This window comes from Anolis sagrei, chromosome 1, assembly GCF_037176765.1.
Source record: "Anolis sagrei isolate rAnoSag1 chromosome 1, rAnoSag1.mat, whole genome shotgun sequence".
NCBI classification, from domain to species: Eukaryota; Metazoa; Chordata; class Lepidosauria; order Squamata; family Dactyloidae; genus Anolis; species Anolis sagrei.
The window spans coordinates 313,483,953-313,556,041 of record NC_090021.1 but is presented as its reverse complement, the minus strand read 5'-3'; the positions used below and the strand labels follow the sequence as shown (position 1 = coordinate 313,556,041).

General features: G+C 38.6%; 1 protein-coding gene across 2 annotated transcripts; it reads left to right on the top strand.

The window, feature by feature from the left end:
- Positions 1-14,996: 14,996 nt before the first annotated feature.
- GALC (galactosylceramidase) lies at positions 14,997-60,184 on the top strand. Of its 2 annotated transcripts, none has more exons than XM_060757131.2 (17): positions 14,997-15,384; positions 18,148-18,216; positions 21,318-21,381; positions 23,684-23,797; positions 25,665-25,804; positions 26,187-26,225; positions 39,023-39,153; positions 42,619-42,774; positions 43,715-43,839; positions 45,849-45,976; positions 47,475-47,564; positions 48,347-48,436; positions 50,123-50,267; positions 50,892-51,072; positions 53,085-53,245; positions 54,693-54,769; positions 58,463-60,184. In XM_060757131.2, the coding sequence occupies exons 1-17, from the start codon at positions 15,226-15,228 to the stop codon at positions 58,604-58,606; spliced, it is 2,013 nt and encodes a 670-aa protein (XP_060613114.2). In that variant the 5' UTR covers positions 14,997-15,225; the 3' UTR covers positions 58,607-60,184. The 2 variants fall into 2 exon arrangements, with proteins under 2 accessions (XP_060613114.2, XP_067319053.1); XM_067462952.1 differs by lacking the exon at positions 39,023-39,153 and adding an exon at positions 29,027-29,154.
- Positions 60,185-72,089: the final 11,905 nt, after the last annotated feature.

Below are 72,089 nucleotides of genomic sequence, written 5' to 3'. Positions count from 1 at the left end.
AGTTATTGTTTTACCAGGGCTCATCCTTTACTCTACTCTGCAACCACTTTCTGGCTAGAAACAAGTAGATTAAATGTTCCGGTCTCCCTATGGAAGCGAGAAGGAATAATCCTACTAATTTCCTGTTGTTGTTGGACCAACTCCTTTAGTTAAGATTTTATCTTAATTTCCAACAGAAAAATATGTTTTCCGTGTGGATGTTTAAATGATAAAATGGTGAACAACGGTGAATAATAATTAATTCATAACACTCAATGACATTAGAGGAGTGGTCCCTATATCATGTTTTGGGCTGGAAATCTTAGGGACTGGTAGGTATTTCACTGTATGCCAGCTGCAGCGTGTGTGGCACACAAACATAACAAAAACGTCTGAGTCTATGTGAAACAAGCAATAAATCATATATTTTAAAAAATATAAATGAAAGGTTTTCATGAGATATGTCATGTACAATTTATGCAAGTGTCTGAAGAGCTTTTAAGGGGTTAAATCTCTGGTTTGTTTGCTAGTAAATTTGAATTACTGTGTTGTGAAATGATGCATGTCTAAAAAACTGTATCAGCAACATGAAATGTTTGGAAAGCTCTGCCCTACCCAGTTACCAGGAAATAAACCTCACTGAAATCAATAGGATGTTATGTATAGCACTGATAGTAATTAGATTTTTTTTGATAAAGTTTTTTTAATGGGATATCATTGGCCCGTTGTATCCATGGATCCTATATCCGCAGATTCAACCCTATACATCTTGGTAATATTTAATAACAATAATAATTCCAAAAATCAAACTAAGGATTTGGCCATTTTATATAAGTGGAATCATTTGGTCATGCTATTTTATACGATGGTACTTGAGCAACCACATATTTTGATATCAATTCGGGGTTCAGTAACCAAGCCGCAGCAGACACCATTGATTCAACATAATTATACATAGTCAAGTAAGGTAAATTCTCCTTTGAGCTGAATTTGAAGTGGCAAATCAGTTATAAGTGGTGTGTGAGAGTGCATTTTGGCGGGGAGGTTGATTTTTAAAAACAAATATTCTAAGATGGCTCATTATAACTGTGCATGCAAATTGCTTTTCAGGACACTTGTGTATTTTTGCAGTGTTCCAATAAAATCATAACAGTGATCAATAGTCAGTGTATTGGTTTGGCAAGTGCACAATTTGTTCTTTTCCCCTTGGGTGTCAAATGACCATATTATGTCCCTTGATTGATTTCTATTCCATGAAAAGAAAGAGGCCATTTCTCTGCATGGGCCCACCAAGAAGATGACAGTTGTTGCATGGGAAGAAGTGACTGTTTTTTAAAGGTCACTTATACAGAAAGCAGAACTTCCCCTGGAGCACTGAGGAGTATTTCTAACTTGGAAATTCCTAGCCAAATTGATTGCTTGAATCAAAGTTCAGATGCAGAGCACTGTTCTGTATTTCAACTGCATTTTGATATTTAAAAGTCCATGTCCATTTCAGCAGTCAGTGAACAGTACTCAACAGGGCAGTTGCTTTTCTGAGCATCTAGTCTGAGGAAGTTCAGCTGCCTGAGAACCACAAGGCTGTAATATTCTGGATTGCTGGTGGCTGATATCCACTATGCCATTGGTAGTAAGTCTACTCTGAGTTTTAGAGTGCATCTACACTGTAGATCTAATGCAGTTGGACTCCACTATGCCATGGAACCATGGAAGTTGTAATTTTACAAGATCTTTAACCTTTTCTGCCAAATTGTAATTGTGCCTCACCAAACTACAACTCCCACAATTTCATAGCATTGAGCCATGGCAGTTATAGTGGAGTCAAACTGCATTAATTCTACCATGTAGATGTACCCCAAGTCTAAACTTGAAAGGAGCCAACCAAGGTACTGAACTTGACCAAAAAAATAAATTTGTTGTTGTACGCTTTCAAGTTTTTCCCCAGTTCATGATGACCCTAATGTGGGGTTTTAAAATATTTAGTTGAAGAAGATTTGCCAATGCTATTATCTAAGGCTGAGGGAGTGTGACTTGCCCAACGTCACCTAGTGGGTTTCTATGGATGAGCAAGATATTCAGCTCTGGTTTCCTGAAGTCCCAGTTCAATACTGAAATCACTATGGTATACTGGCAGTTGGGATGGCTTCTTTAAAATGAAGACGAAATCTCTGAATTTCAAAAGACAGGTGTGCTGGGAGGTATTTGTTGATTAAAATCTCTCTCTTACATAAAATATTACTATATTGTGCAATTAAATTTAGTGTACAAACTTAGTTGTCATTCAAGTTCCAGTGCCATTGTATAATATTAAATGGGGGGTTCCTGGAAAGAAAGAAAAAGCAGGATAAAGCATGCCACAACATACTAGGAAATAGTTTAAAAAGAACTAGAAAACAGGAGATGGATCTTTGATGCACTGCTGCTAAGACTTCTGAGGCAGGAAGAAAAGGTGGGAAAACAGGAAAATGTTAAGGCACTGCTGCAGTTAAAAGGAAGATGGGAAACAGGAGAGTGCTCGCTGAGGCACTGCTGCTAAGATTCTGCTATAGGAAAGTAAAAGTTTCTACAGTTCCCTTTAGGGGTCTAGGATTCAGTGGGTCCCAACTTTTGGTGCTCCAGGTGTTTGGGACTTCAGCTCCCAGAAACCTCAGTCAGGAATTCTCAGAGCTGTAATTCAAAACACTTGGGGGACCAAAAGTTGGGAATCACTCACCTAGATGCAGACATGGGCAATGCTGGGTGCAATCCATCTAGAAAGCAGGAGAGGATTTTTGGAGGCATTAATGCCACAAAATCCCAAGTGGACAAAGGTACTGTTGCTATGACTGCTGAGATCTTTAAAAAGGCAAAATGGGAGGGTGATCTCTTCATTTCTGTGGTTAAAAAATGAAGAGAGGACAGAATACCCTGTAAACCTCTTGTGAGGTATTCAGTATAGATCCAGAAGTTTTGGGTACACACTTGCTAATAAAACTTGCAAACCTGTATAATACAGCCATCTATAAGCAAAAGACCTTTCTAGTCCAATATGCTGTTGACCCAATGGTCAATCATAAAAAGACAGCTTTCTATGCATTCCCCTCATCTCCCTTCCAGTACGTTCTTCACATGCTTTTGTCACAGGGACTGAGAATAAACTGAGAACTGACTCCTGCTTGTATCCTGAAGTTAAAATTTAAATATATTTAATGTATTTAATGAATGGTAAATATCAATTACTTTAACAGAATTTAGTTTCTGATAAGCATTTTTAAGTTTGTAAATTTAATGTTGAACTCATAATAGATAAGGTACAGTATACAGTAATAGTAAATCATGCAAATGTCATTTTATAACTGACCTTTCACTAACATGTATTTCTACCTCAGAAACGGGTTTAACCATTAACCACATGGCTTAAAGCATGTAGCTTTTCTGAATTATTTCCATGTTACTTTCTACTCACTCCCTTTGTTTCTACCACCTGACAAAGAGTTTAAAAGAATTCAGAATCTTGCACACTATTGTGGAATTGGAGTTGACCCTAGTAGAGGATAGCCTATTTTTGAGCTTTGGTTTTCTGGACCAACATGGTCATCTTCATTTTTGTAAGCATTTGCTATTATATACTCCATACACCCAGCAAATCACAGCTGCAGTCCTGCAAATTTCTGCTTCTGTGTTGGCTAATTTCAACATCAAAGTAGCAATGGTCTTTTGTGGAGGGGTTGACCTTCAAAATCAACTCCCTGATTCTAAATAATAACACTAAGATGGAAGTGAGGTTAAAGTCTGTCTCCCATCTCAGTGTGTGTACGTGTAGCATTCAGACCCCATTTTTCCCCCACAAATCCCAGACGTAATCACAAACCTCTGTACTACAGCAACTATAGCTTGCAAAGTCATTTTTTTTCATATTGCAAATCTCAGTAGCCATGCTAGTTGGAGATTCTGGGAGGTGTCATCTACAAAGAAGCTGTTCTCCCAGGCTTTGATTATTTATGATAGATTTTCAAAATCGTTAGTTGATGTTGGAGACAGTATACAATTGGCCTTCTATATCCATGGGTTCTATATCCAGGAATTCAACCTATAATGGCTTAAAATATATTAAAATATATTTAAAATCCCAACATCGAATCCTGATCTTGTCACATGCAGAGCACTATATTGATATGTTTGCATGCCCTGATATAACAGTCTGATATTTCATGAGTTTCAAAGTATCCATGGTTTCAGTATCCATGAGTTGGTGGTGGTGGTCCTGGAATCAAACCTCAGCAGATACTGAGGGTTCACTATATGTCATGATCCCTTAAATGGAACCTCTTGTCTCATGTTTTTGAATGATGCTGTTAAATAGACTTCCACATCTCTTCCTTTTCTGCAATGTACTCTTCTAGTACAAAACCCAAGACAACACCAATAAACACAAGAGACATTGCTATCAGTGTTACATGGTAAACTCTGGAACTTACCTTTATACACCTTGTAATCCTGAACTGCTCTTTCTGACTAGACACTTTGCTTTGAGAAGACAATGTGAGTTGATTAGAACAATTTCTGGGAACAGGAAATTGCTGCAGAATTTCACTCAGAGGAGGAAACAACTTTACGCACACTGATAGTGAGAGAAGAAAATCATTGGCTGTCTATTTTGATCTGAAACTCTCACGCAAAGCTCATGGATAAAGGGGCTATGTGAGTTAGTAACTTTTTATCTGTCAAAGATTGGGATGATGTCAAATACAGGAGAAAGGCTTTGCAATGGAGTAACTGTCTGGTTTAAAAATAATAGTTTTGCCCTTTTAAAACATCTATCATAATGTGATAAAGGTGGAATAGTACTCTTCCCACATAAATTGAAGAACAGCAGTCCATAGCATAATACTGATATTTTTAAAATTGGGATCAACTGACAATAACTGAATAGTGAGTTGGTCTCCCTGGTCTTTTTCTATATTAAAAAAAAAACATTTTGGGTTGGGAGGTCAGTCTCCCCTTGCATCCTTCTATGTGCTGTGTGATGGAGACTCCTCTCATTCAGCATGGGATTTTAGAAAGCTTTGAAACCAGGAACTTTTGCAGGGCAGAGAAGGTGTGGTCCATGAGCCAGAAATTCGCCTTCCTTCAGGGGCACATTCACATCACATTATAGCACGATTATTCACTTTATTGCCATAGTTGCACCCTATGGGATCCCGAGACTGTTAGTTTGATGAGGCACCAGTGTACTCTGGCTGAGAAGCCTGAATGTCTCTTCCTAAACTACCAATTCTAGGATGCCATAGGATAGATCCATGGCAGTGAAATGGAATAACAGTGCTATAATTATGTGATTTGGGTAGGCCTGTGGTAATATTTCACAATCCACAGCAGAACTTGAATGCCTCATTGTTATGTTGTTAACTTGCTAAATGCCAGATGGTTTTTCATTGATTCTAGCCAACTGATAATATATTTACTACTCCTCTGGGAAGGGGGATCCCCAAATTGTATTATCTGATGTTTCTCACTAATATATCATTAAAAATCAATACAGCCCTTGGTATCCACTGATTTTTGGTTCCAGGAAATTCTGGGGATACTAAAATCCATGGATGCTCAAGTCCCATTATATACAAAGGCATAGCAAAATGGGGGCCCTTAGATAAAATGGCAAAAAAAAATCAACATTTGCTTTTTTGATTTTTTAAAATACTGTCAAGTTGTGGATGCTGAATCTGTGGAAACAGAAGACTAACTTTGTTGTCACCTATCAGTTGGGGCATGGCATGGCATGGCATGACAACAGTTTCAAAACTTTCAACAAATCTGTTTCTTGAAGAAGTTTTTGTAAACCTGTTAATAAAATGAGCATATCATCTTTGACCACAATCCAGGATAGTGCTAGACATGCTTAATTTCACTGGAATGAATGGTCTTAGTTGCATCCAATTCCATGCTAGATGGACTTTTTATTTTTTTGCAAAGTCTGACAAGTTTGCAAAACTTGTGGCTTGGTATGGGATTGATTTAGTTCTGCTTCACAGGAACTCCCCTCAAGTTTTCTATTTCATACAAAAGAAGAAGCTGCCCTTTGTTGCCTTTATCATCATGTCTGGACATCCAGTTTCATGACTGAAAAATGGCATGCTATACCCAGTGGTGCAGTGGGTTAAACCTCTGAGCTGCTGAGCATTTTGACTGAAAGGTCTCAGGTTCGAATCTGGGGAGAGGTGTGAGCTTCCACTGTCAGCCCCAGCTTCGGCCAATCTAGCAGTTTGAAAACATGCAAATGTGAGTAGATCAATAGGTACTGCTTCGGCGGGAAGGTAATGATGCTCCATGCAGTCATGCTGGCCACATGACCTTGGAGATGTCTACGGACAACGCCGGCTCTTCGGTTTATAAATGGAGATGAGCACCACATCCAAGAGTCGGACATGACTGGACTTAATATCAGGGGAAAACCTTTACCTTTACTATACTTTACAAAATTCAGAGCGCTTTGTCCGATGCTGGCCAAAGCACAGCAAAAATGAGCACCCTGCACTTCCAAGGTGAAGGATGAGCATCCAAACCGAGCCAACGTATTCTGGCATCTGGATATATTTATTATTTATCTGTGACATTTCTACCCTGCCTTTCTTAACCCTGAAGGGGACTCAATGCATGCACATATATAAATGTACACATGTCTTTTCCCTTTCCTGGTTGCAAACATTTGATCATAATAAGTAAAATAATAAATAATGTGCTGCCCTTCCGTGACACACTTCATATCTGTTGCCTATTACCTTCCCACATTCTGATGGCATGCTTGGCCCTGAGTGTATTGAAATAGCATGTTAATGGTTGTTAGTCATGACATGTGAGACCTGCAACAAAAAGTTGCTGTGTTTTACTTCCTCTGTTTTATGATTTTTCACTTTACCCAACAGCTGGCACTCCTTGGCACGTGGGCATGCTTTGATCTCACATTTTCTAAAGCGCTGTTTCTTTTGGCACTCCTGCAAACCCTAGCATTTACTCTGAGTTTGCTTTTTTCTTTGCATTTGCTGATTTAGCTACATTATCTTTGGCTCATACCTCTGTATACTAGAAATGGAAGTTATGATTAAGGTCATCTGGAATGAGGACCTTATGACACCATGCTGTATGCTGGTTATACCATTTGAACAATGCTTCATTTGTATTCAGAATGATAGCTGATTGCTGATGCTGTATATCACGGCTTTAAACAGTGTATTTTAATGCTGAGATAAATGTTTTTGATGTTTATGTATGCATATAATGAATTCATGTCCTGGCATTAAATGTTTACAATTTGTTGCTCTGAGTCCCCTTTGGGGTGAGAAGGGCAGAATATAAATGTTTTAAATAAATAAATAATCACACCCTTGCCACATTTGCACAGTAATAGCATGATTTGCTGTTTTTTCTCTTGCACTGATGCTGTTTTCTCCCTTTCATTCATATGTTTAAATTCTGTTGTACCATGGCTCAAACCATTAGGGGAGGTGGGTAACTAATACATCATCATCATGCTTTGTGATTGGTATGCTTTAATACAAAGTAGACATTTTAAAATAGGTGTAATAATGCCATCATGGCATACCTATCAGTATCTAAAATGGTCATCATGGGAGGTGGCACAGAAAGTGAAAAAGACCACACGACCGTCCACTATTTTTCTCATCTTTCCTCTATGAAAAACAACAGTGCTCATCATACTAGTCTATTGTTTCAGATTGTCCTGTTCCAAACTACTTCACTCCATTCAGTTAAAAACTGCCTTCCACAGATCAAACTTCCTCCCCAAAAGGGCCTTCTCTAATTCTCATGAGCATGTCCATTGCTTCACTTCGTTTAGCCAGGGTTGTGTAAGACTGGGTGATTCATACTACTTCAAAGTGGAACTGCTTTTATTGAAAATTATTGTTTGCCTGGATGAGAAGTAGATATCTCATCATTTGTGAGAGCATACTAAGGAGTGCCTTTCTGCCAGGTTAGCATGAAGTTTCATTAAGTCCTGGGAAGGAGAACTCTGGACTGACAAGTATCTTCAGCGTTTAAGACTTATTCCATGCAAAACTCACACACTGGTTGCTGGGGGATGTTTTGAACAGAAAACAGCATTTATGTATAGGAAACCATTGATAGAGATTTTTTAAAAGAAATGTGAAAATTTGACATAGGACAAATCTTGAACTGTAGAAAGCTTTTGAAAACTGCACAATTCAAGACATTCTATGTAACGTTTTCACATTTAGAGACATTTTCTGTATAAAAAATGAGTTAAATGTCCAGGATTGCTGCTTCCTATGCAATATCCAAATACTTTACCAGAGTGGAAATGAACAAAGATAAATTTATTTCTTGCTTTTTTGAGAGTAAAATAAGCAAAAAATTATATCCATAACCCATTGCAGAAATGGAATTAGGTTGCAATACTTTTGATTTATCTATATATCGGAGAAAAAAACCCAGGAAGTTTTACAAGAGATTATGATTATTTTTGCACGGTTAAGCAGAAATACACAAAACCTAAGCACCAGAAGTCATTAAAAACAGGAAACAAATGCCATATTTCATCAGTTTGGCTTCTCTTGAGTCATTGCTGATGAACTGAAAGATAAAAAAAAACAAAAGGTTGGCTGTATAGCATTCAAAGAAATTGTCTAGCACATCTGACAAAATTAATGCATCTCTTCATGCAAAAACTAAAACATCTGTGTGGATAAAAGTGAGAGTTCAGACTTGTCCATTAAGTGACACCTTTCCTTTATTTAATTGTATTTAAGCCATGAAAATGTCTACTTGGCAAAAGAAACAATCCTTCACAGAAACCTTATCTTATATTAACAGAAATCTTTATCTGGGGCCCCTTCGGCACAGCTGAATAAAATCCCACCTTATCTGCTTTGAACTGTAATATGTGTCAGTGTAGACTCAAATAACCCAGTTCAAAACAGATATTGTGGGATTTTCTGCCTTGATATTCTAGGTTATATGGCTGTGTATAAGATACTACAACAGAGCCAAAATATGATTGCCATCGGGCTATATGATGGCCATATAGCCCAAAAACCCCCACAAGAACTGAGTGATTCCGGTCATGAAAGCCTTCGACAATACATGATGATTGCCAACTTTAGAAAAACAAAATACTGTCACACAAGAGATAGCAAAAATGCAGAGGTTGTGCATCTAGTGATAGAATCTGTAGAAAACACTATGGCAGAGACAGAAAATGCCTGTTACTCCAGAAGTTACTGGACCACAACTGCCATGAACTTTTATTATTGATTTCAGTGTTTAGATCATTATAGTAAATCATCTTGATATAATCCAGATAACTGTCAGAAGCACAGTGCTGGAATAAACACAGAAGCAGGACACTTTCACAAATAAATGAAGGAATCATGTATTTGGGAGACATGCTAGAAAATGTGGGCCAATTTTATAGATGAGGACACGGTGCATCTACATCGCAGAATTAATGCAGTTCGACACCACTTTAACTGACCTGGCTCAATGCTATGGAATGCTATGGAATCCTGGGAGGTGTAGTTTGGTGATACAACAGCACTCTTTAGCAGTGAAGACTGAATACTTTGTAAAACCACAGCTCCCACAACATTAAGCCATGGCAGTTAAAGTGGTGTCAAATTGTATTATTTCTACAGTGTAGATTCATTCAAGTGTCAAGGACAATGAATGAATCCATAGAAAAATATGAAAATGTGCAGAGCAGAACACTGGTGATTCCAGTCAGCAAAATGTCAGGTCAGGGAAATGCATGGACATAGATTTGAGCAGATAAGATGTAATCCATAGAACCCAGGTGCCGCTGATGATGCAATACGAACGGTAAGCCTGGTAGTCAATGAAATATGAATGTACCGTAGATGGAATAATAACATGGGTTACCCTTTCCTTGCTCAGCAATGCAGCCAGAACCGCTTGTCATTGATTGTTGGTGCCGTTTTTGCGTGCTGTCAAGTCATTTGCCACTTGTGGCAGTCCTAATGTATGGAGTAGTGGCTTGTGTCTCAAGGACTTCCAATACAATTCTATGTTTAGTTCCCAGCAGATGTTGATCATAGTATTATGCTGGCACATCTAGAAAATCCTAGTGAGGTATTCTCTCAAGTAGAAAAAAAGCATTTTTTAAATTTGTGGGTTTTTTATTTTCATGGTATTCCTGTGTCCCTAACTCCACTGAATGTGGAAGACTGACTGTATTACTAGTTTTGGCTCTCAAATCAATGTTTTAAATTATTTTAATTCTATCAAGAGTTTAATTCTATTTTAAGCATTACCTTTCACCTACATGTGCATTTTTAAAATCTTGTTATCTTGTTCTTTTTTTGAGGGGGGACTGGGCTAGAAACAAAGTAACAAAACAGATCAGGAAGGACACAATATTGTATTAACATACAGATGTTTAAGCACATGTCTGAGCAAGCTATAATGATTTTGTAATTTAATTAGAGGCGGAATTTCCTGCTGTTATCACTGCTGTCATCATGCTAGAAATGCAGATAAATATAGCTGCTGAGAAATGTACAAAACTTACACATCAGCAAGTGTTGTGAGATTTATCACCTTGTGACACTTCAGACGCAGTCGTTCAAAATACCACTTTTCAAGTGATACTCAGATGTTGACTGATGTGCACTTTAAATTATTTTTATAGTTATTGCCTGACTCATGTCTTTATGCAGTTCTAAGTATTTACAGTACATATTATGCCGCTGAATGAGACATAGCTGACTGTAGACCTATGTAATTTAAAAACAAATGCAGTGGGTGGAAGAATTGTCTTTGGTTTCTTCTCCTACGACATCACATCTCAAATATTATTATTCTTGGGTGGTAAATAACTCCCTAAAGTCTGAACATTCAATGCATGGCATCTACTTCAATTAAGGGAACCTTTCCATTAAAGCTGCAAGGTACCAACCTACATTAAAATAGGACATGCTTGCCTAGTTGTATTGCCTCTGTTCTCACATTTAGGATGAGAGCCATCTGGAAGCTGCATCCCACCTGCTGTGCATCTATACAATCAGGATAAAAATTGTGCAGTCTGCAGAGCAACTCCCTTCTTTCCATAGCATTGAGCAATGGCGATTAAAATGGTGTCAAACTGCATTAATTCTACAGTGTGTAGATGCAGCCATTGAAGTTCCCTGTCCATGGTTTGCACTTAGAACAAGCTAAGTCTTAGCCACTACAGTGAGATATATTTGTCTTTCAGCTATTACTGTTATTTCTAAATGTTAACATATGCTAACTCTCTGTAGTTTCATTTCCTCTCTTCTGGCTTCTACATTTCCTTTGTTTGTGCTGTAGCCATCCTAGCAAGACACTCTTAGGGAGCATCTACACTGGAGAATTAATGCAATTTTGATGCCACGTTCACTAACATGGCTCCATGCTACAAAATCCTTGTGAGTTGTAGTTTGGTAAGGCACCAGCACCCTTTGACAGAAAAGACCTTGTGAAACTACAACTCCTAGGATATCATGGCATCGAGCCACAGTAAAGTATCAAACTGCATTAATTCTAGAGTGTAGATGCACCTTAAGTAAGCTCTTCCCTAACTGTGCCCATTTCCTATTCAATTTACAGCCTGAATCTAAGAAAACACTGAAAGCAAAGTATGCAAAAGCTATTGTTTCATCTCTTTGTTCCTGATCTTCTTCACATGTTTAGGGCCCTTCCACATAGCCATATAACCCAGAATATCAAGGCAGATAATCCACAATATTTGCTTTGAATTGGGTTGAGTCCAGACTGCCATATATTCCTGTTCAAAGCAGAAAATATGGGATTTCATTAAGCTATGTGAAAGGGGGCCCAGATAACCCAGGGCCCTTCCATACAGTCCTATATCCCAGAATATCAAGGCAGAAAATCCCACAATATCTGCTTTGAACTGAGTTATGTGAGTCCACACTGCCATACATCCCAGTTCAAAGCAAATATTGTGGGATTTTCTGCCTTGATATTCTAGGATATAGGGATGTGTGAAAGGGGCCTGGGTTATCTGAGTCCACATTACCATATGATCCAGTACAACATTATACAGTTGTGTGGAAGGGGCCTTAAAGGAAACAAGGAGCAGAAAGGCCAAGGGGCTGCAGCAAAACCTTGGGAGAAAGCTCCTGTCCCTTTAAGAATTGTGCTGAAGTAGTTTTCAGCTAATTTATTCATTAACAGTGTTTATATTCTGCCCTATTACAGTGCACATATAGGAAGGTTGAATGAAAAGTAATGCCTCCACCTTCGTTACTTGGGTTTGGAGGGGAATATTTTAAGAAATCAAATGCAGAAATAATCCTTAGAATATGCTCTTTAACTACCACTATTCACTTTTCCACATAATCACCAAACAATTGGATACATTTCTGCCAACGATGAACAAGTTTTCTGAAGCAGTCATAGAAGAAATTGACACTCTGTTTCCACAACCACTGTCTCACAGCTCTCTCATATTGAGTACCCATCGTGCATAGCTCTTCCGATAGCCAAGCAAAGCAATAATGTGACCCAGACTTTCTTGTGAAATGCCGATTATACTTGAAATTTCTTTCTGAGTGATATGACAATTATACTGAATCAATCTGTCAACGTTTTGCTTGTGAAACTCGGTGGTTGCTGTCACAGGACGTCCAACTCTTTGTTTGTCACGCAAGTCAGGTGTTCCCACCTCAACATCTTTAAACTTACTCGCCCAACAAGGCACAGTACTCACATCAACACAATCACCATAAACAGCTTGCATTCTCTGATGAAGAATCTCCTTTGGGGTGACACCTTTTGCTGTCAAGAATTCCATGACTGCACGTTGCTTAAGTCACATTGACCGACTGTCTGTGCAGGGTTCCATACTTCGCACTTTAACAACACAACCGTTCAATGCTAAGGCTTCCCGCCAAAATGAAACTGTAGAGGAAAGTCTACTGAACTAGCCAGTACCTTCTGCATACCAGTATTGCCATCTGTTGAGGAGTTACAAAGGTGGAGGGATTACTTTTCATCCAACCATTATACATGGCAAACATTCAATGCCATAGACACACAACATATATAGACAAATAGACAAACACAGAGGCAATTTAAGCTTCATGAGGTTATGCTTGTATTCCGACCACTGGGGGGAGCTGTCACTTCACAGTCCACTTGTGACACCAAGTCCTTGATGGAGTACTTCCTCATTCTTTCGTTGGCTTCTGGAGATTTTTAAGGCATAGTAAACTAGTTAACTTAGTCTTCCCACGTAAGTGGTACCTAAATTTCCTACTTGACAGATGCAACTGTCTTTCAGGCTGTAAAGGTCAACAGCAAGTTAGACAAATGACCGGGCTGCCTTCCAACTCATGACCTTTCAGCCAGTGATGAGTTAATGCAGCTGACTCCTAGCCAACTGCGCCACAGCCCGGTCTTGCTTTGCTTGTTTCCTGATTTGGAGACCAAAGAGCTGAATAAAATCTCACATTTTCTGCATTGAACTGGGTTATATGGCAGTGTGGACATAGATAACCCAGTTCAAAGCAGTTATGGTAGGTTATTCTACCTAAGGCTTAAGGAGCTGGGCATGTTTAGCCTGAAGAAGAGAAGGCTAAGAGGGGATATGATAGCCATGTATAAATATGTGAGAGGAAGCCACAGGGAGGAGGAGGGAGCAAGCTTGTTTTCTGCTTCCCTGGAGACTAGGACGCGGAACAATGGCTTCAAACTACAAGAGAGGAGATTCCATCTGAACACGAGGAAGAACTTCCCGTGAGAGCCATTCAGCAGTGGAACTCTGCCCCAGAGTGTGGTGGAGGCTCCTTCTTTGGAAGTTTTTAAACAGAGGCTGGATGGCCATCTATCAGGGGTGCTTTGAATGCAATATTCCTGCTTCTTGGCAGGGGGTTGGACTGGATGGCCCACGAGGTCTCTTCCAACTCTTTGATTCTATGATTCTATGATATATAAACCAAGATTATGGCAACAAGAATGACTGACAACTGGAAAATAGAGGGAGAAATCGTGGAGGCCGTGACAGACTTTGTATTTCTAGGTGCAAAGATTACTGCAGATGCAGACTGTGGCCAGGAAATCAGAAGACGCTTACTTCTTGGGAGGAGAGCAATGTCCAGTCTCGATAAAATAGTAAAGAGTAGAGACATCAGACTGGCAACAAAGATCCGCCTAGTCAAAGCCATGGTATTCCCTGTAGTAACCTACGGATGTGAGAGCTGGACCTTAGGGAAGGCTGAGCGAAGGAAGATCGATGCTTTTGAGCTGTGGTGCTGGAGGAAAGTTCTGAGAGTGCCTTGGACTGCGAGAAGATCCAACCAGTCCATCCTCCAGGAAATAAAACCCGACTGCTCACTGGAGAGAAGGATACTAAAGACAAAGTTGAAGTACTGTACTTTGGCCACATCATGAGGAGACAGCAAAGCCTAGAGAAGACAATTATGCTGGGGAAAGTGGAAGGTAAAAGGAAGAGGGGCCGACTAAGGGCAAGATGGATGGCATCCTTGAAGTGACTGGACTGACCTTGAAGGAGCTGGGGGTGGTGACGGCCGACAGGGAGCTCTGGCGTGGGCTGGTCCATAAGGTCACGAAGAGTCGGAGACGACTGAACGAATGAACAACAACATGATATAGTGTTGGAAGAGACCTCCTGGGTCATCCAGTCCAACCCCATTCTGCCAAGAAGCAGGAATATTGCATTCAAAACACCCCTGACAGATGGCCATCCAGCCTCTGTTTAAAAGCCTCCAAAGAAGGAGCCTCCACCACACTCTGGGGCAGAGAGTTCCACTGCTAAACAGCTCTCACAGTCAGGAAGTTCTTCCTCATGTTCAGATGGAATCTCCTCTCTTGTAGTTTGAAGCCATTGTTAGGGTTCTATAGCTATGTGGAAGGACCTCTTAAGTCTTCAATCTGATCAACAAAGGAGGCGGGGCTTGTTGCCTACGTCACGAAAGGCGGGGAAACCAAAACAAACCCTCCTTCTCCCCGCTAGAGGGCTTCTTTCTCTTGTTTGTTTGTTTTGCTTAGTCAGGTGACCGGAGCGTCACGTGACTCTGCTTGGAGACGAAATGGGTCTCCCGTTGCCACCGCTTCTCCCTCAGTGGGTCATGAAGGCACCGGAAGAGACGCTTGCTGCTGCTGCTGCTACTTTGGCTGCTCTCTCTTCCTCGTCGCTGTCAAGCAAGAGCTGAGGCCGCTGCCTTCCTCTCGTTCGTTCTCGCCGAGGAGAGAATCCCCTCAGAGAAGATGTGGCTGTGGGGTCTGGCGGTGCTGCTGCTGTTGGGCCTGAGCGCGGAGCGGGGCGCCGAGGCCTCTTGGGGCAATCGGAATGGCACTTACTGGCTGGACGACGCGGTGGTGCCCATGAGGGAGTTCGACGGCGTCGGCGCGGTCAGCGGAGGAGGGGTGGGTCAGCCGTGAGGAGCAAGAGGAAGGGCTATACCAGACACAAGCAAACTTGGGCCCTGCAGGTGTTTTGGACTTCAACTCCCACCATTCCTAACAGCCTACTACAGCTCCCAGAAGCCCCCAGCCTGCGAATGCAGGCTGGGGGCTTCTGGGAGCTGTAGTAGGCTGTTAGGAATGGTGGGAGTTGAAGTCCAAAACACCTGCAGGGCCCAAGTTTGCCCATGCCTGGTCTCAACTGGTTCAGACCATAACCGTGGTGACAATTGGGGCATACTAAGGTCCCTTCCACACAGCCAAATAAAATCACACATTTGAACTGGAATATATGGCAGTCTGGACTCAGGTAACCCAATTCAAAGCAGATATTGTGGGATTTTCTGTCTTGACAATATAGGTTATATGGGTGTGAGGAAGGGCCTGCTATTCTGGTCTCTACCATGTGAATTACAGCCTCGTCGGGCACAAATATAACCCAGGTCTGTACTATGTTGACTGTGGGCCCTTCCACAAAGCCATAAAAGCCAGAATATCGAGGCTGAAAAGCCCACAATATGTATTTGAACTGGGTTATCTGAGTCCACACTGCCCTATATTTCAGATAATGTGGGATTTTATTCAGTTAATTTGAATTATTCAATTCAATTTGAATGCAACATTCCTGCTTCTTGGCGAATGCAGGCTGGGGGCTTCTGGGAGGTGTAGTAGGCTATTAGGAATGGTGGGAGTTGAAGTCCAAAACACCTGCAGGGCCCAAGTTTGCCCATGCCTGGTCTCAACTGGTTCAGACCATAACCGTGGTGTCTGCTGTGTGGTCACAACTGGGACATACTAAATCCCCTTCCACACAGCCGAATAAAATCGCACATTTGAACTGGAATATATGGCAGTGTGGACTCAGGTAACCCAATTCAAAGCAGATATTGTGGGATTTTCGACTTTGACATTATAGGTTATATGGGTGTGAGGAAGGGTTCTATGGTTATATTATAGGTTATATGGGTGTGAGGGAGCACTTTACTAGAATTGAGATTGCTGCACACTGCACTTACCCTATAATCCTTACATATCACCTGTTACATCAGCACCTTTAACCCTGTACCCATTACTCTGGCCTGGCCCAGTTTTATAATGTCTTGGTGTATTGTTTATTGCTTGTTGTGTAATATTGCTTTAACTGTTTTTAATTTGCTTTAGGTGTTGTATTGTTATGTTGTGTTTTGAGGCCTTGGCCTTTGTAAGCCGCATCGAGTCCTTCGGGAGATGCTAGCGGGGTACAAATAAAGATAATAATAATAATAATAAGGGCCTGCTATTCTGGTCTCTACCATATGAATTACAGCCTTGTAGAGCACAAATATAACCCAGGTCTGTACTATGTTGACTGTGGACCCTTCCACACAGCCATAAAACCCAGGATATTGAGGCTGAAAAGCCCACAATATGTATTTGAACTGGGTTATCTGAGTCCACACTGCCCTATATTTCAGATAATGTGGGATTTTATTCAATTAATTTGAATTATTCAATTCAGTTTGAATGCAACATTCCTGCTTCTTGGCAGGGGGTTGGACTGGATGGCCCATGAGGTCTCTTCCAACTCTTTGATTCTATGATTCTATGAATTGTGTGGAAGGGACACAATTGTTATTATGCACTGTCGTTTATGTTTAATTGCACTTAATGTTTTTGCTTTATCAGTGTATGTATTTTGTTTCGGCATCGAATTGTGCTGACTGTGTATACCGCCCTGAGTCGCCTTCGGGCTGAAATAGGCGGGATAGAAATAATGTAAATAACTAAATAAAGAGACCTGGAAAGGCCCTTTGTTTCTACTATGTGAACTATGACGTGAATGAGTAAAGGTTATGATTGTATTCACATCTGCAGGGGTCCTCAAACTTTTTAAACAGAGGGACAGGTCACAGTCCTTCAAACTGTTGGAGGGCTGGATTATAGTTTGAAAAAGAAAATGAATGAATTCCTATGCGCACTGCTTATATCTTATTTGTAGTGCAAAAACCACTTAAAAACAATACAACAATTAAAATGAAGAACGGTTTTAACAAACGTAAACTTATTAGTATTTCAATAGGAAGTGTGGACCAGCTTTTGGCTGATGAGATAGGGTGGTGGTTGTTGTTGTGTGCTTTTAAGTCGTTTCAGACTTAGGTTGATCTTGAGTGAGGGCTAGGTAAATGATCTTGGAGGGCCGTATCTGGCCCCCAGGCCTTAGTTTGAGGACCCTTGCACTACTGTATGAATTACAGCCCCGGTGAATGCAGACCGTTACCTTGGGAATGGTGTGGGCACTCCAAAATTCTTCAGGAATCTTTTCTAGGTCAGGTCTCCATGATATATTTTAACTAGAGATGCCATATGCACATAATTTAGTCCAGTGGTTCTCAACTTGTGGGTCCCCAGATGTTTTGGCCTTCAACTCCCAAAAATCCTAACAGCTGGTAAACTGGCTTGGATTTCTGAGAGTTGTAGGCCTAAACACTTGGGGACCCACAGTTTGAGAACCACTGATGTAGTCATTCATTCATTCATTCATTCATGTGAATTATAACCTCACTGGGTTCTGACCATTACCCTGATCTCTACTGTGTGAATACATCCTTAGTGAATACAGATCATTATATTGAGAATGGTGTTGGTCCTCGGGGGTACTTCAGAAGTCTTTTCTAGGTCAGGTCTCCATAAGACGTTTTGTATATGTTCATCTCTCCACGTGTTTGTTTTTTTTTTTTTTTGCTGCAGGCAACCTCCCGACTTCTTGTGAATTACCCGGAACCTTACCGCTCTCAGATTTTAGATTATCTTTTTAAGGTAATAATTATTTAGATTATCTTTTTAACAAATGATTTTGATCTTCCAATTGTTTTAACCTGAGGAAATGTTGCAGAATTAGCATTTTATTGGTTGTTAATCCTCTATCAGATATCTTCCCCCAATTGTTTGCTTCTAAAACTTCTATTTTCTCCTGAAGAATGATGTTGCTTCAGGTTAGTGTCAGAAACATGTTTAAAGTTCATTGATTAATCTCCTTCACTCCTGCCATCTTTATCTGTTAGTATGAGGAGCAGCCTGATTCTTGTGTTGTAAGTAATGAAGAGAAATTCTTGAAGAAGGCTGCCAGAGGCAAGAAACACATGGAGTGTTTTTATTTGTTTTAGCACTCCAGGACAAAACTGACTCAAACTGACTTTTGGCTGTTGAGATAAAGTGACAGCAAGCTGTATGTTGTTAGACTGGAGTGACTACATTCATGGCATTGTTTTAACATGGTTGTCCTCTTATGTAGAAAGTTCACAGAAGATGAACAGAGTACTGCTTGATAACTGAGTCCTGTTCAAATAGCACTCTGTGTTCCATGCTCAAACAACAAAGCATGTAGAGAAGAAAGGCATTTTTGGCCATTGTTCCATTTTTGTGAATTTTTCTTTCTCTCCTATCCAAGAACCTTTTGTAAGGTTTCCCTCTGGGGCTAACAGTGTGTTCAGAATTAATTAACAAGAGGAGAATAGTTAATAAACAACTTGAATCCTCTTTTTGAAAGTTGGGAGGGACCCAAGGTCTCCAGATTATGATTTTGTTGTGTTTATTTAGTCATTATGTATTACACAGATATATAAAAAAGGGATACAGATAGAAATAACTGGCAAATTGAAAAACAGTTTCCATGAAAATATGGAAATTTGAACATGTTTTCTTTTTTTTAAAGAAATTTTATTAAATTTTATAGAGAATACAATGAAAGAGTGAGAACAATTAAGTATAGAAAAGTAAAGAAAAAAAGAGAGAGGGAAAGGCCAATAAAGTAAGAAATAAAAAAAGATATCCTAAATAAAACCCTAAAAAATAAACTACAAGAATACATCCACACAAAAAAAATAAAAATAAAAAATAAAAAAAGAAATAGAAAAAAGAAAAATAAAGAAAAAAAGAAAAAAGTGACTTCCATTCCATCTTCTTGGATAAAATATTCTTATTTTTCAAAAATAAAATTGTCTCTCTTGTTTTTTATATTCGTAAATTGTCCAGATAGTCATGAAGATTGTCCCAATTCGTTCTTTTTATTATCATGCCTGTATTTTTCTTCAACAAAATAGTCAATTTGTCCATGTCCTTTATTTCTCAAATTAGTGAACATGTTTTCTTGTAGTTACCAATGGGGATTACAGTGTTGCTGACTTTAATAGAAGGTCATAGTGCTGTGAATAATAAAACATTTATGGATGTTTTTCTTCTTGTAATTATTGCTGGGAATTATACACCTTAATATCTGCCAAGAAAATTCACTTGTATCATACAGGTTCTTGTAGATAGACTTAGCCTTCTGCCTGTGATAAGCGGCAGTGTAATGTTATTGAACATATTCATTATCCTGACTATTGTAATATTATTATTTAATTTGTCTCCTTGTTTGTCTCTTTGAACAGTGCTTTACAGTGTGGAAAAATAGAAATTTAAAAGTTAAATGAAGAGCTGCTAGAAACAATTGTAGATGAAATATGAGACTTGTCCTTGTGAGCTTTTTCCACTATATTTTGTACAGTTGCCTTTAAATCCCTGACATTGGAGTTGCTGGGTGACTAGTTTTGTCAATATTGTAGAATCTGTCATCTGTGGTATGAGGTCGGTGTGTTGTTTCGTGAAGTCTCAAAGGCTCTGAAACCTGACTACTAAGCTAGCTTACTCTTGGCCTTACCTTCTCTAGTTTTTATGGTATGGTAATCTTTCGAATCCTCCCCTTCCAAAGTTATGGAATACAAAAGAATAAACAGTAGTATCTTATGCCTCCTATAATTACATTTGAGAATAGAAGCTTCAGTAGAAACATAGAAAGGTTATGGGTTGATGTAATAGGGTCACAGATAAGCCAGGTTTCGGTGTCAAGAAAAGGAAATTACAGGTGGAAAGCTCATGCACAAGTATCTTGACCCTGCACATGCATTATTATTTATTCATAGTTAAAATCCATTAAAATATAGTCAAAAGCTCCTTTAAAAGCCTATCTGAAGAAGAAGGTTTATCCTGCCGCTGGAAGGATAGCAGGGGGCCATTCTGCCTTCCCTGGGCAGGGAGTTCCAGAGTCGAGGGGCAGCTACTAAAAAGGCTCTCTCTACCCTTCCCACCAGCTGATCTTGAGATGGAACCAAGAGAAGGGCTTCTCCTGAAGATCTCAGGGCCTTGACAGGTTCGTACAAGGAGATGCTGTCAGCCAAATAGCCTGGATCTGAAACATCTAGGGCTTTAAAGGTTATAACCAGCACTTTGAATTGTGCCTGGAAACAGACTGACAGCCAGTGGAGCTGCTGTAACAGGGGGGTTGTCTGCTCCCTGTAGCCAGCCCCAGTTAGCAACCTGGCTGCAGCTCTTTGGACTATGTGGAGTTTCCAAACACTCTTCAGAGGCAGCTCCATGTAGAGTGTGTTACAGTAATCCAGATGGGATGTAATTAAGGCATGTACCACCATGACCAAATCTGGCTTCTCAAGGAATGGGTACAGTTAGTGCACAAGTTTTATCCCCCAGCCTCTAGATGTAGGGAGGTGTTTCTGTTGGCCATTGCTTCAGCCAGTAAGTCAGGGCCTCAGTTCACAGTGAAACAGTTACCAGGAGCTGAAGTGAAAGGCAGCCTAAGCAAACAAATGCTTCCTCTTCCTCCAAGCTCTCTGCAGCTGATGTTCCCTTGGCTCTCTTGGATAGGGCTAATAAGACAGAATTCTGAGAATTACTATTTGCTAACCATTGAGTCTGGATGTGATTCCTGTTTTCATCATTATTTAAAGGGGGGAAAAAGAATTGCCATACTGGTACAACTGATTGCAGTAGATGAGAATTTAAGCTAGCTTCAGTATACATGGTATGGTATTTTGTATGTGTAACAGAAATACTAATGGTATTTTCTTTTTTCCTCCTTTAAGCCAAACTTTGGTGCTGCTTTGCAAATCCTCAAAGTCGAGATCGGAGGGGATGCACAGTCTACAGGTATAAGAATTTAAATAACAATATTTATCAGCAAAGTCTTCTATGAATGCTATAATGATCATCCAACACATTCCCCTCACCTTTACATCAGGAGATTTGAGAGATCATTTTACTGTAGTATATATAAAATCTCAAGTTTTGTTGTTGGGAATAAAAGAAGTGGCTTAATAAATAGTGGCATTTTTTCTTGTTGACATATTATTGTAATAATGCAGTCTCCTGGGAAAGTAAGTTTCTTGCTTAGAATGAATTGCTTGGCAGCAGAGAATGTAAGTAAATCTGCCTAATTTATGGAAAAATAGGTATTAGGCAGGCTGTGGATGAACTGAAGGACAGCCAGGGTTGGATTTCATGTGCTAGTGTGTCTCACACCTCTGTAGGATCACATATTAACTTATCTTAGGTAGATTAGTATTATAATATCACTTGCAAACAAGGTGTGTTATTTCCTGAAATATGATTCCTGTGTTTCCAAGTAAATCAGTGTGGGATCTCAATGTCAAACAGATAATTGGGAGGGAACACCTAATCTGCTTTCTTCAGAGCATATGGAAGCTGATACTGTGTTTTTATAAATATGAGTTAAGGGAACAGATGTATCCAGAATGTTTTTTTAAAATTAAATCTGTTTTTGTAAGTTAAGTGACTGTCAATCTGTGCAGGTTGCTGTATCTCATACAGTTAATGGTTGGCCCTGTAAATAAGGCATGCATTTTATTAGGATAATAAAGATGAAGTGCTGATTAAATATATGGCTTCATAAAGCATTTAAAAATTCCAGTTCCTGTAAATTGTTATTTTACAGAGTTTTTTTTTCCTTGTAAAAAACCCTCTCCTGCTTCACAGAAAATGTTAGGTTCAGATTTTGAGTTCCATAGATGGAAGGGCTCCTTGGAAAGTTTTTCACCACATTGTTTAGAGCGAATCCTGTTGGTGGAATCATTCAGTAGTTTTACATTTTTGTTACATTTAAAAAAATGTTATATTGATTTTATTTTATCTTGAGATCCTTAGACATTAGCGCTAAGTATGACATCTTAATTAAGCAAACAATTAGAAATAAAGACAGTTTCCATCCATTTCAGCCTCCCCCGGAGTTCCTTATTCCTACCTCCAAACCCCTCCAGGGTTTTGGGACATTCTCTGAAACACTGTGGGAGGCTGTGGGTGGAATGGAAAGTCCCTTTATTTTCCTGCATTACGAAAGGTCAGCACAGGTGTCTTCTTGAGATATGCTGTAGGTGACGGAATGGAACTCTGGATCCAACCTATAATCCAACATTGTTTTACTATTATGTTTGATCTGTTTCCCCCATTTTTATATTATTGGCATTCTGTCTTTCTATTGTGTTGTTTTGATTGTACCATCTTTATAAAATTGCTATTCAAATTGATGTGTGGCTTTGCTTGTGCTTTTAAGCAAAATCTGAAATAATTCCTTGCTGGGCTAAAGCACAACTTTTCTCTTGACAGGTTTTGGTGATCTATCAATATAGGCTAGACAGTTAACTTATTCAAAGAAAACAAAGGCTTTTGATTGTGTTTGATTATATTATATTTAGCGTCAATCTCTTCCTATATGTATTAGCTAGTGGACTAAAATTGATGTGGGTGTAATGTTGCATATTCAGTATCCTTGTGCAAAAGTGATTTTCATAGGTATTCTGCTTATTTATTTATTTATTTCGGGTACTTCTACCCCACCCTTCTCAACCCCCGAGGGGGGACTCAGGGTGGCTTACAGAAAGGCACAATTCGATGCCTGCACAACATACACATAACATATAAAACCATAGTTAAAACAACTATCACAGTTAAAAACAATCAGTATATAACACATCAATAAAACTATTCTCATGTTCAGTGTTCGTCTTTCAGAGTTCCATAATTCCATTCCATTAGTCAATTCCTGTCCCTTGTCAAAGTCCTTTCTTTATCTGCCAGATTGTCTGAATGCCTGGTCCCAAATCCATGTTTTCAGTTTTTTCCTGAAGGAAAGGAGTGATGTCGCTGATCTAATTTCCCCGGGGAGTGAATTCCACAGGTGGGGGGCCACCACCGAGAAGGCCCTGCTCCCCGTCCCTGCCAATCTCACTTGTGATAGAGGCGGGGTCGAGAGCAGGGCCTCCCCAGAAGATCTTAGATTCCGGGGTGGGACGTAGAGGGAGATCCGTTCGGACAGATACACTTTTGCCGGAACCGTATAGGGTTTTGTAGGTCAAAACCAGCACCTTGAATTATGTACGGGGTAGCAAGTTTTTAATTTACTTAACTATGAGTAAATTCTGTTTTTCTCTCCCAGATGGAACTGAACCATCACATATGCACTATGAGAATGATGAAAATTATTTCCGGGGCTATGAATGGTGGCTAATGAAAGAAGCGAAAAAGAGGAACCCTGATATTAAATTAATTGGTAAGAACTGTAGACCTGTCAGTTGTGTTGTTTCAACATTCTGAACTCATAATTGGAAACGGTGTGTAATTCATTTTTAATTACAACCTGTTCTAATGTTGTATCCATCTCCTTTTATAAATAAAAGCATTCTGTAACATAATATAAATAGTTTACTTTGCACCTGTCCTAACCCTTTCTGTGTTCATGTATATTATGTTTAAGATTAATTTGCAAATCCTACTTGATTCTTCAAAGCTGTTCTTATAGACTGGAGTCCTTTATTCACACAGTTTTTATGAATAATAAAAGTTTCCTGGTTTTTAATGCACTGTGGTCTGTAGATTTTAGTCTAAATGAGACTCTGTGCCAAAGGCAAACACAGATGCCATTTCCTTAAAACTTACATTTTTTAAAAAAAATACTACCAGTTTGGTAGTAATTTAGGAAAGAAAATTGCTAAATGCAACTATGTGGCATGCTATTAGGAGAAAGAATAACTTCTCTCAGCCAAGCAGATGATCTGGGCCCAGCCTTCTTGTTAATTTGTCCCAGGGAAAATGTTGTAGTATGAATAAAGGTGCACATAAGCACAGTAATTGATATGTTGATAGTCTCTCAGAAGCAGTAGTTGTAAACAGAACAAATCATTCCTTGAAAACAGATGTTATGGTCAGGTATTTTTTTATCTGGTAGGTCCATATTAAACCATGGGTAGACCCTCAAAAAGTGCTATATTTAAACAAAATCAATGAGTCAGTTCATATAATCATATAGCTATTTATTTGGACATGCATGTTCCTTTATTTGGTTTTTTGGATTAAGAGAAAAACAAATTGGGTGAGCTTCATATGTTTTCCACTTAATTTTGAAAGTATGGTTCCAGCTTTGGAACAAGCCAGAATCTGAAATTACGGCTTGAAAGTAGTCTAATATCCAGATTTGGTCCAATGTTGGTAACCCTACTTCTTTGGTTCATATAAAATAACAATCTAGAGTTAATTGAAGACTTTCTGATTTAATTGCAGTTCACATGATAAGAGTAACAATAGAGCTACCTGAAGCCCAGTTCTATCTCAGTTTATTTAACCAGGAGATTATTATCTGAACTGGTTCATAGCCTTTTTGGCAATGTGTGATTGCCTAACTGTGATTTCAGTTATGTGTCAACCATAGACGCTCTGCCTACCTACACTTTTGACTTCCTAGTTGACTCTTATTCAAGAATATACATTCACCAGGAAGCTGGGAGCCACTTTTCATATAGGGCAAGTGATTGAAGGCTGTCATTTTTTATTTTGTGTGCCGTTTTTAGAGTTTAAATGAATAAAATCTTACCACACATGTGTAAAGTAGACCAGAATTAGGTAAAACTGATTAAAATACCATATTTACTTGAATCTAATGTTTACCTTTTGAGTAAATTACTTTCCCAAAATTAGGGTGTGCATTAGACTTGCGTAATATGGTAAATATTATTTTGGATTTCAGGGTTTTGAAAATTGAGGTGCACATTAAATTCGATCGAGCATTAGATTCAAGTAAATATGGTATTATTAAAATGATTAAAATAAAATACCTCACTCAAATTTGATTGATTATTACTAAATGTACATAAAAGTAAACCTTTCATTTTAAACAGACTTTAATTGAATTTAGTGAAGTTGGCTTAAACTGGCTTTCTTTGACAAAAATGTTGATAAGTGATACTGAATTTAATTTGCTGTTTATCAGTTATGGTGCATTTAGTTCCTTTTCCTGTTGACTAATCCCATTCCTTCAACAGTACCCCTTCAGTTAACAAAGGCTGTTGTTTGTCATGAACGGTGTATTTTGTATATTAATCTTTATATTTCTGTATCCCTGTCTCTTCTGATTTTGTTTATAGGTTTGCCCTGGTCTTTTCCAGGATGGATTGGAAAAGGCGAGAATTGGCCCTACAAGTATCCAGATGTCACTGCTTATTATATTATCTCCTGGATTGTCGGTGCCAAAAAATTTCACAGTTTGGACATTGACTACATCGGGGTTAGTAAAGGACTATTTTTTAAAATACTTTGAACATAATTTGGGTTTGAACATATTGTGAAGTTATCTCACACTGCCATAGTTCCAATAATTTATATAATTTTTAAATGCTATTTTTTCCCCAATATTGTGCATTATATTTATTGAGTGATGTATCTATGGCAGCAACCCAGGTGACAATAGGAAAATACTTTTATCTGCTTTACCTGTGCTTTTATTTCAGCCCTCCAGCTAAAATAATTGAACATGGGGTCTCAAGAATTAGAGTTGGATTCAGCGTCCATTATCCCAGTCTGGCACTGATAGAGTGAATGTTTTGCTATTTATGTTCAAGCAACATTGTGACATCTCTAACTTTATATTCTTTGTATTTTTTTTAAAGATTTGGAATGAGCGTTCTTTTGACAGCAAATATATTAAGGTAGGTTAGCTGACTATGTTTCCATACTTAATAAAATAAAATATTAGCATGAGTGCTTAAACTTCTTCGCAGAGTGTAGATGTCCACTTCAGTTACTGCTGTAAACTTCCGATTATCAAAAGCATGGCTTGATGTCTCTTTAAGATATACTTCTCCTTCTAGTGCTTGCATTTCTACAGATCATATTGATTGCTCTTGGCATGTTTTTCCTTTTACTGTCACTTATACCTTTCAGACTATCTTTGTAATCAGAGCTTTGTGTCTCTAAACAAAAACTAAAAGCAAAAGAAGACAACTTTTTGACAGTTTTTTTTATAAAAAAAACCCCTTTTTAGTGGGGTATTTTAGGAGTAGTCCCAGCACCATGGAAAAAGCTGTGGGGGACTATATTTGGCTCACAGGCAAAAGGATGCCCATCCCTTTCTATTATCAAAAGGCCAGGACGTAGAAGTGGAAAGTTAGAAAGGGACTACATGAGTCATATAGTCCAATCTCCTACCATTGCAGGAACATGCCATCAAAGCATTCTTGAAAGACATACAAACCTGTTTTTGTAAAGTTTCCTTGGTACTGAAGGCTCCCCTAATGCTTATGTACAGTTATTTGAATCTAATTTCCTTTGTATGTATTTTACAGTGGGCAAAAAAAGAAAGGAATAACTACTTTTGCTCTGTTCTCGTGAGAACTAAATATTCTGGAGGAAAAAGTTGCACACTTAGTGCCACTTAAATCTCTTTGCCCTCTTACTTCCTTTAAGAGGAAGTAAGTATAAGTTGAAAGTGTGGCCACATGAACACTCATTAGATCATACTTTTGGATGCTGACTATCATAAGAAGTTGTTGAGCTTCAATGATAACATACTAATATGTTTTTGTTACAATTAGGGAAATGGACATAATTCATAGTAAATGTTATCAGTCAGAGACAGATCAGTTTCTAATTCCTGGAAAATACTGGTTTAAGTTCACTCTTCAACATTAAAACAAGTTGCTTACTATTAACCGTTGTTTCCTTTTCTTTGAGAAATATTTTAAGGTGTTTTATCAGAAATTTACTGCAAAATTAAAGAGTTCTAAAACTTGTTGGAAGTCTAGATCAAAATCTCCTTAATGGCCAGGACAGAGAGCAGTCAAGGATTTTCCAGTGTTCTTTAGTTAACTACGTTTCAGTTATTTTATCATATGTACAACACTTTATTATAGTCACAGACCAGACTAGTGATTTTATTAAGTTTTGCCTAATCACAGTGTACAGAAGTACTTATATAGGATTAATGTGCATATTTTCTGGTAACTCTAGTACTCCAAACCATTGTGTTGAACACACATAATACATTCCTTCTCATAAAAAGAATTGAGGAAAAGGAAACCAAAACCAGGAAATGTAATGCTTGGATACTGTGTGCAATCTTATATAAAATATTTGCCTCTTAGATCTATATTTTTTAAGAGAAGACACAGATAGTAAGTCCATTAACATCTTCACATCATTATTCTAAAAAATCTTTAATCCATTTTTAATTTTTATATCTGAAAAATATGACTTTGGAAAAAACTCAAATACTTCGTTTCCTGGGTGTTTCCAGTCCTCTCTTCCTGGGCCTTTATGTCTGTAGTTGGTACTGATAGGATCTGATCTAATCCAGTCTACAATACCAGTCAAAATTTTTTAAAAGCTCCCTTTGCTGAAAAGGCACATATTGGCTTCCTGATCAGTGATACATTGAGTCTATTCTAGGCTTTAGACAAAGTGCTGGTCCTAGTATGGGGATGGGGTCGACACTTTGAGAGCCTTTAAAGTTTTGCCTAAAGCCTAGAGCAGATCTTACTGACATGGTAGCCAAAAGCTGCCTTCTGATTTTCTGTGTTTTATATTTGCAACAGGTAACACAGTAAGTTGTAAATAGGGTTCCCTGGTGGCACAGCGGGTTAAACCACTGAGCTACTGAACTTGCTGACCAAAAGGTTGGTTCGAATCCGGGAAGTGGGGTGAGCTTCCGCTGTTAGGCCCAGCTTCTGACAACCTAGCAGTTTGAAAACACCTTCTGCCGGGAAGCTAATGGCACTCCATTCAGTCATGATGGCCACATGACCTTGGAGATGTCTACGGACAACGCCGGCCCTTCTGCTTATAAATAGAGATGAGCACCACTCCCCAGAGTCGGACATGACTAGATTTAATGCCAGGGGAAAACTTTACCTTTTAACACAATAAGTGACTACTTTACAAACTTATTCTATTTGTTATGCAAGTGGATTAGCCTTGTGGTTACTTTGTAGCCAGGGAACCTAATTCTGAATACGCTTAAAAACACTCTCTTTATTAAGTTGCAAGTTAATGTGATTGTTTCTAGAAAACAATCCAAAAACATTTGGGATACTGGAAAACCAAGATAATGGAAAGGCAAAGAGAAAAAAACCCAACCTTGCTGAATTAGGAGCCACGGGGCTCTGTTTGCTAAAGCAGTTAACTAAATGTTGAAATGCATCATGCTGGACTGTAATACTAATATTGCATAATTCTTATGCATCCTATACCAATTCCTGCCCCTCTGGCTGTGAGCTCCACACAAGTTTCGGCATGGCTATTCAGAGAGACCAGAGAATTGAGTGGAATTGACCCTCAGATAAATATATACAGACTTCCTATTTCAAGTGATTGCATTCAGAGCAGTTAACTGAGTTCTTAGCTTCCATAAAGAATCCAGGTCGTATTGCCTGCCCACTTTTTTTTTGCCCTGTTAAGGTGATGTCATACTTCTGCATTAATTAAAACTGTAGTAATATTATTTGTTACTAAGGTACTTCGTGATACAATGGACAGAATGGGTATAAAGAACGTTGGAATCATTGCGGCTGATGGAGAATGGGAGATTGCAAATGCAATGCTAGTCGACCCCTATCTTAATGATGCAGTTGAGATAGTAGGGTAAGTGTGAAAGCAGTAGGGGAACTGTGGGCTTTTTTCATGCCTTTATTCAGAATACAGTATGAATCAAAGGCAATTTAGATATAAGCATGGCCTTTCTCTATATTCTCATATTAGAGTAAAGGGCTTCTGCATGGCACTATATATTACTATTTTTGCCGCTCCTACTTCTGCACTTCATGCTGTTCATTGATCCAAACTGTCTCATGGTGCTGTTTCAATTGGTTTTAGTACCTATATTCTTTTGCTATCATGGGCAGCTGAGGTGTGCTCTTTGTAGGACTTCCTTTCACAGAGTGAAATATTTATTCTGAGTGGTCATTCCCTTTTCTTTAGGTAGAGCCTGGGAATCGAGCAGAATCCTTGGCAGTTTTAATAATAACTTTATTCTTATATCCCACCTTCATCTCCCCGAAGACACTTGGGGGGGCTTATATGGGGACCAAGCCCAATATTAACAAAGGTTACAAAGTAACACAATTAAAAACATATAACAGTCAACTATATTGAAACAATAAAACCAGTAAAATGTAAGACATCATAAAACAAACCAAGCAACAAACAGCCAATAGCTGAGAAAAGTGGGCATGTGCAGATTTGAGACTAATAGGGCAGGACAAGAGCTGGTGCAAACGCAAACTGTAGGGCCCGGGCTAGGAATAAAGTGCTGGAGATCCTAACAAAAGATGAGTGTTAGGCAGACTTGATCAGTAGATAAGTCATCATTCAAAGGTACATTGTAACATCCAAGTTTTCAAGTCTTTTACCATATTACAACTTAAAGGCTTTAGGACAGTGGTTCTCAACCTGTGGGTCCCCAGGTGTTTTGGCCTACAACTCCCAGAAATCCCAGCCAGTTTACTAGCTGTTAGGATTTCTGGGAGTTGAAGGCCAAAAATGTCTGGGGACCCCCAGGTTGAGAACCACTGCTTTAGGAGAATGGCTTTTTTGGTTAAAGCCCCAACAGTCCTCCAGCCAGGGACCATTTTAGTTGGGGAAATCAGTGAGCTGTAGTCCCTCCATCCCCCAAAAAGTTGCATTCCTGAGGTCTGACAAATCCTAGAATTCAATGAAAATTTGGTGATTAATTTTAAAATTACTAGTATAAAACTCACTATTTATTTAGCATGTTTATATCACCCTTTATAGGGCACTGTGGTTCTTGAAAAAATGAATTACATGTAATCCTTATGTATGTCCAGAGGGTTAAATTGGTTCTACATGACATTTAACTTACGGCTGAAGTTGAGGACAAAGAAAAGCCTCATGGAGCTGAGCTAACTGCTCAGGAATTTTGATTATGACTCTTCATAAGTTCACAATATAGATATGCATTTAAATTCTGAACTGTATTACACATATCCTTGCTATGTTTAGTGACAGTCTCCTCCCATATAGATCTGTTTAAAGCTTAAATCTGTTTTAAAGGCCTTGGTTTCTGTGTCAACATCTTGGGCTTTTAGGTAAATGAGAAATAGAGCTTTTGGGTTGCGGTGACCTTGCTTTGGAATATCATCCTCAGGCTTCCTCTCACTTTTTTTCTACTGTGAGCTGAGGGTGCCTCTTGGCAGTATTGTTAAAATTAAATTTGTGCTGCTGCTTGCTTTTGTATTTTAGATGGTTGCTTTTTAATTTATTTGTCATATGTATACTATAACTTGCATTTCACAGTGCATATTTCTTCACTATGAAGCCACTAGGAAATGAGTATACATTACTGATGTCTCATTTTTAGAAATTGCACACAGTGCTTGCAGAATATTGTAATAATATGCATTCAGTTTTCTTCTATACACAAACTGCTTTGAGTCCCCTTGGGGAGATAAGAGCGGAATATAAATAAAATATATTATTATAACATTTTATTTCTTATTTTTACAAATGTATTTGATTGAGCAGGATCACCTCATAAGAAGCAAACATTGTTATTATTTTATTCTTCTCAATTGTCTTTTCTTTGTTTTATATGTTAAGTGTGTGAAATATGCTTATAGAGACATCATAAATTTAAAATTTGAAAATTATGTTCATATCTAGAGTTGCTAGAGTGAAAACTGTAGCTGATCCCTGTATCACTAATGGTCGTGTACCTTGGATGCTATAGAGAATGATCTCCAAAAACACCTCAGATAAACCATGTATGTTTCTATGGGTTCTAGAATGAGCTGAGGGAAAATCACATCTGCCAAAAAATGTGTCTTTGGGAAGGCCTGAATGTAACTGATACATTTCAAAGTACTGGCGGCCATCACTATACAGGTTCGTCAACACTGTGTGGAATACTGTTTCAGCCTATATGGACCTGCCCAAGTACTGAAATATTAAATGGAAGATTTTTTTTTCTCAGTCCCACTGTGTTCACAGCTCTAAGGACAGGAGAGAGGGCCATTTCTTCTCCCAGACTGGAAATCTGTTCCATGGGAGGCTAGACCGGTTCCTTACTTCAGAAACCAAAGCACTTATTTAGATAAGTTTTGTTCCTGGCTGATTTTTCATTTTTAAACATTTTAAACTGTTCTCAGTGTAGTGCTGTTTTTAATTATATGATTGATTGTGGCTGTGTTCTGTTTTGTAGGTTGACTTGGGTCCCACAGATTAATATTCAGAAACCTAATATTTTATTTATTTTATTTTTGTTTTTATTTGAAATACTCTGTAGTTGTTGCTGTCATTTTCATAGACAAGTAATTGAAGTGGAGAAATATATATACTAACCCCCCCCCCCCCCGCCAAAAAACAAACAAAAAACAAACCCCAAACACACCCGGTGAAGTGATGAGTGCTGCTGAAGTATGTCAAATTTGCTTTGACAAAGGTCTGAGTTATACATTTGTGTTGTGAAAGGCTGTGCGCTAACTGAAAATTGTATAGTGTTATTTCATTAGAAGCTATTTTAAATATCCTATGAGGAGTATTCCTAGACTTTATTTCTGATTTTATGTCTTTTGAAAGATGTATAGATGGCAACTGTTGGCTCTGTTGCTGCAGGTGCCTTGTCTTTTGTGGAGACATAACCATTTTAAATTACAAGTTATCTTTATTAGTGTCTTCCTTTGAAATCTGTATTTGGTATTTTTGCTCTGATCTGCAATGCTGCACAGTTGCCACATGTGATCATTCTATTGACATTAGATCATAGAATTTCCTGCTCTGCTGGGTTGTCTAATGATAGTTAATTGTCTCTGTTCTAATTACTTCATTATTGAGTAACTGAAAAGCAGTTCAGGTGTGCTTTCAATTGACCTATTTGTGGATGTATCCAACAATGAGTATTAATCCATTTAACAAAGCTACACATCAATGCTTGTCATTAATCATTAGATATATTATTGTTTCTCAAGGGAAAAAGTATCATTGAAGAGATTTGCTTTTTTTTTTTTTTTACTGGAAAGAGGTTTTAGCTATACATATATCTGCAGTGTGATTTTAATGCTTCTTCATTGTCTGAATCCATCTTCAATATCTGGCATTTCTTGATCCATATATGATAAACATCTTAGTGTAGAATTTTATGCATTGCTTTGCTTGCATGGAGGATTATTGCAGTGATCTTGTGGTTACTGCAATCCTTTGTTTAGAATATAGTACTTTGGGGATTAGAATCTGTATTGTGCATTTCCTATCTGTGAACCATTCTTTTGTTTTCCATATTTGTTTGGCAGATTTTACTTTGAACTATGGTCATGTAATGCATTCACCTTCACTCTTGGTTTAAATTTCTCTTTGATTTCTTAGATTTTGTGGAAGATGTCTCTTGTCGGCTTCTGTTTCTTGGCATTGGTTATTATAATATTTACCTTTATATGCTCAAGTCATTGAACAATTGGATTCAGAGTCCAGACCTTATTTCTGTCACATATTACTTTTGCTTCACATCTGACTTCCAACAGTTTGAAGAAATTCATCTGTTATTTATTGAGTCTTCCCTTTCTTTTTGATGCATATAATGCGTTTTTGGATTTCTCCCTGACAGCATTCTTGGCATCAGTTAATAGTTTTCTGACTTTCAGTCAGTTATGCATAAAGTGCAAACCTCTTTTTTACATTATCCTTAAATTATACAAAGTTGTTTTTCAGGTTTGTTTAGTGTTCTTAGCTTTACTTTCATTGTTTATATCAACAGTTCATAGTCTGTGCCACAACCTGCTCAGGGTATTGTTTTTGCAGAGAGAATTGAACTTTTAATTTCCTCTATTATTTCACCCTAGGCCAAATTTTCGTACAGTCTTTGATTCTATTTTGCTCTTTATTTTCATATTCCAATTACTTACGATTAACAAGAAGTCTTGTTTTGGTATGTTGTCAATTTCCTTCTGGACGCCAGCATAGAATCTTTCTTCTGCCACTTTAATTGGAGCATAAGCATGTATTATAGATACATAGGTAGATTATTCTTTAAGTCTTCTTGATGTGATTCCATCAGATTTTGTGATATGTCCTTCAACTGCTTTTCCTATATTATTCCTCAGTATGAATTAATGCCGTCCCATTTATTCTTATATTTTCATTTCTTGAGTAAAACACTATGCAATTATTTGACTCAAAGTGTCCATTCCTGTCCACTTTAGCTCACTCATCCCAAGCATTACAATGTTTAAATGTTTCATTTTTTTGTTTTACTATGATTCAAACTTTACCTGATTCAAACTTCTTAAATTCCATGTTGTGCAGCTTCATACTTTCCTTCACCTTGAGCACGTGAACAGTAAAATGTCTTTTCAGCTTGAGTCCGGTTGTGCTATTAGCTACAGTGCTGCCATATCCCAGTAGCTTGCTGAGCGTCTTCCAATCTGGAAGTTTTATTGTGGAGTTCTCTCTTGCACTGCATAGGAGGCATGATTTTTAAATGTCTTTTACCACGAAAACCCTCTTAAGACACAAGCTAAAGTGAGTAAAAGACATTCAAAAAAGGTTTACCATGCCTCCTATGCAGTACTAACAAGCCATAGCTTTTGTTTCTTGAGAGATCCTCTAACAATGTTATCTCCCACTATTGCTAGTACGCAGTAGTTTATAGCTGTGCTTATGTTCGAATCTTTGTAACAACAAATACTGAACTCAGTCATCTAAACCTTGTTAATTTTAACTAAAGTAGACACATTAAATCTGTGGGAATTCTGTAAGTCAACATTAATGTCAGTTCCACAGATTAATGGATTTACTTTATTTGGTATTAGAGCAATTTAAATTTGCTTTCCTGTGCACACATGCTAAGTGCTCAGAGAAATTGTGTATGCTTTTAAAATATAACTGACTTTAAAGTTGTTCTTGTCCGGGTGTTTGATAGGCTGTGTATTGTAGATTTTTGTTTATAGGCTGTCTGGTTTTATAATTGTCTGTATTTGGCCATTTTTTAAAATGACAGTATTTGATAGAATCTTTACATTGACCTTACCAAACCCTGAGTCCAGACCTACCATGGTTTGGCAAAACCCATGGATAATAGTGAACCCTATTGAATCAATGACAGAAGTTGACGATAGAAATGCACTAGAGGCCTAGGAAATGCTTGGAGAAGCATCTTTGGACTCTGTGGTCAATTTCTGAAAAAAATATATACCATAAAGTCACACTGGGTAACTTGGACAAGCCTATAAAGGGCATATTTTTTCAGGTTTGGGCAAATAAAATTAAAGCTACAGGTTCTGCAGATACATGAGGTTGTACTATAATTACATTCTGATCACATGTTTGTAAAATAGTTTTCATTTTACAGTGTCTCACCCATGGTTTGTTTTTGATTAATAATAATATTTTATTTCTTACCCACCTCTCTTCGTGGCTCAAAGTGGGTCACAGCACAGTCAAATGCACAAACATTAAAACCTTTTCTGAATTTTATCTAATCTATATAAATAAAAATGTAATGTTTGTTTGTAGGATTAACATAACTCGAAAACCACTGGATGAATTGCCGCCAAATTTGGCCACAAGACACCTACTAACCCAAGGAGTGACCATCACTAAAAAAAAAAATGATTTTGTCATTTGCGACTTATAGTTGCTGGGATTTATAGTTTACTCACAATCAAATAACATTCTGAACTCCACCAATGATGGAATTGAACCAAACATGGCACACAGGACTCCCATGACCAGCAGAAAACACTAGAAGGGTTTGGTGGGCATTGACCTTGAGTTTGGGAGTTGTAGTTCACCTACATCCAGAGAGCATTGCGGACTCAAACAATGATGGATCTGGACCACACTTGGCACACATTTTCCATATGCCCAAATATGAACACAGATGGAGTTTGGAGGACCTTGACATTTGGGAGTTGTAGTTACTGGGATTTATAGTTCACCTGTGATCAAAGAGCATTCTGAACCCTACTAATGACAGAACTGGGGCAAACTTCCCACACAGAACCCCCATACTTAGGCCATCCAGTCCAACTCCCTTCACCATGGCAAGAAGATGTAATTAAAGCCCTCTTGACAAAGAGCCATCCAGCCATAGATATAGATATATATGATTCACACACACACAGAGATATAGTATCATAGATTTGAAAGGGACCCCTAAAGAAGGCCAATTATGTGTTGTATGTTCCAGAGTGGGCAAATCAGACAATCTCCACATCAACACTGACAAAGAAACAGCAAGAAATGCTGTTTTCCCACAAGCATAAAGAAATTACATATATTAGGAACCAATACTTCCTAATTCCTTTATTTTCCAGATCACCAGACTGGGCCACAGCAACGTGTGGCAGGGGACGGCTAGTTTCTTAATAAATCCTTAAATATGTCCATATAATACTCATGATATAATAGGATTTCTGAATACTTTTTTTCCCTAAGGAACGTATTTGTCTTGACTGAGAAAAATGACTCATGAGTGCACAGGGCGTGCTAATGTTGATAGATTGTATTTTCCACTGAAGAGGGCAGTTGTGCAAGCCTGGCAGACAAATAGCTCAGCAGTGGTATTTCATACTTTTCAGTAATGTGCCAGGTAACGCATGCTGTGCAGCGACTTTGCCATAATTTTGTATTAGCTTTGAATGGAAAAGGGGAAATGGGAATGGGTGAGTCAGTGCCTTTCTGGCTAAATTGCCTTGTTCGTCAGAAGATGATATAACCTTCCTCAACCTTTGCCCTCAAAATAATTTGAGTGCAGCTCCCAAGATCCCCATTATATGGTGCTTTGGGTTGGTTGGAGCTGAATCCTGTAGATGCAGAGGATGCCAACCAAGTCTGACTCAGCATGGCTTAGTTTAGGTGGCATCTATCCATTATTGTCTTTTTTTGTTGTTGACCTTTTTATGTTATGAGTCAGGACCTTTCTGCCATGACATATCTGGTAGTCTTTTAGTGGCTAGAAATTGACACAGGCTACTGATTACAGTTACTGATTCTAATGTCGTGCCTTGATGATTCTCTGACAAGTCAAGATTCATTTCTTCTTCCTCCATTTAGGTTAGCATAGGAAGCTGTTTCACCAACAGCCTATCTAGGTGAGAGCTGTCCATATCACCTGGCTGTGGATCTCTAAGGTTTCGTGCAGTAGTCCTCCTTGGCTGTTCCTGGAATGCCAAGGAGGCATGGAACTTTCATATACAAAGTATATAAATGAGTTAAAAACCATTCTCAAAACAAATTTAGCACAGTGCTATCCTACACTGCTGCCAAGGCATTCGTTGTTCATTGCATCGTCCTTCCTTCTTCCTTTCATTGGCTTATCAGTTTTCACTGGTGCCATTACTGTGTTTCATTTTTGGCTTGGCCTTGAACATCTATGTGGAGATGAGTTTGGCTTTAGTACCATATCCTAATATTAGTTGCAATTAGAGTAGATCCATTAAATCCGTGGTAACTTCGTAAGTATACAGTAATGTTATATTTTACTGATTCAGCAAGTTTACTCTCATTGGGATTAATAATAGGATTTAGCCCTTGAAGTCCAAAAATGGTCTGAACGTGTTTCCAAAATGATAACTCAGTGTCTGATATGTCATCACTAACATAGAAAGAGAGAATCATAAGCAGGAGAGCTAAAGCAAAGGAATCAATGGTACTTTATCTTTACTTCATAGCATAACAGTGATATTTAGTAAAGGTAAAGGTTTCCCCTTTACTATTTTTACTATTTAGTTAATAATAGCTAAAAGGCTATAATATTTTATTTCTTCTTATTATAAAATACTTTTCCCATTCATGTACCACTCTATTTTTTAAAAAAATAATAATACATGAAGCCATTTCAAGCATCTCTCTGCCTGTGAGAATCATAGAATCATAGAGTTGAAAGAGACCACATTGCCATCTAGTTCAATTCTCTGTTATACAGGAGAGCTTCATATATGTTTTTGCAGCTGTGAATTTTTTTCATTTTTTTCTAGGATTCTTACTTATACAAGTCTGATAACCTGTAATTTTTGCCTTAGTCAATGAATATATGGCTCATAAGATGATACCAGAAGGGCAGATTGAGCATTCCTTATCCAGTATTATCAAAATCCAAAATACTCTAATAGTGGTCCACATGGATGACAGAGATAATGATAGCTTTGCTTTGATGGTTGGTTTAGTGCAATGGTTCTTAACCTGTGGGTCCCCAGATGTTTTGGCTTTCAGCTCCCAAAAATCCTAACAGATGGTAAACTGGCTGGGATTTCTGGGAGCTGTAGACCAAAACACCTGGGGACCCACAGGTTGAGAACCACTGGTAGTGCATGCATACTTTGTTTCATGTAAAGTATTGTATTTAAAATTACCTTCCGGCTACGTGTATAAAGTGTATATGAAACATAACTGAATTTCAGATTTAGATGTAGGTCTCATTTCAAAGATATCTTATTATGTAGTTATTCCAAAATCCACCCCCTCCCCCCCCCCCCAAAAAAAAAAACCCAAAATCTTTTTGGTCCCAAGCATTTCAGATATGGGATACTCAACTCATAATCTCTGGTCTCAGGACTTAGTTTTGGTTGCCTTCTAAAGGTAAATTGATAAGTTTGTAGATAAGAAGGGGCATGCACAGTATATTGGAAGACATGGATCCTTAAATCTATTCCTAAATCTTAAATCTAATCTATTTACACTATTTTAAAGTGACTGATTTTTTTTAAAAACAACTACTTGTATTTTATGATTTCTTATTCTTCCTGATGATTCTATTCTATTCTGATAAAACAGCTGCTTTCCAATGAAATACTCCTTATGGTTGCTGTAACAGCTTGCTCAAACAAATTTGGTTTCACTTTGTTATCTTGACTATGTTTGTTTGTGAGGGTTTCAGAAATAAAGCAGGTAAGTAGAGATAGTGAAAAACTTCAGTTGTTCACTCTGGTTTTACTTGATACATCTATGTAGATGTTCAGAGCCTTGAAAAGTTAGTTTTCCTTAAGGACAACTTTTAAGATTACTATCATTGCTAGTCATAGTCCAGAAGAAGACTTAAGATTACCATCATTGCTAGTCATAGTCCAGAAGAAGAAAATTTCCAAGTTCTGGTTAATCTCATCACAGGATATGAAAGCTGTAATCTTGTGCCCATTTCTCAACCTAGAAGCATTAACCTTAACAACTTCCTTTTTAAAACTGGAGATTGAACCCATCAGCATAAACCCTAAAACTGAAAATTTTAAAGTAATTCATATCCTGCATGAGGACTCTTGCACTGATTCTTCTGCTTTTCTCTAGTTTTACTATGAATTATATATAGATGACACTGGGATGCTTTTTTCACTTCTCTTTAAGACTATACAGAGAGCAGAACTTGTAAATATACCTGTTTGGTAATGAGTCCTTAACTGAGTAAATTACATAAATTATTACAGCAGCTTTGATTTTTTAGAGAATACATTCTTTTCTTTTAAACAAATGGTTGGCAAATACTATTTTTATCTGTTTATTTTTCAAGCTTTTGAGATACACTTTGGATAAACAAGAGCTTCAACATGTGAAGATCATAGCCAGCGATAACCTTTGGGAGCCAATTTCCTTTCTTGTGCTGCTCGACTCTGAGCTTCGTGAAGCAGTCAGTATTATTGGGTAGGGTATCTTTTCAACACTCGACACTTTCTCCAAATTCCCTCATGTTAACTTTGGCACAAAGTTGATACTAACCACTGTGTTAGTGCTATTTTCTTTTTATTTCTTTTGAGAATGCTAACATGTCCTTCCTAACATTTTGGCTGTGCACTTATTTAGTTGTAGAGTGCCAAACTACATATGAAAAAGTATTTCATTAGACTGTCACATCCATTTCCCTCACCTGTCTAGGAAAGTTTCTTTAGATTGGAGTTGAAGGAGAATGGTATTAAAAAGGTAGGGGATCTTGTGGAGCAAAGTGGAGAAATAACAAACTGGGACAAGACAAAGGCAGACAAAGGAACTGGATAGCGTGGTTAGGCCCGTCCAGTAGAGCTCAGGTCATGAAAAGAGGAGAGGTAGCAGAAGCCCCACTAGACAAAATAATTAAAAGGAAAGTCGAAAAAGAGAAAGGAATTATTGGGCTATTGTACAAGGAATTAATCAACTTATCTTACAATACAAAAACCACCCTTATAGAGAGTTGAAAACAAGAATAAAACATTAGCAAGAAAATAATCAGGTCTTGGATTGACAACATTCAGAAAATTAAACAGATGAGGAACAAAGAAACCCAATGGAAAATAATCTCTAAATGGTATAGACCCCCCCCCTTTTTTTTCCAGTTGGCTCACATAATGGGAAATATTTCCAGCAAATGTTGGCATAATACTGGGGGAATCGGTTCATTCTCCCAAGTTCAGAACTATTATGGTAAAATGGTTTTATATTATCTTAATGTTTTTAATTGTATTGTAATTGTATTTTATGGTCTTGGTACTGACTGTAAACAGCCCCGAGTTGCTTACGGGTTAAGAGGGACAGTATATAAATGTAGTAAATAAATAAATAAATAAATGTAATGGATAGGGATTATAATAAGGAAAAAATTAAAGTGGTATAAAGCTAGTTACAGGAAGTGGTCGACCCCCCTGTTTAAGGAGCTTCACTGGCTGCTGTTTATTTTCCGGGCCCAATTCAAGGTACAGATTATCACCTATAAAGCCCTAAACAGTTTGGGACCCGCCTACCTTTGTGACTGTATCTCTCTCCATGAACCAGCCCGGGCTCTTTGTTCTTCAGAGGAGGCCCTCCTTTCACCCCTGCCAGTTTCACAAGCTCATCTTGTGGGCACAAGGGAGACAGCCTTCTCTGTGGCTCTCCGACTCTGGAACTCATTACCTGGAGCGATCAGGAAAGCCCCTAGAAAACTTTAAAAAGAACCTTAAAACCTGGCTCTTCTGCGCCTTTGGTGAGTAGGTGCACAACATGACACTACTGCTCCCTTCAACGCTTCTGTTACTGGAGTACACCCCCCCCCCCAAAGGGAAAGTTTGGTCCCACAACCCTGTGTTTTTTATGAGCTCCCTCTTGCAAATAACTTGCTCCTCTTCTTATCTCATTCGAGTTTTTAACGTTTTATCCTGCGTATGTGGCTCACCCACTGTGATTGTGTTTATTGTAATGTTATATTGTTAATGTATTCATATGTTTTTATGTACTTATGATGTTTATGCTTGTTGCTTATGTTTTGGTATATTTTGCTATAATATGTTGTCTGGGCTTGGCCTCATGTAAGCTGCCCTGAGACCCTATTGGGGAGATGGTGGCGAGGTATAAATAAAGTTTTTTATTTATTTATTTAAGTATAAAGTGTTATTTAAGGTAAAGTGACTTTTGGAATAATGTATATAGAGATAAGACTTGTATGGCAAAAGTTTGTTAATTGAATGGATGTATCAATAATAATAATAAAAGATTGAAGCTGTTTTGAGTGAGAAATGCAAAATACTTCTTAACCTTTCCTGAAGTGTTGCTTCACTAGTCTATATTATGACTCTCTTTGAGCCTTTCCCCTCCATTAGCTTTCCAAATGTGCTTATAAAGCTGGAGCCTAAATCTTATTGTTAGTCCTTAGAGTGGATGTATTGAATCAGTGGGTCAATAGTCACCTTTCAAGCCATTTATTAAATGAATTTAGTGGGGGCTAACCAAGAGGATACCAGTTCATATGTATTTGATACTATGGCAGAGAGTAACCCATGATAAGAGGCACTTGGGGCGTAAAAGTAATGTGAAGAATGGGTTGAGCACACCTTCTTGAGATCTAGTCACTCAGTTCAAAATTATAGTATCTTATCCTATAGCAGTTTCTTGCTAGATTTTAGGGGTGTAAGAAATCATGCCAGGATTTGATTTACACGCTTTTATGTAGTTAGTTTTGATAATTAATCTGGTTTAAAGGAATGTGAAAAAAGCCATTTAACATCTCATTGTTCTCTTATGGTAGACTGATATTTCTTGCATCATTTATGCTTAGCTTGAATGGCACAAACCATATAAGTCTGGTAAGCTTTCTTCTTATCTATGAAAAAGCTATGCCACAGCTTTATGTAGCTGTGAATTCTAATGTTTGTACTGACAGAATTGATCCAATTTTTCAGTAGCAGTTTAACTTTTTATTGTTGAACTAAAGCATATTCTTTGCAAGCTTCTGATGCTCTTGAACTTGTGTATTTTCAAGGTAAAAAATTAGGTTAACTATGAACTGCAAATGGCTTTGTGTATCTAGTGCTAAATATCAGGATGCCAGGTTCTTAGATGTGAACTAAAAGTCTTTATTTTTGGCATTGTTAAAAGACAACTTGGAACTACGGCACAGTGGGTTGCTCTTTGAAGTTAAATGGGTCAAAAGGGCTTGTTGTCTGGTGACCTTGGTCATCCAAGTCTTAGAATTCTGGTCAGTAAAAATAATGAAATGTAGTGATAAAGAGACTGAAATAAGACATCTTGTTGTGAAGCCACTAGGCAGGCCATGGAGAGAGTAAGTAAAAGAATGGCTTTCCAACTGCAAAATAGATATAATGATGCTGACCCCTGTCTTGAAAAGATTTTTGAGGCAATGAAATTGAACCCATGCAGTGTTCAGAAAACTCTTTGAATGCTAACACTCAGCTTTTTTTGCTTTTTAAAAGCTTCCACATTCATGAAGCATGCAGGATCAGCATTCTGTGTCTTGAGTTATGGATTACCTGAGTGTTGCATCTGTACAGGTTATGATGCAAACATGCGAGCATATTTCTAATTTCGGTGGATGTTATGCCATTTATTAAGAATAGCTCAGATCTGTTTAGAGCAGAGCTGGGCAAAATAAGCTCTATGGGTGTATGCGACCCCTAGAGATGTTTTTGAGATTCTCAGGACTCCATAGGTTGCCCCCTAGCATTCAAATGTTACCTGCTCCTGGTTTGGGGCAAAATTTATCCTTAAGAGAAAAGCGGCAATAAAAATATAAATGCTGTATAAAAGACTCCAATCTCTGCTCTTTTCTAAAAACATATTTCATTTGATTTGAGTGTTTCTAGAATTCTTCTTAGAGTTAAAATGCACCTCTCTCTTTATCTCTCTTTCTCTGACATTATCCAGGGCTCATTATCCAGGAACAACAACTGTGCTTACTGCCTTGAAGACTCACAAGAAACTTTGGTCTTCAGAAGATTACAGCACCTTCAACAATGAACTGGGTGCAGGTTGCTGGGCTCGAATCCTGAATCAAAACTTTGTGAATGGGAACATGACAGCGTATGTTTTGACATTCATGATATACATGTGATGGTGGATGCATCATATTCATATTTTGAAATGCAAGGTGCAATAAGACAGTCTGGTCTCTTTTCCTGCAGCTGGACATGGTGATAATTTTAATGAATGAAGTTCCTTTTGGCTTGAAACTCTGACAAGCATATTTGTTTTTGGGTTGTTGTAGGTTTTTCCGGGCTATATGGCCATGTTCTGGAGGGCCATATAGCCCGGAAAAACCTACAACAAACCATGGATTCCAGCCATGAAAGCCTTTGACAATACATATTTGTTTTTATTTCAGAAAAGGAGTGGATGTTATTGCTCTCTTATGCCTAATTTCCTTCTGCTAACATATTAGGAACATAGGGTGCTTTGTTATATGATACCTCTATACGAACTGACAGTAGCTTTACAGGATGTTAGGACAGATCCTGTCAAATTTCTCCTTTGAGAAACTGGAGATAGAATGTGGAACCCTTTTCTTGAAAAACATGTGCTCTGTCACTTGACTTATCCCTTAAGTATTAGTCAAGAAATATCTTCAGAGTTCCCCCAGTGCATGTGGAGCCTTGCATTAATTGTGCTATACAGCTCTTAAGTTGATTGGCATTGTTACACAGTTGAACCTGGACACCAAATGGGCATGTAAATCCATGGACAGTGCCCTTTGCCTGCATGTGTGGTACACCTCCATGTCCAATGTCACCACAAGTATAACTCCCTTTTTGTAAGGTTTAACTAAGCATGGTGCTTTGGGGCAAAAAAAAATTACCTGCTTCCATAGAGAAACTTATAAGTATGTTAAGACACCAACAAGCTATTGGCTCAGGTTATACTTTTACCTATAGTTCTTGCACCAAATTTGCATGCTCATTCCTGCTAGAGAATTTGCATTACTGTATATATTAACATCTTTTTTCCTCTTTTCCCCTTACTCCAGTACTATTGCTTGGAATTTAGTGGCCAGTTACTATGAGGAGTTGCCTTTTGGACGGAGTGGTTTAATGACAGCACAAGAACCTTGGAGTGGACATTACACTGTGAGTCCTCCCATATGGATCACAGGTACACTTCCTAACAGATTTTATGAACCTGACATTTTTTGAAGTTGTGACTTTCCTTGTTTATAATATACATTTTTATTCACTGCTTGCCATTTTTCAGCTTACTGTAACATTATTCTCATCTTCCTTCCTTGATGTGATACCTTCCCATTTTTCTGGACTACTTTGAATGTGATTTTCCTGCTTCTTGGCAGGAGGTTGGACTGAATGGCCCGCTAGGTTTCTTCCAACTCTATGATTCTATCAGTCCCAGCAGAAACTAATTAGTTGATATGGATAATAGGAATTGCTGGCCAAGACACCTCAAGTGTCTGTTGAGGAAGAATGTTCTGTTTTAGCTTGTAATGGAAATGTACTCTTAGCTACTTGCCAAGCATTGAAAATTGGAGGCTGTAAAAGGCAAAAGATTTATACGATCTGAAGAGAAACCAGAGTATTAAAACCAGAGTATTTTTATAGCAGTAAAAATATGGATGAAAGAAAATAAAGTAAAGGTACTAGTTTAAAAGAAACAAAGACAGAACAATAGCAAAGGACTCAAAAACAGATCCCTCTAAGAAACCTCGAAGAGATAACATGGAATTGGAAGGGAAAAAAAGCATAGAAAATCCCACACAGATGAGTAACGGAAGAAGACATCCCCCCCCTCTACCCCACCCCTCTACCCCACCCCTCCTCACCCAAACCTCTACCCCCCCTTTCCCCTATCCCCCCCATCCCCCCTAGCTCCCCCCCCCAAAAAAACCCACCCCCCTCCCTTTCTTTCCCCTGACTTTTTAAACATTGTATTTATAGAAAATTTTGCAAATAAAAATTTATTATAAAAAAAAAGAAAATTGGAGGCTGCGTGTTAAAGAGAAACTTAACAGTTGATTCAATAGGTTTATTCTATTTGGGACTAAACGATTGATCTCTCTGGGTTAACATTTTTTTGGTCTAAACTATAAACAAGGGCAGTGAACTCATGGCCCACCAGGCATTGTTGGAGTCTAGTGCCTATCAGCTTCAAATACCAAAGTCAAGTTCAGGGGCAATGGGAGTTTTAGAGTAATAAGATCTGAAGGCAACAGGCCCCTCATCCCTATACTGACTTATACAGGCTGTCTCCAGGTTACAAAGAAGATAGGTTCTGTAGGTTTGTTCTGAAGTTGATTTTGTGTGTAAGTTGAAGCAGGCACATTTTTAAAGTGGATAGCACAGGAAAGGGTTAACACCCTGTGATGTTTGTTTTGATGTCTGTACCCCTGTTCAGAAAATTTCACCTCACTTTCTGTCCCTGTGAGAATTGGATTTTGAAAAATTTGGCTCGTCGTAGAAACAATGGGTATGAAACCTGGGTATGAAACCTGGGTATGAAACAGGTTCTGAAACACGTTGATTAGTTGGTGAAATTGCCCAAATGTTTCCTCCCTCATTGCATATTAAGTAGTTTAAAAAAATACTGGTATTTTGGGTGCATATAAGTGCTTGCGTTTCTGATGGAATGTCCAGTCTGTGGGCCTTGAAACCTTGCTCCGCTATATTTACAGTGGGTCCCTGGTATCCGCTAGGGCTTGATTTTGAGGTCCCCCAGTAGATGCTGAGGTCTCATAATGATGTAGTAAAATGGCAAAATTAAGGTTTATTTTTTATTTTATTTGGGGGGATATTTTAAAGTTGTGGATGGTGGGATCAATGGATGCAAAATCCATACATATAGAGGATGATCTGTAGAAGTTTAGGGTAGCAACCTGTTCCTCTTCTTCCATTACCTTCAGTTTTCCAAAGTTTTAAGTTAGCATTCCATACCTGCTGAGTATGTTCATCCTCACAGAGCTGTTTTTGTCTTCCTACGTCATTTTTGCTATGTTTGTTTTAAAATACTTCTGCAAATTTGTATCTTCCTCAGGGCCTGTGGATTCCTTTCTCTTGCATTAGCCTGACTACATAAAGACCACGGCTTTTTAAGATATCCTTATTCTAATCAAAGTGTTGTTATTACCCTCCCTGCTTTTTCTCTTTCTGGCACAGCACACACAACCCAGTTCACACAACCAGGTTGGCAGTACCTGAAGGTGGATGGACATCTGGAAGGAGGTGGCAGCTTTGTTGCTCTGACAGATGGACAAGGCAATCTTACTATCATCATTGAAACATTGGTAAATGCTTTTTTGTCGAAGGCTACCTTAACTTATACACAACACTACGACTGTATAATGTAATAGTACTTTGGAAATCCATGCTTCCCACTTAATTACCTAGAACTAATGGATTCGCTGTGAAGGATATCAGGCTTGAAACTTATCTCTGGGGCTGAGAACTCTGAAGAGAACCCTTCACAAATCTGACTTAAGTTAAGAATTTAAAACATAATCTTTGACAAATTGCTGTCTCTCTTATTTGTAAAATGTGGTTAATTTATACTGATACATATTTTCTAGGGTTGATAAATAGGTCTGTGGATTAAACCCATTGGAAATGCTACAGTCAGTTTTTTTTTCACCAGACTGCAAAAAAGAAATTGTCAAGTTGGAAAAGGTGTGGAAGACAGCAATGAAAATGTTCAGGGAGCTGTCAGAGTTCCCTGTGTGAAAACATCAAAATGTTTGGGGCCATTTACTTTAGAGAAATTCAAGAAGGGGCATCATGTTATAAAAGTGGATGGAAAGCAGCTTTTGTCCCTCTGTCATAATAGGAGAATGTGGGATCACTCACTGAAGTTAAATTGGCAAGGCAGTTAAATGGAAGCATTTCTTTAGCACAAGTGTAAAACTGGAACTTGCTATCACATGAAATAATGATTTGTTTTGATTTTGGTGGCTTATAAAAGTAAATGGACAAATTGATAGAGAAGGTGGCTGTCAGTAAACAGTATCTCAATTACATAGGTCTTTGCTGTATTCCAGGGCCGCTCTTCTTATAATTATAGCATAAGTTATGTTAACAACTTAAAACCATATGAAGTGTTACAATAATGATGATTATAGCAATATCTATATATCTGTTTCAAGGAATGAGAGGACTGCAAGCTCTGTTTCTCCAGTCACTCTTTATTTATTTATTGTATTTGCCAATAGACTTTTGACAATGTGGTCTTGAAATGAGTTTTTTCCACATTTAATTGCTTCACATTGCATTTTGTAGTCAGTGGCATAAAAACGACTTATACTTATCTTAAGTGATGTGGTTTGGGGTTTCTAGATTTAGGATCTTCTTGTTCTTGGTAGGAGTTGCATGGATAGAAGCACAGTTTCTTCTTCCAGTGTAGTTTTAAACTATTAACTTGTTTATACTGGTTCTTCAGGGCTCTTCTCTTCCATATAACTTTGCATTTTGTCAAAGACTAAGTTCTATTTATGATATTTACGTGAGGAACACTTGGACATTAATTGTGTAAAAGTTGCGATTTAGGATTATTTATATTCTGTTCCATTTTCTCCCTTTCCCTTCAAAACAGTGACTTAGCTACACTTTCAATGATTTCTAATGATATTTACAGTATACTTTTGGATAGGAGTTTTTTTGATTTAGGTAAATTTTTCATTTTGTATTTTGGCCACAGAACAACAGCTCTCTCAGTCTGAATGGTAGAAATAAATGGAATAGAGTGTCACTTTTGTTGATCACTGACACATGCTCCTTCCTATTTATTTTCAGACCCACGGCCACTCAAAGTGCATCAGGCCACCTCTGTTTCCATTCATTGTGACGCCCCAGAAAGCAACTTTCCACCTCAAAGGATCCTTTGTGAGTAAAGGGCATGTGCCCCGAATGCTGTCTCATCAGTTTTATTTTCAGCATGTTCAGCATGTGCTATCCACACTTGGAAATGCAGAAAGACTGGTGCTGATTTTTAAAAAGTATTTATATAACTGGATGTAACTTTTTAAGGCCACTGTACTGTGGGCCTCCATTTCTTCTTTACTGTGTGCACTATAACAGTTTATTTACAGTTAGAACAGTTTTCTATCATTTTGGCTAATTACAGTTCCATCAAGTGAAATCCTTGGGTTTGTGGCTTGTGGAGGTGCTTGGAGTCCCATGCTAAAGAGTTCTAGTCCACTTCCATGAATTGCAGCACTCTAGATCCCTCACAGAGAATTTTAAACAACCGTAGATCTGCCATCAATGGGATGAAACAGGATGGTCCTTTTTGCATGTGGCATCAGGCCAGAATCTTCCATGAAAATATTGGTTCCCCAAGAATCTTCAGGAATGGTCCATCAAGCCTTTAACTGGTATACATCTTTCATAAGCCCATTAATGATAGGAATTGAGTTGTCTACCAGGGCTGTTTTTGAACACCCATTTCTCTGACTATCTACCAGAACTTTTGAAGTAGCAGATCATCTTCTAGTTAACGAACCTTCTTCCTCGACATAGAATTTATTTGAGTATGAGAACTGCTGACTTGTTGACTAAAACATTGTAATGTAGTTATTCTTTTGTTTCACAAGCTAGTCGTTACTGAAGTTTTGATAATAAATGTCTATTATAAGGAGAATTGTATGTGCTTCTTTCCTCCTCAGAGCAAATTACAGGCCCTTCAGATGTGGTATTCTAAGCTGGAATTTTCATCTTCAAATTCCACCTTGTTCCAGTCTCTCGGTCCTATAAAAGTGAGTATCCCTTAATCTATAAGTTGGAAGTGATTACTACAGAATTGTCTCACACTTCCTGTTATATATTAGGCAATACATAAAGCATTACATGTGAACAAGTAAAAAAGCATTTCAGTTCCCTTTGTTTTACCCTTACATAATGATGTATTTAAAAGCGTAAGGAGGAAACAGCTTGGTGAATGGGTGTCATAAGACATACATTAAGAATGTATATGTCACATGTCTATGCGGGGAGGTTAAAAAGGGCTTGAAAGGAAAAATGCAAGTTTATCTCCAATTCACTCCTCCCAATCAGGTTTTCTACAATAGTTAAAGCTTCATGCTCACATGGAATCATAGAGTTGGAAGAGACCTCATGGACTATCCAGTCCAACCCCCTGCCAAGAAGCAGGAATATTGCATTCAAAGCACCCCTGACAGCCTCTGTTTAAAAACCCCCAAAGAAGGAGCCTCTACCACACTCCGGGGCAGAGAGTTCCACTGCTGAACGACTCTCACAGTCAGGAAGTTCTTCCTTATGTTCAGATGAAATCTCTTTTCTTGGAGTTCTACTTCTGTCTGTTTAGGAATTGAGAACTTTAAGCCATTCAGTTGTTTTGAACTTTAACTTCCATAGTGTCTTACCATTAGCCATGATGGCTGTGGGAGTGATGGGAGTTGTAGTGCGAAGCATCTGGAGAATCAAAAATTCCTCACCTCACCCTTAATTTGGGGTATAAATATTTTGAATAAAACACTGTGGAGGAGGTTGATATTCAAAGTGTGTATCAGACAAATGATCAACAACAAACGCCCCCACTGATTTTTTTCAAGTCCTATAAATAATAAATAAATAAATAAATAAATAAATAATCTTTATTTATACCCTGCCACTATCTCACTGAAGGGACTTGGCATGGCTCACAGAAGCACCACAAGTACCAAACATAATACATAAACAGATATAGACATAGAGACCTTGTCTCAGTACAGGCAGCCCACGAGTTAAAGACATATGACTTACATATGATTTCTAGTCACAAATGGGGGTGAAACAACAGGAAGCGAGAGGAAATCTACTCTCCACTGAAGCTTTATCACCAATCCTTGGCTCCACAACAAGCCACATTTTTCAAAATCCAGTTGTCGCAGGGATAGAAAGTGTGGTGAAATCTTCTGAACTGTGGCACAGACAGCAAAACAAATGTTACATGGGAGTTAACCCTTCCCTATCCTATCCAAAACGTTAAAAAGACAGTTGAGTTACACTTAAAAATATATGTTCCATCTTACATACATATTCAGCTTAAGAACAATCCTACAGAACCTATCTTATTCATAATCTGGGGAATGCCTATACCATACAGAAGCACGTCTTGTCAGATGCAATCTCCATTTACTGTATTTACTATTGACATTTCATGAGCAAAATATAATCTCTGTAATATCTTATACAGTGAGTGTCCAGACAGGTAGCTAAAGCAGACTAAATCTGCTGGAATATTGGTCAGGCCAAGGCATAGACATATCTGGAGTAGGCCTGGTGAAATAAATGGGGCAAGTAGACCATGACTGTCAGATTGATATCAATGGGTATAGCATGTGTGATGAAATATGGATGGAGTCATTTAATTTGAAGCAAAATTCTTTTGTTATAATGCGTCTTCTGACGGTGTATCATTTGCTCATCCTCTTTTTATACAGGTCTGTGAAGGGGTTTTGACACTCAGTCTGGGTCTGGATGAGATCTATACTTTGACAACACTGACAACAGGCCATAAAGGCTCTTTTGGAGATCCTCCCCCATCTCAGTCTTTTCCATCAAAATACCAAGATGATTTCAATATTCGTAAGTTAGTGCTTGAAGCCAATGTTGCAGTATATCTTACAACAGTAGTGTGTGTGTTTACAGCCGGTTCCTTGTGAGTAGTATCGGTGTTCAGGAATACATAGTAGAGCAGTGGTTCTCAACCTGTGGGACCCCAGGTGTTTAGGCCTACAACTCCCAGAAATCCTAACAGCTGGTAAACTGGCTGGGATTTCTGGGAGTTGTAGGCCTAAACACCCGTGTTCCCACAGATTGAGAATCACTGCAATAGAGAATTCCTGCAGGAATTAAATGTTTGTGCATGCCCAGTGATCTTCAGTTTCTTTCTGTGGATGTTCAGTTTTCAGAAATACATATCTAGTCTCAAAAAGGTCACAAATAATTCTATAGGATGATTTTTTTATTCATCAGAGGCTCTTATTCTATGTCTACAAAATAATATCAGTTTTATACCACTTGAAGTGCTATGCACCATCCCATTTTGTAGTTTGGCGGGGTACTTAGAATTTTCTACAGCTGTCACTGAATTGTAGCAATAATCTGCTGACTTTTAGATGTATTATTTCTGTGGGGCAGCTTTAGTGTGATGTAATTATTTGTGTATGTATGTGAGTGGAAATAATGAACCTCTTATTCTCCCAATAGGTAATCCTCCTTTTAGTGAAGCACCAAACTTTGCTGACCAAACTGGGGTGTTTGAGTACTTTGTAAACACTTCCGATCCAGGTGAACACACCTATACTCTCCGACAAGTGGTGACTCAGAGACCGGTAACTTGGGTCGCTGATGCAGAGAATACCATCAGCGTTTTAGGCAACTACAAATGGTATGTTACTGAGTGTCATGCATTGAGTTTATAGTTTTGCATAAAGCTTGCGATGGAATTTAGAAACAGGTCTGAGTTAATTATAGTGTGGAACTTTCAACACATATGCAGAGGGAGATTCTTTTCTGGCGAATCATTTGTCTTTTTGGAGGAATTGTGCTCACATCATTCTAGCTGTAGTAATCTTGATCCCAGACTGCCACCTGCTGTCTATTTTTATAGAAAGAAAAGGAGATGAATGCAAGATACTGGATAACAGAAAACTTATAAATACAAAGCGGTTTACCTAAATACTTCCCTAGAATATTTTATGAAATTAGGCATACTACAAAAATATACTTAAGCAGTAGCATTTTCTTTGAAGTATTAATAATTTTGCTATTTGACCCTTGTGGGTAAATATCTTGTTCATTCTGTATTGTTACATGCTGCTGTAAATATTTTGGGGGTGGCTCACAAGCAGTACTCGGTAATAAAGGAATACAATAAAGTAAATAAAGTAGTATACCCCACTGCTTCTTAAACTGGTGGGTCCTGATCCTAAAAGGGGTTGCTTTAGGAAAATGTAGGAATCACAAAAAATGGAAACAGTAAAAGGTTTCTGAAGGTCACCCGTTTAAATTAATCTGATAGCAGCAATATACAGTGTTTACAGTGAACTCTACAGAAAATATTTCAGCTATACTTCATTAAAAACAGCCCCCTAGTGGTGCAGTGGGTTAAGCTGCTGAGCTGCTGAACTTGCTGACTGAAAGGTTGGCAGTTTAAATCTGGGGAGTGGGTTGAGCTCTCATTGTAAGCCAAGCTCCTGCCAATCTAGCAGTTCGAAAACATGCAGGTGTTATTAGATCTATAGGTACCACTTCTGCGGGAGGGTAACGGTGCTCCATGCAGTCATACTGACCACATGACCTTGGAGGTGTCTATGGACAACGTTGGCTCTTCAACTTAGAAATGGAGATGAACACCACCCACCAGAGTCAAACATGATTAGACTTAATGTCAAGGGAAACCTTTACCTTACCTATACTTCATTAAAAGGAAAATCAGCCTGTTTAGCAAACCTTGCAAATGCTGACTTATTATTAGTACATTTTTGGTTTTAATACCTATTTTATATACCTATATAGCTGAGTTACATAACATATGGGGCAAAAAGGGATTGTGAAAATAGTTCCCAGGTGGAAAAGGGTGAGGAGAATGTTTTTTAAAAAAAGGCCTGGTGAGGTTGACTAATTCCCTCTTCGGTCTGCTTTTGTTTGTTACCAGACCAATGACCTGCCTTTTCCATTAGTTCTTCACAGAGCTTGAAAATGTCCCCTTTAGAACTGCAACTTTAAAGTTCTCCAAATCAGTATTGTTAGTATGGGGCTTTAATGAAAAATACAGATTTTTTTCCCCGAGGCTTTGCTTCTTACATGAAGAAACATTGGGATAAAAAAGAAGATAGCCTCTCTGTTACCAGCTCGAATAATTGACCAGCAGTGGAATAACTGACCAGCAATGGAAAATAGAAATTGGAACAGTGTGGCCAAACCAAGAAAGTGACATTAGGCCTCTTTGTTTTCCGTTAAACTAGGCTGCAGTTTGCACCTCTACATGTCTTTTAGTGGTGTTGCTAGGTTCTATCTATATTATGTTCTGTTCGGTCAAAACTTAAGTTACGCTGAAGCTGCTTTTTTTTTTTTTTTTTTTTTGTATTTTGGCAATCATATATATCAGCTGGCTTTGTGACCCAGTGGAGCACTGCAGTATTTGGGTTGTACCATATCATTTTAAATATCTACAACCTTCCAACATAGCAGATCAGGTTAAAATTGCCAATAAACAGGCCAAGTATGGGAGAAACAATCTTACGACTACCCTATGCAATCAGAGGTTATGAGTTTCGTTTGGTTTTTGTTTGTTTGTTTGTTTTTTTAGTGAGAGGTTTGCACATACTACTTGTCCATGGAAGAAACAAATGGAAAACCTTGTGGCAAAACTTTGACAAACTATATTGTATTTTTCAGGGTAAATCTAACAATAACAAGTGACATTTACATAGAATCAGAAAAAGGAGGTGCATTTATAGCAGGAAGAGTGGACAAAGCTGGAATATATATTGCAGGTGCCAAAGGAGTTTTCTTCTGGGTGCTTCCAGATGGCACATATCGAGTTACAGATGACCTCCGTGAGTAACTAACATACCTATTAGATACTTACGAATAACAATTTTGCATGCCTGTTAGATAGTTGTGGGTGGCAGATTATTTTGAAATGATGCAAGGTGGCATTCTTATGAACTTTTTATTTGCATTACAGATTCATTATTCAGTAGTTTTTATTGCTTGAGCTAATAGATAATAGATTAACAACATAGATTTGTTCTTTCTCAGTCCTCAGTTTGATGTCAAGTCAAGATGTTTTTGCTAGCTAGTCAGAGGTCATCAAAATCAGGTTCCCTCAGTCTCAAACTATCCATACATATGTTTTTAAGTAAACAGTAATTAAAGGAAATCTAATGTTCTAACCCACCACGAGCCATGAGGAGAGGTGGGTAAGAAATATAACAACAACAACAACAACAACAACAACAACAACAACAACAATATATCAGATCATCATTTGGTGGGTCAAAATAGTTTTCCATGTAGTATTAATTCCAGTGTCTACAAAAGTACTTTTGAGGACTAAAAATGTGTTAAAAGGGTAAATGTAAAGGTTTCCCCTGACATTAAGTCTAGTTGTGTCCTACTCTGGGAGGTGGTGCTCATCTCCATTTCTAAGCTGAACAGCCAGTGTTGTCCATAAACATCTCCAAGGTCATGTGACTGGCACGACTGCATGGAGCACCATTAACTTCCCTAATCACATTTGCATGGTTTCAAACTGCTAGGTTGGTAGAAGTTGGGCCTAACAGCAGGATCAGTAAGTTCAGCAGCTCAGTGCATTAACCCGCTGCGCCATCAAGGGGTCCAAGAAAAATGTGTCAGTTGGCACATATTCAAGTCCCATTGACTTCATGTATCTGGCACTTTTAGCATATTTCCACAAAGAGAAGGATTGTAAATTATTATATATATTCATGTATAATCCAATTTCATGTATAAATTGAGGGCAGATTTGGGGGGTGACAAGTAATAGATTTTGGACTGACCTGTGGATGCAAGTTTGTGCCTCATTAGAAAGCAGACAAGAAATCAGACAAGATATCAAAAGTGGTATGGGGAAGGGGATTGAGCTGAATAGTGAGTAAAAACCCCAGCAGTCCTGAGGAATATTTAGCTGAAGGGGCTACCAATTTCTCCTCTTTTGCCAGTCTACTCTGACTCCACTTTACCTCCCTCCCCAATTGTCTAATGCCAGCCACATCTCCTCCTCTTCAACTTCTATGAGGAAGCAAGCAGGCCAAGGAAGACAAGCAAAAGAAATCAGGTTTTTTTCAGCCAAATATTCCTCAGCACCATTGATGGTTCTTTGTTCTCTAGTCCAATGTAATTGAATAATAATTGGGTCCAAAGATAGATTATATCATTTTATAATTTTAAAGTTTTGTTCAGGATAGATTTCCAATAATGCTTAATTTTATGGAGTGTTCAAAATACAGTAAACATCTTGAAGAACAATTTGTTTTTCAGATGGTAACAATATCCTGATGAAAGGACTGTCTGGCGTGCGAGCTAAAGCATGGCATACACTCACTCTGATTCTTACGGTAAGAATAACAGTGGAAGTGAAATAGCTTTAGTATTGACCAGCTGTAAGAAATGGGGGAATCTGAGAGCTGTGTCCCAAAATGTAGTGTTTCCAAGTTCTGCTTCCTATTGATTCATGATTCTGAACAATATAGTAATGATACAATTATTTTCTTACGAGAAATCTCGTGTCATGGCGTGGAGAAGAGTACTCTGCAAAGCCCTGGTTAGCTGAAATCTCAAACAGAAACACTTCACATCACAACAATTAATTGCTCTTGCAACAAAAATGTGCAATCAGCAAACTACATTTGGCATTTCCTAATGTATGCAAGTGTGTGCAGGCACCCATATTCATACAGCTTATTTTTCCTAGTGCCCAGTAGCATTCTGTCACCAATGATCACGTGTCCTCATGTTTCGGATAAAATTTTAACTTTAGTCTATTTTCCTTCGCCCCCAAGATTCTGTGTTTATTTCTACAAACAGGTTTTTCAGGACCTCCAGAGAGCTTCCTCTTATGTGTGGTTGGTGCTGTTTCTACTACAGTGGTTCCACACTTGGAGAATGAGTTCATGGTTAATATACAGCATTTCCACAAGCAAAGCCATGCTCATTTCTTGCATCAGATACAACAAAAAGCACAAATCTAATCAGAGTATCATGGAATAAGTTTTTCTAGCCTAGTGTCAACTTCAGAAAATTAATGATGAAGATCCTAAAGTATAAATTATAGGTTGGAGATGGAGATGGGGTGGGAAAACTGAGCAAAGAGATCAAAGGTACTTGATATGCAAAACATATGATCTGTGACAATCCAGTCATGAGAAAGCTAATTCCATGGTAGTGAGATAAAGATCTTGTTGAGGGCCACAGGTGATATACCTCTACTTAGTAAATTGTAATCTGATGGTTTCATGATGAGGTGTTTTCCTCAGAAGTTCTTTTGTTCATGAAAGGCTTTTGCCAAAACCCCCCCAGTAAAACTGTTCCCTGGAAGCCTCAAAAGTTGTCCCCATTGACCTTTGAATATTGCCTATTGTGATGCCAGATTTTAGTCCGCAACATGTTAAATTCATTTTATGATTCTCATATCACTCGTTAACCTTGGGCTGTGAAACCCGAGGTGTCATGTCTTACCAGAGTAGCCTTTTGGCCTTTCTACTTGTATTCTGATTATTTCCTTTAAAATAAAATGGGCATGCTAGTTTGTGCTGAGGAAAAACACACACATTTTTTTAAAGATTCAATTTACCATATCAGACTGTTATTCCTACTTATTATATAATAATGGAGCCCCTGGTGGTGCAATGGGTTAAACCCTTGTGCCAGTAGGACTGCTGACCAATGGGTCAGTGGTTCAAATCCAGGGAGAGTGAGTTGAGCTCCCTCTGTCAGCTCCAGGTCCCCAAGTAGGACATGAGAGAAGCCTCCCACAAGGATGGTAAAAATTAAAATATCCTGGCATCCTCTGGGCAACATCTTTGCAGACGGCCAATTTGCTCACACAAGAAGCGACTTGTAGTTTTTCAAGTCGCCCCTGACACAAAAAAACTGTATAATACATATTCAGCTCCCCAAACTTCTGTATGATTTGACGAATACTAGTGAGCCAAGGATACTTGACTATTTAGTGTGCATATTTCCTGATGCTACCCCTGATTTGTGATGGGAAAATACAAGAAAAACCTTTTGGAAAATCAGATATAGTGCAATGAGTCTGGAATGGTAATATAGTTGATTTAAGTTATTTTAATGGCTTGATATATGGGCCAGTCATTCGTTTGATAAGTACAGGCAGTCCTTGAGTTACAAACATCTGACTTTCCAATTACTCATAGCTAAGAATGGGGGTGAGACAATAGGAAGTGAAAGAAATCTACTGCTAGGAAGGGAAATTCACTCTTGGAACAGTTATAATGGGAACAAGGTATCTCCACTGAAGCTTTATCACCAATCCTTGTTTACACAACAAATCAATTTTTTCAGAATACAATGATCACAGGGTCAAAAAGTGAGGTGAAATTTTCTGAACAGGGGCACAGAAGGCAAAACAAATGTCTCAGATGCGTTAACTCTTCCCTATGCTATCAAAAGTAAATAATAATAATAATATTAATAATAATTTGCTGATTCATCACACAGTCTAAGCACTTGGGAAGTGTCTGACTTGTGATCCAATACAACAGCCAGCAGAGTGATCTTGTTTGCTGTGGACTCATCTTGTGTTTCAAATAATAATTCATTTATATACCGCTCTATGTCCCCGAGGGGACTCAGAGTGGATTACAACATACACATATAGGCAAGCATTCAGTGTCTTTAATACAGTGAAATAACAATGACGGGAAATACACAGAACAAAGGTAAAGGCTTCCCTGTTAACCTCTGGCTTCTGAAGGCAGTTCTCAACTCCGGCCATGGGGGAGATGCTCTTTTTCCATTTCCAAGCCGAGGACCCTGCTCTCCATAGACAACTCCATGACTGCATGGAGTGTCGTTACCTCCGCACAGATGGTCTATCTATCTACTCACATTTGCATCTTTTCGAACTGCTAGGTTGGCAGGAGCTAGGGCTAACAGCGGGAGCTCACCCTGATCCGGGGCTTCAAGCCGCCAACCTTTAGATCAGTAGATTCAATAATTCAACGGTTTAACCAGTTGCACTTCCATGGCCCCTTTTATATGTGGTTGGAGTTACATTTCAAAATGTACCTGTTCCAACTTACGTACAAATTCAACTTAAGAACAACCCTACAAAACCTTGTTTGTAACATGGGGACTGCCTGTACTGCTTTGTGCTTTTGATAGTGATTTGGATTCTGATATAAGATCCATTGATACTCTCTTTTCTCACTCAACACAACTGGGAGAAGAGCTTCTCTCCCAATGCAAGGCCTTTTCCATTTACTCTGCAAGCTTCCCTTCAGTGGGTTGTTTTAGGTTTTTTTGGGCTATATGGCCATGTTCTAGAGGCAGTCTCTCCTGACGTTTCGCCTGCATCTATGGCAAGCATCCTCAGAGGTATTGAGGATGCATCCTCAGAGGTAGTCACTACCTCTGAGGATGCTTGTCATAGATGCAGGCGAAACGTCAGGAGAGAATGCCTCTAGAACATGGCCATATAGCCCAAAAAAACCCTACAACAACCCAGTGATTCTGGCCATGAAAGCCTTCGACAATACACTTCCCTTCAGTATTTTTATTTTGATTTAGATGCAGCAGGAGGAAGAATGTGTGGGATTCTTAACAAAGCCACAAATTGTGTCCTACACACAAGGAGACATTTAACTTTTTCAAAGGGCATTTTTAGTGAAATAATATCTATTAGGTTACATTCAGGAGTTGCATTATTTCAACAGAAGTGGTCCACTCCAGGATGTTCTCTATCCATTTATAGTTTTTTTCTCCATATATAATAGCTCATCCTATTTGGTAGCTGACCTGCTACTATAAGGAAGAAGTAGCAGGGAAAAGTGCTTCCTCACAAGCCAATTACTTCTGCCCACATCTGGTTCCAACTCTTTGATTTCTGTAATTGAGCACAATCTTGACCATTCGGTGCCTTTATGTGCCAGCTTGCTATGGCTGAATTACCATGGGCATTAATGTTTCAAATTACTGAATAGTTTTGCAATTCGAAGCTTGACTAATTAGTCTGCTGAATTTGCATCAGTCCTTGTATGTTGAAGTTCTCTCTTTCCTTGTGACAGGGTTCCAACGCCTCTGGCATGTTAAATGGCTATCCACTCTGGGAGAACGTTACTGTGAACTCTCCAGAAAATGGCTGGGCAGCGATTGGGACACGCTCTTTTGAATTTACTCAGTTTGACAACTTTCAAGTTCAGGCCAGTTGAGGCTTCTGTCACACATGGTGAAGCCAATCCTTTATTTCTTTGAACTAGAGCCAAGTGAAGCCTTCAATGTTTGATTCATCTGTTTGTAAATGATATTGGTAGGGAAATTTTGTGACTTTACTTTTAACTTCTAACAATGCATTCAGCTTACCTCCAATTATACATATGTCTGTTTTGTCCCAATTGTTTTTGTTTTTCTTGGAATTTATACTTTTATCTCCTGGGCAGAAAGCATTACTTTTACAAGGTCTAATTTCTTTTTTCTCTATTTCTTTTGCAAGTCTTAAATGAAACCACAGTGCATTGCTATTTTTTCATTGTGTGAAATTTTAAAGAAATGTACGTAGAGGCCTTATGAAAGAGCTATTTTGAATACTTTCCAGTGAAGTCCGTTTTTTTCAGTAAGATTCAGTTTACAATAGGCACGTTATTTCACTGAAGTTATTAAGAAGTGTTGTGATATTAAAGATATTTCACCACTTTTGTTATGCATCAGAGGTGATGGAATAAAGGATATAATAGATATAATTGCCTTCTCCCAGGAAGTGAAAGATTTCAGTCCTGCCCTTCTGAAGTCTTAATTCAGCTTCCTGGAAAAGAAACCGGCTCATGCCTAGATAGCCTTATTTTAAACTACCTCCGCTATTAAAAGCAATGTAGTCAATATGTTGAAAGTGTCTGTCATTTATTCTGAGAGTGGTAACCCCACAAGTCACATTGCCTTTGGCTTTTTCCTCTCCTTTTCCCACCTTCCCTGCTAATGGAAGGATGAAAGACCTCTAAAGGATTGCTGTGAAAATTCATGATTAGCTCGCTAATGAAAGTGTCCACATACAATCACTCCGAGAGTGCTCACGATCCTTGACTTGACAGCCTGCACTTTTGTGTGAGCAACAACCTCCAGACAGATTATATATATATCTAGATGCCCCAACTTTTCATAGTGCAGGTGACACTATGAGGAGGAAGTTTTTAGTAAAGCTTACTCCTCTATGTTATGTTTTTAAGGAAATAGATTCTAAAGGGGAAAAAGAACCATCCCCCCCCCCCCCCAGTTGCTTAAGTTTGGGTTCATAATCAGAAAAAAATATTTGTATCCTAAATCCCATGATTTAGTAGCTAAATAGATTATGGACTTTTTGATGTACATTGGTATGCATCTTATGTGAAATTGGATGCTTTCTGCTAATGCTGCTGTTGGTTCAATGTTCCTGTCAGACCAGATTCCAAAATAAAGATTCTCATCACCCACTAGCTTGTTGGATGTAAGGACATGATTGACTGCATCTGATCCAAAGACTAAATCTTTTTTTAATATGTATTTGCACTAGAATAAAAAAAGATTATGTTTTTTGTGTTGTGTACTAAATGTCATTGTGATCATGAGTTCAGTTTCTTGTTAATTTATAAAATAGTAGATCTAAAAGTGGATTTTTGTAAGTGTGCTCACAAGGTTACACTATGTTCTACTTACTTGGTTTTTAACAAGCTTCCTTGATGTTTTGGTGAATGATTAATTGTGACTACTACAAGGCCTGATGTTTCAGATGAAAAAATAAAACCTGTTTAAAATTTTAAGCTTTGTGGACTGCTACTTTTTTGTAAGAGTGGATTTTTCCCCCTTTAGGGGTTAGAGATGATTTAGGTTCCTACTATGTAAGACCCAAAGAATCTTGACGGTTCAGTGCCATGCATATCTTACTCAGAAGCAACCCCACTGAATACAGTAAAAGTTGCACGTAGTTAAGAATGTTACTAAACCTGCCCTGAATGTCTTCAATTGTGTGTGTAGAGATACACATAGAATACTGCATGGCACACACATGATAGATTGCACACAATTGGGGGGGAGGGAGAGATAAGTCCATGAAAACTGGCATAGATTAATGTAATAGAAAAAAGCCTTTTTAATGAAGACTATGATACATGCTGAAGTATTCATAATTCATAATCAAAGCAGGTAAGTGGGGGACTTCACCCACAGATTTGAATGGTGACTTACCCATATATACTCAAGTATAAGCCAATCCGAATATAAGGCGAAGCACCTAATTTTATCACAAAAACTGGGAAACCATATTGACTCGAGTATAAGCCAAGGGTGGGAAATGCAGCAGCTACTGGTAAATTTCAAAATACATATAGATACCAATAAAATTACATTAATTGGGGTATCAGATTTTTTAATATTTACATATAACTGTAAGATAAGACTGTCCAACTCTAATTAAACCATTATTCTGACCTTCAGTGTAAATGTGCTTATATATCCTTCCAATAGTAGAGTAAAATAATACATGTAATAAAATAGAGTAAAATAATGGAAATAATAATAAGAGTAAAATAATAAATGTAATAATAGAGTAAAATAATAAATGTAATAATAGAGTAAAATAATAAATGTAATATAACAATAGAGTAAAATAATTGAAATAATAATAATAATAATTTATCATATCAGAAACAAACCAAGGGTACAGTTGAAATAACAGCAGGGTAAAATGATAAATAACTTTGACTCGAGTATAAACCGGGGTGTGTGTGTGTGTGTGTGCTTTTTCAGCCTAAAAAAGGGGCTGAAAAACTCTGCTTATACTCAAGTATATAAGGTGTATGCCCCAATCATAACTCATCTGTGGTTGGTGTGATTTGGTACAAAATTATTCTGGATACCTTTGTCCCACTCTTCAGCCATGCCTTGGACCTCGTATTTTATTTATTTATTTATTTACTTCATTTATATTTGAGTCAGCCCTTGGGTGACTCAAAGCGTAAACAGGCTACTCAGCAATACCACTGTTCTATATACAGTTGGCAGCTAAAGTATATGGTGGTTTATTTTATTGTCTATTAACCTTAAGTTACAAAGGTGGGGACTTAGATTCCCAATGAAAATCAGAGTGCCAAGGTGCAGAGTAGGCCATGGATTTTCTGATGGACCTTGGGATATACTTGCCTTATAGAATCATTAGCAAGTAAGGCCCATGTATGTCACTTTGGGCTTCTTGGAAGGACAAAATACAAATGTGATAATATGTAGTCTTTCCTTGAGACATCATTTGAGTACCCAAGGAAAGAAATATGGCATTAAAGTTTTCCAGAGGATTGTTATAATTGACTACCGACATAACAACACAAATGGCTCAGCAGAATTGGGAGCAGACTTCATATGAAAATATTAAGTCTTGCTTCATATTCACAGAAATATGGAGCAAGATTATATTACCGACTCTGGGTTTGCCAGAAGGAGGAGGGAAATGAAAGGATAACTCACAAGAAACATTACTTATGCTCCACATGGAACAGATGTGTGCAGAGTATTCTGAGTTATAGTAGACAATCATGCATTATTCTTTATCAAGAGTGGCAGCAAAATAGGAATTGGATAAGCTCCGAAAGTGTAGATGTGAAAAAGCAATATCTGATCATCAGATTGTGGAACAAATAAGAGTGGAACAAAGGAGAACATGGGTGATAATGAAATGTTTTCAAGCAATTAGATCTATGTATCACAATTGCCCTTTTCTAGGCTTCCGTCCTTTCAAATGTGTACACAGTAATACTTGGTGTGAACATGTTCAATTCCCTAGGATGTAAATTGAGCCCATGCTTTAATGGTTATACTGCAAGCAATGAGATTTTATAGTGCTTCCATTTGACAGGATCAAGCTCTGTGTCTGGCTATTGAATCTTTTTAAAAACACACACGCTTGTGTTGTATATAACTTCAGTACAGTGTTCAGTGCTTGATTTTATTGGCAGAAAGCACTTACCAACCATGACTTTGATGATCTTTAATAAACAGATAGCCAGCCACAGCAATAGTGTTGGTTTTAAAGGAAATCTACCAAGCATGAGCATGCCAGATTAATTTGTGACATTACATGAAATCTATTTCCTAGAAGACACTTTGGTTTGTGAGATGCTGGAGAACTTCTGGAAAGTAGTTTGCTTTCGAGATGACCTAATAAGACTAAGTACCCTGCAGCAGGAGCATGTGTGGATGCTGAAAGGCCTCATCAGGGAGACTGGACAGCAGAGAATTGCTGCAATCCATCTTTGTAATGGAAAACGAAATGCAGCACCCGTTTCTGGACTGCACTCAGCGAAACATGCTGTGTTAGGAGCTTGTGAAAGATTGCAATGGGGGAAAGGCAGCGATAATACACAGAAGCAAGATATGGAGGGGGATAAAGAAGAGCCAAGTGATTGATACCTCAATGTACTTGAGACATATTTTGGACAAGACAGTCCTATTAACAATCGAATCAGAGGATTGGTTCATATACATCCTCAGGAGGGAGGCTGTGCATGCAACGAAATGAGAAAGCTCCATCAAGTTCACCAATTTACTGTGTATAAAACTTTGTGCATGAAACTTACAAGACGGCTCTTTTCTCTTGTATGCATAAATATCTGGTTACATGTAGACAGCTGGTTTAATTAGGAAAAGAGTGACCATCTCTGTAATACATGAGATTGTAATATGTTCCTCAAAGTGATTAGTAATACAGTTTCAACCTTCCAGGACACAGCCATTGGGCAATCTGATGTTCTGAAGATGGCTTTGGCTAATGGATTATCCCTTGAGCAGGGAGGTTTTCAATCCATCCTTAGACTTCACAACCTCTGAGGATGTCTGCCATAGATGCAACAAGTTAAACATGAGCCAACAATGTGATGTGGCGGCAAAAAAAGCCAATGGCATTTTGGCCTTCATCAATAGGAGTATAGTGTTTAGATCCAGGGAAGTCATGCTACCCCTCTATTCTGCCTTTGTTAGACCACACCTGGAATATTGTGTCCAATTCTGGGAACCACAATTGAAGAGAGATATTGACAAGCTGTATAAGGACCAAGTAGCTAAACATAAAAAACCCAAGATTATGGCAATAAGAATGATTGATAACTGGGAAATAGAGGGAGAAAACATGGAGGCAGTGACAGACTTTGTATTTCTAGGTGCAAAGATTACTCCAGACGCAGACTGCAGCCAAGAAATCAGGAGGCGCTTACTTCTTTGGAGAAGAGCAATGTCCAATCTTGATAAAATAGTGAAGAGTAGAGACATCACACTGGCAACAAAGATCCGCATAGGTAAAGCAATGGTATTCCCTGTAGTCACCTACGGATGTGAGAGCTGGATGATAGGGAAGGCTGAGCGAAGGAAGATAGATGCTTTTGAACTGTGGTATTGAAGGGAAGTTCTGAGAGTGCCTTGGACTGCCAGAAGATCCAACCAGCCCATACTTCAGGAAATAAAGCCTGACTGCTCATCGGAGGGAAGGATAGTAGAGGCCAAGATGAAGTACTTCGGCCAGAACATGAGAAGACAGGAAAGCTTAGAGAAGATAATTATGCTGGGGGAAAAGGAAGGAAAAAGGAAGAGGGGCCAACCAAGGGCAAGATGGATGGATGGCATCCTTGAAGTGACTGGATTGATCTTGAAGGAGCTGGGGGTGGTGACGGCCGACAGGAAGCTCTGGCATGGGCTGGTCCATGAGGTCATGAAAAGTCGGAAACGACTGAATGAATGAACAACAAAATTGACAAACCGGAATGTGTCCAGAGGAGGGCGACTAAAATGATCAAGGGTCTGGAGAACAAGCCCTATGAGGAGCGGCTTAAAGAGCTGGACATTTTTAGCCTGAAGAAGAGAAGGCTGAGAGGAGACATGATAGCCATATATAAATACATGAGAGGAAGTCATAGGGAGGAGGGAGCAAGCTTGTTTTCTGCTGCCCTGGAGACTAGGACGCGGAACAATGGCTTCAAACTACAAGAAAGGAGATTCCATCTGAACATTAGGAAGAACTTCCTAACTGTGAGGGCTGTTCAGCAGTGGAACTCTCTGCCCCGGAGTGTGATGGAGGCTCCTTCTTTGGAAACTTTTAAACAGAGGCTGGATGGCCATCTGTTGGGACTGCTTTGAATGCATTTTTCCTGCTTCTTGGCAGAGGGTTGGACTGGATGGCCCATGAGGTCTCTTCCAACTCCATGATTCTATGATTCTATCAGGAGAGAATGCTTCTGGAACATGGGCATACAGCCCCAAAAACTTAAAGCAACCCAGTGATTCCAGCCATGAAAGCCTTCGACAATACATTGATTTTGACCCTGGCTGTGGGTTTTAAAGAAGATACGGTGTTGGAGGCACTGGTATCTTTTACCAGTTGTTTACAGCATATATTTTGGTCCCATAAGAGGGGAAACGTTGCAAAGGCTGTGGTCTTTTGGTTTGGAAAATGCTCTCTGAAAAAAAAAAAGCACTACTGTCCCCACAATCTCAAAAAATCCTGCCATAAAGTAAAAGGTACCTCTTCCACTTGTCTTCTAGGGAGCTCAATATGATTCTTGGGCTTCCTTCAAATTAGCCTCCTTGGGGATATAATTCTGTCCTATCTTTGCAGTGGATTTGAATGAATAATGCAGTTGCTTTCAGTGCAATGATGATGAAGCATCATCTGAATTTCCACACAGATAAGTGTGTGCCCAATAAGCCTATGAGTTTGGGATTCACCTTTTTCCATTTGGGAGACTTGCGTAGTATAGCTTCGCTTGTCTGCAAGAAGGTGGGAAAATCACATCATGTGGATTTTTCAGCTATGTGTTAATGGAAATGTGGAGGAAGGAGGGGATAGGTTGCAGGGAATATTCTGTTATGATTTCTGTTTGTTTCCTGCATCAATAAAACATTAGAGCAACAAAAGCCCCACGAAGACTCTGAAAGTGAACCCTAAGCTGAAGGCATCTGTCGAGGGTGCTTTGAATGCAATTTTCCTGCTGCTTGGCAGGGGTTTGGACTGGATGGCCCATGAGGTCTCTTCCAACTCAATGATTCTATGATTCTATGTTTCCACCCTCAATTCAAAAGGACATTCATCCCATTCAGGCATTTGGACAATGTGTCTAAAAGAGAGGAGTGTGGTATTTTCACCTATTCCTCTGTGATCACTTTCCTCATAGAAATGATGTGTCTAGAGCAGGGGTCTTCAAACCTTTAAAGCAGAGGGCCAGTTCACAGTCCCTCAGACTGTTGTGGGGGGGGGGGGGAGACTATCGTTTGAAAACAAATTCCTATGCACACTGCACACATTTTATTTGTAGTGCAAAGAGAGAGAGAGAGAGAGAGAGAGAGAGAGAGAACACAATATTTCAAATGAAGAACAATTTTAACCAACATAAAACCTACCAGGATTTCAATGAAAAGTGTGAACCTGCTTTTAGCTGATGAGATAGTCAAATTAATTAGGATGGCTGTTTTGTGCCTTCAAGTCCTTTCAGGGCAACACTAAGTATAAAGTTTACAGCGGGGGACAGATAAATAATCTTGGATGGCCTTAGTTTGAGGACCCCTGATCTAGAGCTTATTGTATCCATGGAGGATCTCCATGTAAGTCAGAACATAAACAAATCAGAATTCCGGCTTGCATGGAGACCATAAACAGATTCTTCTCTGCAAATGCAACCAACATGGCTTTCTAATAGGAAAGCAGTGATGACGGGAGTACATAGATCACTCCTCACTTGTGGACATGGTTACTGAACATCTACTTTGCTTCAGTTGTTGGATGTTTACAAAATATTCGGCTGAATACTGCAACTTTTGTTAACAGAACATCAACAAGCATCCTGTAGCCCTCAACATAATTTGAATAGTCTTCTGCAAATGACCTGTTTATGTTTCTTGGCAAGAGGAATCTATTCCCACAATATAGTGAAGAAGGAGAAGTTCAGATGGGGAAAATAAGCAAGCGATAGTCTCCTGCCAATCAGCTACATGTGGCACCAACAGATTACTCTTGATTACTCTTGACCGAAGAAAGATTTCAACACCTTTGCTATAGAACATTATCCTCTGGTGCTGCTAAATATTCCAAAATAATATGTGGCAGAACCTTTTCTGAAAAAGAACGTAGCCAATTACACAGAGCAATACCATGATAAAAAGGGTATATAATATCACAGCCTTGTGCTGTGATAGCTTCTTTACTATAGCCAATTTACTGTGTGGAAAATGGTAGTACTCAAAAATTAAATGGTGCCAAGATTATTACCCAGCCATGGAGACTTCCATAATTCTTCTTCCATTCCCTGATGTGTATATATGCATAAGGGCTTTGTTTCAATCGGTAGAATTTTTCTTTTTTCTACCACTGTTAACTTGGAAAGACCAGCCAAGTATTGTCATAAGTTACACGAACACGACTGATATGGCCATAAATTTACGATGACACAGGAATTTGTGGTGTAATAAAGCACGGTCACTTAAACATCACTTTGGCTATTTGGAACTTCATTCAGAATAGCTCCCTTGGAAGTCATTTTGAAAAGAATGAATCAAATGAATGAAAAGCTTTTCTCCCCACAAGGAAGTGGTAGTTACCACAAGGCAGCCATCTTATAGAAGACAAAGCGGCATGTCTCACTGAAATTCTCTATCACTCAAAGAGGAGATCAATGTAGGAAAAGGAGGTGAGGGTAGACTCAGAAGCACTTCATATTGAGGAAGCAATGCATCAGGGGCAAAGGAAAATAGTATTTTTTCCTGATGCATAGAGGATTTTGTTGCAAATGACATTTACAGTACGTATGAAAGGTTGTTGGGAGTATTGCTTATATTTATTAACTCTGGAATCCCCAAGCAAATTCAGACTGCCATTTCATCTTCCTAACCATAGTGTCAGATTTTCCTTAAAGAGTAGGTTTATTCACTCCATAGTTCTGTCCTTCACATGTACTGCCACTGCAGCTGCTCCTTCTGCTGTTGTTATTGTTGTTGTTGCTTTTACTGTTGTTATTATTACTATTACTATTATTATTACATTAGAGTTTGTTTATTTATTTACAGTATTTATTTTTCACCCTTCTCACACCACAGGGGACTCAGGGCGGATTACAATGTACACATACATGGCAAACATTCAATGCCATAGACACACAACACATATAGACAGACAGTCAGAGGCTATTTAATTTGTTAAATTAGCCTCCCCACATATAGGTGGTACCTAAATTTCCTACTTGACAGATGCAACTGTCTTTCGGATTGCAAAGGTCGACAACAAGCTACACAAATTGGCCGGAAGCTCACTCTGACCTGGGCTGGCTTCAAATTCATGACCTTTCAGTCAGTAGTGATCTTAATACAGCTGACACCCAGCCAGCTGCACCACAGTCCTGGTGCTCGAACATAAAGGGTCCAGCAGAATGTTGGATAAGCAAAAATATTGAATAATAAAGAGGGATTAAGAAGAGCCTATTAAACATCAACGTATGTTATGATTTTACAAATTAAGCACCAAAACATCATGTTTTAAAACAGATCAACAGATAAAGCAGTTCAATACACAGTAATTACTGTATTTACAAATTTAGCATCAAAACATTTCAATGTATTGAAGCAGCTGTGGATCCAGGTGGCATTGGATAATACAGAACGTTGGATGAAGGTTGGATAAGCGAGACTCTACTGTACCTTGCTTTTCTTCCACCACTGGGACCCAAAGTGGCTATACCTACATGGGCGTAGGTAGCAACAGGATCAATTGAAAACTGGATAAAATCTCTTGTAATGTATATGAAGAGGGCTGAGAAAAAACAGTAACTTGTCCCTGGCCATCTAATGTATTTCAAGTTTGATTCATTTCCACATCAAAGCGCAACCTTCAAACTTCATTTTCTACAGCTAAGCACAACCTATGCCCTACTGGTCTCTCACGCTGGTGTGTTTGCTTTTAAATCCTGAAGAAACCCAAGCACTTGGAAATAAGTCATTAAAATTAAATTCTTATCATTAATGCATTTAATTGTTCAACAGTTAACATTTGTTCCTCTAATTACAATAGTGTGTTTTGAGCAATGATTAATTGTTATGATTACTTCAATATGTCCCTGGCCATTTTCAATGATCTTAAATGATATTTTTAAATTTAATGATTTAAGGAATAAATAAAGCCAGTAATGAATTAATTTTATTACAGAATGTGTAAATATTTGAACATTAATTAATTAATACCTCTAACCATTCAGTGCTAAGTTCTGGCAAAAAATCAAAGTGTGACTATATAAATTGTTTTGTACATAGAAACAGCGTAAAGTGGCTTTCCTTCTGTGCTTCTGTTCTAGTTCCTCTTATCAATGAAATTAAATCAAGATACAATGGCATTTAATATAACATGGGAGTACAGAAGGAACATTGGCTTGGCTAGCAGCTAATGGGTAAATGAGAAAGAATCAAAAATTTCCTTTCACAGCTAGAGTTCAGAGGGATAAAGTCTAATCTTTGATTTATCTGGAGACCTGCAAAGAAGACAAGGAGCATTTAGTTTTGCAGGTGAATCTCCACGTGGTTTCCACATCAATCCTCTTTAGTTACATTGTCACAAGTGCCCACTGGCTGGGAGGACAGGAGGAAAGAAGGCATGCCTGGTAATCCACCAAAATGCCCAAATTTCAATGCCTCCCCATGCAAAATTACATTGAGGCACTGCCTGATCACCCAGTCCTTACCCACTTAATTATTGTGGGATTTAATCACTGTCTTGGGGAATGACTGAATATTGTGTAGAGGGCTAGTGAATACCCCTTTGAGCAATATCCAAAACAAAGCATACATGCACAAAATAAAAGGCATGTATTCTAGGTCATAGGCAAATTTAGTTGATTCATTGGTTTTCGTAAGTTGGCCTTTGAGGGCCCGTGACTGTAAAAAGATGTCTCTAGCACATTTGGTTTTGTTACTCCTTAAAAGCACCAAATCTTGACTGACATTGGAATCTCAGGGCACTTCTCGACAGGACTAAGATCTGTGCCAAAGCAGGTTTAAAAAACCCCTGCTTTGGCATGGATTTTAGTCCTCTGTCCAAAAGCTCCAGGCTTTCCTGGTTTGGGGGGAGGGTGGTGGTGGCTCCATGCCACCTCGATTAAAATCAGGATGGCATTCAACCTCCTCCCAAGCCCCCCAATTTACCTCTAAAAGTTAAAGAAAATGTACCTGGTTGCCATAAGTCCCCCCCCCCCTCGTGCCCCCTAGCGCCCTCATCATCCCCCATCCCCTGGCGTGTCATTTTCCTATGCCCTCCTGGTGCAAAGAGGGAAGTTATGGTGGACAAGTACATTTTACTAAACTTTTTGGGATACATTTGGGGCTTTGAGGAGAGGGTGGGTGAGCCCAAGAGCCCAAAAGGTGCAATATGACAGTGGGGACTCACCCCTGGATAGTCCCAGGATTACCTGGTAGTGAGTCCCCACAGACTCAATAACCCATTAGACCCGATCCTTTCAGGAAGGCCTGGATCTAATGAGATATCAAATTAATAGGGAACAATCCATGGAAACCCAGGTTTGTTCCAAATTAATTTGTTTTTTACTGGAGGCGTCGTTTGGATGTCTTTGGTAAAAACCAAGCCAGGTACTGGGTCATGGGTCTGTCTGCATTGGCCCTCAGCAAGATCAGCCTTGATTAGTACTTGGACGGCAGCCAACACATATCAAGTGTTGTACACAAGATTTCAGAGGAAGGAACTCGTAAAACCATCTATGAGTACTTCTTGCCTAAGCACACCCTATGAAATTCATGGGGTCACCATGAGCCATGTTGTGACTGGAAGATACTTACAAAGACACAAACAAACCAGACTGGTCAAAATATTTTACTACCTCAAGCAAGAGACTCTCACAAACACCTTTGTCTCCCAAGCTATAGCAATATAGTACATGGGATTTCTAAGTTGAAATGTGTGCATGTGAGCTAGAAAATGTGTACAGTGCAGAAACTGATGGGGAAGTGTTTGCACCTCTTCACAAGACAGGGCAGGAGCACCTTCAAAGTTGAAGTGGTGAGGCTGCTTCTGTTAGTGTACTAGCCGGCCTAATTAATAAATTAGAATTAATGCAGTTTGACACCTTAAGTGCCATGGCTCAATGCTATGGAGTCATGGAAATTGTAATTTTACAAGGTCTTTAACCTTCTCTGCCAAAGAATGCTTGTGCCTCATCGAAGTGCAATGGATTACACTGCACCAAGCCATGGCAGTTAAAGTGGTGTCAAACTGCATCAATTCTACAGTGCAGATGTAGCACAAAAGGCAGACTGAAGTAAAAGCATGAAAACATTTATCCTGTTTTAATCGCAATTAAAGCACTATGTAGTGGAAAAGTTTTTTAATGCTGTTATTTCATAACACCCACACATCAACTACCTGCCGCAGCTGTGTCACTGCCTCATGACTGAGATCGCCCACTCCCTTCTGTGTCCTCTAGTTATATAATGGAAGAAAATGACACCTTCAGACTATCTTTGTCTGAAGGAATGGTTAAATATCACTTACGTAACTGAGATGCTTATAGATCCATCCAGGCACCATTTATGTAACAGCAAAAGAGCAAGAAGCACAACAAGGCAACACCAAAGGGGGCTTTGTTGACACATTAATACAAGTGGCCTATTTTTATATTTACTCCGATGGCAGTTAACCAACTCTCATGTCACACAGTAGACTGTTTATTGCCTCACCTTTCCTAGGGTCACTTTTTGCACAGCTTCTAAAAGCCTGGGCTATAAACAGATAAGTAGAGAGATGATTCCAGTTCATTGAGTGTGACTGACACCATATTTGAAAGCAGCTCTGTGCCAAGGTTTGTTGGTAAAAACAGGACGTCGCTAGATGGCAGTGTTACTATGTTTAAGGAAGTTTTCATAGAGTTTTTCCTTCTGCTTTCCTTCCAGGCATGGGAGAGAAATTTTATTTATGGCTGCTTTGAGATGTTTTTCTCCAGCAGCCTTTACAAGAAACATAGGTCCAAAATGCCTGGAAAGGAGTGATCTAGCTTTGCTATCACTGTAAGGCAGAGTTTGGGAAAGTTATATTTGGGGCAACGAAGAATTTCTATCCCTGTATGCTTTTTTAAAAAGTAAAAACCATCTTCACCAGATCTTTTAAAAAGTTATTTTTGAAAGTTAGCCAAATATTTTCCCTTTTTGGTTGTGTTAATGATGGATGCACACAATGATGGGCTCTAGGGTTTGAACTACACTTTCCAGAATTCATCAAGGAAAATTGTCATGGTCTTAGCTGAGGATGCATCTGCAATGTGGTGTTAATGCAGCTTGACATCACTTTAACTGCCACGGCTCAATGCTATAAAGAATCGTGTGAGTTGTAGTTTGGGAAGCAAACATAGCATTGAACCATGGCAGTCCATATCATAGATGGCCACTCATAGCCAAGTATGATTGTCTTCCAAGTGTAAAGTCTTGACAGCATTTCCATAAATGACTGTGAAGACCTAGTCAGGATCTGCATGGTCTTTTCACACTTGGGACATAGATTTCCAGATGGAAGGCGGTCCCAACAAAGGTTTGCTTAATGCGCCTTCCTCTTGGCATGTTTTTTCCTTTTGCTTTGTATTTGTGCTTCTTCAAAATACATTGGAAAACATTGTAAACTATAGCTCCAGTGATTCCATAGCATTGAACCAT

What these genes read in the sequence shown, in the direction of transcription:
- GALC (XM_060757131.2), top strand. Translation starts at nt 15,226, where the DNA reads ATGTGGCTGTGGGGTCTGGCGGTGCTGCTGCTGTTGGGCCTGAGCGCG. An exon ending in GTGAATGGGAACATGACAGC is followed by an intron (nt 42,775 to 43,714) that starts GTATGTTTTGAC and finishes CCCTTACTCCAG; the next exon opens with TACTATTGCTTGGAATTTAG. An exon ending in AGTCTCTCGGTCCTATAAAA is followed by an intron (nt 48,437 to 50,122) that starts GTGAGTATCCCT and finishes CTTTTTATACAG; the next exon opens with GTCTGTGAAGGGGTTTTGAC.